The sequence below is a fragment of the Electrona antarctica genome (assembly GCF_951216825.1).
Source record: "Electrona antarctica genome assembly, chromosome: 6".
NCBI classification, from domain to species: Eukaryota; Metazoa; Chordata; class Actinopteri; order Myctophiformes; family Myctophidae; genus Electrona; species Electrona antarctica.
In genome coordinates this window covers 57,459,482-57,529,010 of record NC_136811.1, presented here as the reverse complement: position 1 = coordinate 57,529,010, position 69,529 = coordinate 57,459,482, and the positions used below count along the sequence as shown (strand labels likewise).

Sequence of the window (69,529 nt, the reverse complement as noted above, 5' to 3'; positions counted from 1 at the left end):
CTGACCGGCCCGGATGGAGATTTTGGTCAGGTGTTTCGACCAGGACAGCTTGGGTACTTGCAGTGCCTAGATTGACTACAAATATGATTTACATACAGCAGAAAAAGCAGTAGGCCTAGAATGGAACCTTGAGGGACAACTTTCTCTAGGATGATAGAGTCAATGTATCACCGAACTTAACACACTGTGTGTGGCCGAATAGGTGTAGCTTTTGAACCAACCTAGCATGTCCTTTTATACAGTAGCTTACAGTCTGCAATGCCTTCAGTAGGGGGAGCCAGAGAGACATATCTGCTGTTCACAAGAAGTCAGACCAATTCTTGTAAATACTTACTGTGGGTTAATGGTTCAAGGTTCAAGTTTATTTATGGATGGATTTTATTTTGTCATTGAACACTGTTACACACATGTAGAAAAAAGGGATCGAGACCATCTGGAATTAAAAAAAAGTTATTTTAGACGCCTTGCTGAGGGGTGCCGGCATTTTGCTCATCAAAGAGATGACCAGCCCTTTTAAAATGAGCGTTAAATGCATTAGACATAGGTTTTTTGGTCAGAAATGAATAATTGTCCAACCCGAACATTTGGCCAGCAGCACTGTATAAGTATACAACACTTCCTATGGTGTGAATACCTCCACTGCGGCTCGCTCTCACGACCCTATGAGTTCTGCTGCACATTATATGGCTCCTAACCAGCCAAAGGCTGAACCACAGCAATATCAGCACCCAGGCTCAATGATGCCATTCACCCAGCCTTATGGCATTCCCCAATCAATACTGCCAATCTTCGAGCGCGACCGTGAAAGCGACTTCGCTCTCCTCAAGATGGCCTTGGATAACCTGACAAGCGGTCACGGGTACCGAACAGTATAAATACCAACTGCTCCTTGGTCACTTGAAGCTTCCCAGCGCTCTCCACCTGGCAAAAGCATACATGTACGACCCTGAACCGTACACTGCTGCATTGAAAGCATACATGTATGACCCTGAACCGTACACTGCTGCATTGAAAGCATACATGTATGACCCTGAACCGTACACTGCTGCATTGAAAGCATACATGTATGACCCTGAACCGTACACTGCTGCATTGAAAGCATACATGTATGACCCTGAACCGTACACTGCTGCATTGAAAGCATACATGTATGACCCTGAACCGTACACTGCTGCATTGAAAGCATACATGTACGACCCTGAACCGTACACTGCTGCATTGAAAGCCCTGCAAGACAAATACGGTCAACCTCCGGCAGCTCGTCCAGTCGGAGCTAGGTGCCATCCTCAATACACCCGCCATCAAATTCGGTGACTCTGAAGCCTTCGACTCCTTCGCACTGTCCATCCAGTCACTGGTGGGCATGCTTGGGACCCTGGAAGGACCTAATGGTTACGAGTTGAGATGTGGATCACACGTCGACAGGCTGCTGGCCAAGTTGCCCCCATCTTACAGAGACGGGTTCATTGAATACAGTCTGAGTCAGGGTATTCTCAGGACGGGGTATGACCAGACGTACACTCTGTCTGACCTGGCAGCCTGGCTTCAGTGCAACCACTCCAAGGAACAGCAATGCCCGTGTTAACACGTGTGACTATGTGTGTGACTATGAGTACCAGTAGGGGCAAAAGTGGCGCTGTTGTGCCAGAAACAGAGAGAGAGAGATAGTGCTGCACTGTTGCCTGCTAATGAGACAGAGAGAGAGAGGGGGGGGGGGATTGCACCACTCAGTTCACACGGGTGTGATTTTTTGTTTGTGTGTGTTACGGTATGTTTAAATCTAGAATGTTCTCTTCTTGGGTCCCTATGGCATAAACTGTGTATTTGACCAAATCAATGCAGTCTTTGGCTAATCATAACTGATGGCCATCAGTTAAAAAACCATCACACCCGTGTGAACTGAGTGGTGTAAGGTCTTATATAGACTGATCAGCTGTGGTCTGACGTAATGTAATCACACCTGTGTGAACTGAGTGGTGTAAGGTCTTATATAGACTGATCAGCTGTGGTCTGACGTAATGTAATCACACCTGTGTGAACTGAGTGGTGTAAGGTCTTATATAGACTGATCAGCTGTGGTCTGACGTAATGTAATCACACCTGTGTGAACTGAGTGGTGTAAGGTCTTATATAGACTGATCAGCTGTGGTCTGACGTAATGTAATCACACCGGTGTGAACTGAGTGGTGTAAGGTCTTATATAGACTGATCAGCTGTGGTCTGACGTAATGTAATCACACCTGTGTGAACTGAGTGGTGTAAGGTCTTATAGAGACTGATCAGCTGTGGTCTGACGTAATGTAATCACACCCGTGTGAACTGAGTGGTGTAAGGTCTTATATAGACTGATCAGCTGTGGTCTGACGTAATGTAATCACACCCGTGTGAACTGAGTGGTGTAAGGTCTTATATAGACTGATCAGCTGTGGTCTGACGTAATGTAATCACACCCGTGTGAACTGAGTGGTGTAAGGTCTTATATAGACTGATCAGCTGTGGTCTGACGTAATGTAATCACACCCGTGTGAACTGAGTGGTGTAAGGTCTTATATAGACTGATCAGCTGTGGTCTGACGTAATGTAATCACACCCGTGTGAACTGAGTGGTGTAAGGTCTTATATAGACTGATCAGCTGTGGTCTGACGTAATGTAATCACACCCGTGTGAACTGGGTGACCATAGCAACCATGCTCATTTTGTGGTACGAACAGACAGACAGACAAACTAACAAAGCCAGTTGTAGGAGTGGTTTACACCACTCAAAAGAAGAAAAGCTGATCTACAAGCTCACAACATGTTGAGTGATGCGTTGCGACCATGTAGATCGGCTATATAAAATATCATTAAAGTGGGTAAACTGATTTTGATGCTATATTGATGCTATATTAGTGCACACACCCCCCCCCCCCCCTACACACACACACACACTTGCCACACACACCCAAGCTGTGCCATGCGCACTGACTTGGCATTCAGTGCCAGCTAGTGGTCCAAAGGTAAGATAAGATAAGAGCTCTACCTCCTGAGATACGCAGACAGGAGGAACACTCCCTGCTCAATAAATATGTTACGATGTGTGTCACACACACACACACACACACACACACACACACACACACACACACACACACACACACACACATTTCTCTTTTACATCAAACATTCTCAGAGATTGTATAGATTTCATAATAGCCATATAGTATATTAATTTGCGGCCCATGTTTTGACCAGTATGGGAATGCACAGTAAAGTGCACGGAATTTCAATCTTGGTCAGACTTTGTGTCAGATCCTGTGACCTGTCAGATCCTGTGTCTAGGTAAATGGTAAATGGTGCATTTATATAGCGCCTTTATCCAAGGCGCTTTACATAGATTGTGCATTACATTCACCCATTCACACACACATTCATACACCAATGGCGGCGGAAGCCATGCAAGGTACCAACCAGCACATCGAGAGCAATTTGGGGTTCAGTGTCTTGCCCAAGGACACTTCGACATGTAGACAGGAGGAGCCGGGATTGGAACCGCCGACCCATGGACCATTGGACGACCTGCTCTACCTCCTGAGCCACAGTCGCCCCAGGTGACCTTTGACACCATCTTAAACCACATTCTGGGGGCGGGAACCCCTCTTGGTGTTTTAAGCATTATGTTATACTTTAGCTATTGAAAAATAGCATATCTGATTCTGATTCTTCTGATTCTGATCTACAAGCTCTACAACCTCGTAGCGCGGCACCGAGTGACGCGCTACGAGGTTGTAGATCTTCTATTTTTGAAAAATCGTGAAAATGTGACGCAAATCTTTGAATATAACTGTATATTCTTTCAGAGCGAACGTTTTTTCGAGCACCACTGACACAGAAACATAGGGTTTAACCCTGTGAGAACCACTGACACAGAAACATAGGGTTTAACCCTGTGAGAACCACTGACACAGAAACATAGGGTTTAACCCTGTGAGAACCACTGACACTGAAACATAGGGTTTAACCCTGTGAGAACCACAGACACAGAAACATAGGGTTTAACCCTGTGAGAACCACTGACACAGAAACATAGGGTTTAACCCTGTGAGAACCACTGACACAGAAACATAGGGTTTAACCCTGCAGAGAACCACTGACACAGAAACATAGGGTTTAACCCTGTGAGAACCACTGACACAGAAACATAGGGTTTAACCCTGCAGAGAACCACTGACACAGAAACATAGGGTTTAACCCTGTGAGAACCACTGACACAGAAACATAGGGTTTAACCCTGTGAGAACCACTGACACAGAAACATAGGGTTTAACCATGTGAGAACCACTGACACAGAAACATAGGGTTTAACCCTGTGAGAACCACTGACACAGAAACATGGGGTTTAACCCTGTGAGAACCACTGACACAGAAACATAGGGTTTTAACCCTTTCAGAACCACTGACACAGAAACATGGGGTTTTAACCCTTTCAGAACCACTGATACAGAAACATTTTCCGAAAACTGTCTGATTTAGAAGACATTTGTGACCAGATTTGACTGAGAGACTGCCGTCGCGCAAATTCCAACTTTTCACCAGACGAGAAAAACTTTTTTTCCTTTTTTTCCAAAAATGAGTTAATAGCACAGGCAGACTCTTCACATACTAGAGCATGTCTGAAATAAGTGTCAGAGCTGAAATCGACATGTAAATATGAAATAAATGCTTAAACATGTAGCTAGGTGTAATGTTAGAGATCACAGAAGTGAACCTTTCAAGCCTGTTTTCTCAACTCGCTGTTTCTCTGTAAGACATTACTCTATAAGCCATATCTCCAAAACTGGTGGGTCAAACTGAACAACCAATATGTCAATTTGAAGCTATGATTCTCTGCTTTCATATAACATAAACGAAAATTCAAAAAAATCCAATGGCAGTCCCTCAGTCAAATTTAGTCACATTTGTAGAATCAGTTCTCAGGTCTAAATGGGTTAATGTCTTAGTAGAAGAGAAGGGAGATGGAATACAACCACCCCGATTGTATAAGTTATAATAACAAACTCTACCATAGACTGGACAAACGTTACGTTTATTCAATTTCAAATAAAGTTATCAAGGTTTACTTGACAACACAACACCACATAATACATACTGTACATTGTAAGCTACTGTTATTCAGCAAGGTCAGGCTGGGTAGTTGGACCTTTCTTCTTTAGTTTAAAAATGAAAAGTAGCACTTTTCATACAGTCAACATTTGCACAGCAGTAGACAGTCATGTGGTTTACTTAATGACTCAACGTTAAGTTATTAAAGGGTAGGGTTATATAAGTTTTTTAACTTCTCCCTACTCCTTTCCGAACATATATAAAAGTAAAAATAAAAAAAATAATAATAATTATACTTGCAGCCAGTGAGGCTTGTTTTTTTTTGTTGTTGTTTTTTTTTGGAATATTATTTTATTTGTTCTATATTGAACTTATTTGAATTCTTTGACTTTTGTCTAATTTTTTATAATGTTCGGAATAAAGTTTTTCATTCATTCATTCAACGTAATGTCCACACTAATTCCACCCAGTCCTTTACGCACTGCACAACTTGTTTTATTCTCTTTCACGACATGTCAGACCATGTCTGATTATAGTGGTATGAATCTTTGTTGTTTCTTTGTCGGCAGAGGGCAGCACTGCTGCACGACAAATCATTGTTTATCGTGAGACGGCAGCATATTTAGTCTTAGTTTTAGTCATCATAGCTTAGTTTTCATTTAGTTTCCATGTAGTTTCCGTCAGTGAAAAAAGGTGGTCGACGAACGTTTTTTTGTCTTAAGTTTTAGTCGACGGAATCCACACCGGTGGCGTGTGACGCACTAGGCAAGATCGGGGCAGTGGTTGATAAAATGTGTACGGCACACGACTATATTTTATTTGATGTCTGGCACTATTTTGATAGATTTTTGCATGAATAATAACTAAGGCATTCTAATGTGAACAGCTTCATGATTAGTCTGCCTCCGAGCAGACGTGCGTTTGAGCGAACATCTGTCCACATTCACAGGGAAAAAAAGGTCGAATCAGAATGCAGACATAAAGTACTAGGGATTTGCCGATGAGACATGTTGGCCGATATCGATATCCGATATAATTAATTGCCGTTATGGCCGATAACCGATATTACCGATGTCGATATGATCTCATTCTGTATTGAAAAATTATAATAATTCTGAAAAATACATGTAACTGGGTGTCTGCACTGCAGGCTTAGGGAAGTCAGATTTAATTCTTTCAACGCCATTGCCGTAGATCTAGGTCAATTGAAGCCTATTGTTTGATACTAAGCTTACCGCCATTGCCGTTGATTAATGGCAATTGCGCTTTTATAGTGCATTCGATCGATCAAGCCATAATGCTACTTACGTTAGCATCAGGTAGCTAGCTGTTGTCACAAGACTCCGTCGCCCATCTTAGATCATCGGCACCATAATAATCCATTCTATCCGTTTCTTTCAATCGCCTGTATCTCTTATTCCTTGTCCCAGATGGCATTTTTGTTTTTTTGATGGTACAGAGCCGGCGATGAGGAGCCCTCCAGTGCCCCGGCATAGACCCATATTGTAAACAACAGTTGAACGAGACCTGTTAAACTTACTAGGATAATACTACTTCCGGTAGTCTGGAAATGTGGCTTTTCAAAATAAGAGCTCGACTGGGAAAAATGCTGGTGTGAATTAGATCCTAATTTTTCAATAAATGCTAGCGGGCTAAGTGTTAAAGACCTATATTTTTAATATTGTGAGCTTGTAGATCTGTTCAAGCTGTTACTTTGGGCTTGTTTATCTGGAAAGACAGACCGATTAATTGGACCGATTAATTATTCATAAATTAACATTGATTTTACAATATAAATTGGAGTCCCAGAGATAGAAATGCCATTAAATGGGGGTCCGTAGACTAATATGCATGTCAAACTGGAGGTCCTTGAAATTCAACTGGTTGAGAATCACTGCTAGAGCCGTAAAAATCTTCTCTCATGGGGGTCCCTGGCATGTGTTTTGAAATGAGGGGTCCGCGGGATAATTAGTGTCAATTTGGGGGTCCTTGACATGAAAAAGCTTGGGAACGACTGGCCTACACAGTGTGTGCGGCAGGGGCGGCCTTAGGAACCTGGGGGCCCGTTTGGTACAGGGGCGGCCTTAGGAACCTGGGGGCCCGTTTGGTACAGGGGCGGCCTTAGGAACCTGGGGGCCTGTTTGATACAGGGGCGGACCTTAGGAACCTGGGGGCCCGTTTGGTACAGGGGCGGTCTTAGGAATCTAGGGGCCCGTTTGGTACAGGGGCGGCCTTAGGAATCTGGGGGCCCGTTTGGTACAGGGGCGGTCTTAGGAATCTGGGGCCTGTTTGGTACAGGGGCGGCCTTAGGAATCTGGGGCCTGTTTGGTACAGGGGCGGCCTTAGGAATCTGGAGGCCTGTTTGGTACAGGGGCGGCCTTAGGAACCTGGGGGCCTGTTTGATACAGGGGCGGCCTTAGGAATGGAGGCCCATTTGGTACAGGGGCGGCCTTAGGAATCTGGGGGCCCGTTTGGTACAGGGGCGGCCTTAAAAATGGAGGCCCGTTTGGTACAGGGGCGGCCTTAGGAATCTGGGGGCCCATTTGGTACAGGGGCGGTCTTAGGAATCTGGAGGCCCGTTTGGTACAGGGACGGTCTTAGGAATCTGGGGGCCCGTTTGATACAAATAGTTTGGACTGTTCTATATCGCGCACAGCCATTACTCTCGACAATTACGCAGCACAACAACACCACCACCTCTCCTCATCCTGTCGTCTCTTCACAGAAGCCATACTTCAAATCCCCACAAAAAAAGTTTCTCTTCAATAAATGGACATTCATTATCAATTATTTGTATCCCTGTTGTATACAGCTGTGAGGTGGTTGCTAGGTGGTCAGTTATAGCGGCGAGGTGGTTGCTAGGTGGTCCGTTAGAGCGGTGAGGTGGTTGCTAGGTGGTCCGTTAGAGCGGTGAGGTGGTTGCTAGGTGGTCCGTTAGAGCGGTGAGGTGGTTGCTAGGTGGTCCGTTAGAGCGGTGAGGTGGTTGCTAGGTGGTCCGTTAGAGAGGCGAGGTGGTTGCTAGGTGGTCCGTTAGAGCGGCGAGGTGGTTGCTAGGTGGTCCGTTAGAGCGGTGCGGTGGTTGCTAGGTGGTCCGTTAGAGAGGCGAGGTGGTTGCTAGGTGGTCCGTTAGAGCGGCGAGGTGGTTGCTAGGTGGTCAGTTAGAGCGGTGCGGTGGTTGCTAGGTGGTCCGTTAGAGCGGTGAGGTGGTTGCTAGGTGGTCAGTTAGAGCGGTGCGGTGGTTGCTAGGTGGTCAGTTAGAGCGGTGCGGTGGTTGCTAGGTGGTCAGTTAGAGCGGTGCGGTGGTTGCTAGGTGGTCCGTTAGAGAGGTGAGGTGGTTGCTAGGCGGTCCGTTAGAGAGGCGAGGTGGTTGCTAGGTGGTCAGTTACAGCTGTGAGGTGGTTGCTAGGTGGTCCGTTAGAGCGGTGAGGTGGTTGCTAGGTGGTCAGTTACAGCTGTGAGGTGGTTGCTAGGTGGTCCGTTAGAGCGGTGAGGTGGTTGCTAGGTGGTCAGTTACAGCGGTGAGGTGGTTGCTAGGTGGTCAGTTACAGCTGTGAGGTGGTTGCTAGGTGGTCCGTTAGAGCGGTGAGGTGGTTGCTAGGTGGTCCGTTACAGCTGTGAGGTGGTTGCTAGGGGGTCCGTTAGAGAGGCGAGGTGGTTGCTAGGTGGTCCGTTAGAGCGGTGAGGTGGTTGCTAGGTGGTCCGTTAGAGCTGTGAGGTGGTTGCTAGGTGGTCCGTTAGAGCGGTGAGGTGGATGCTAGGTGGTCCGTTAGAGCTGTGAGGTGGTTGCTAGGTGGTCCGTTAGAGAGGCGAGGTGGTTGCTAGGGGGTCCGTTAGAGGTGAGGTGGTTGCTAGGTGGTCCGTTAGAGCGGTGAGGTGGTTGCTAGGGGGTCCGTTAGAGCGGTGAGGTGGTTGCTAGGGGGTCCGTTAGAGCGGTGAGGTGGTTGCTAGGGGGTCCGTTAGAGAGGCGAGGTGGTTGCTAGGGGGTCCGTTAGAGAGGCGAGGTGGTTGCTAGGGGGTCCGTTAGAGCGGTGAGGTGGTTGCTAGGGGGTCCGTTAGAGCGGTGAGGTGGTTGCTAGGTGGTCCGTTACAGCTGTGAGGTGGATGCTAGGTGGTCCGTTAGAGCGGTGAGGTGGTTGCTAGGTGGTCAGTTACAGCTGTGAGGTGGTTGCTAGGTGGTCCGTTAGAGCGGCGAGGTGGTTGCTAGGGGGTCCGTTAGAGCGGTGAGGTGGTTGCTAGGGGGTCCGTTAGAGCGGTGAGGTGGTTGCTAGGTGGTCCGTTACAGCTGTGAGGTGGATGCTAGGTGGTCCGTTAGAGCGGTGAGGTGGTTGCTAGGTGGTCAGTTACAGCTGTGAGGTGGTTGCTAGGTGGTCCGTTAGAGCTGTGAGGTGGATGCTAGGGGTTCCGTTAGAGGCGAGGTGGTTGCTAGGCGGTCCGTTAGAGAGGCGAGGTGGTTGCTAGGTGGTCCGTTAGAGCTGTGAGGTGGATGCTAGGGGTTCCGTTAGAGGCGAGGTGGTTGCTAGGTGGTCAGTTACAGCTGTGAGGTGGATGCTAGGTGGTCCGTTAGAGAGGTGAGGTGGTTGCTAGGTGGTCCGTTAGAGCGGTGAGGTGGTTGCTAGGTGGTCCTTTAGAGCGGCGAGGTGGTTGCTAGGTGGTCAGTTACAGCTGTGAGGTGGATGCTAGGTGGTCCGTTAGAGCTGTGAGGTGGTTGCTAGGTGGTCAGTTAGAGCGGTGAGGTGGATGCTAGGTGGTCCTTTAGAGCGGTGAGGTGGTTGCTAGGTGATCCGTTAGAGAGGCGAGGTGGTTGCTAGGTGGTCCGTTAGAGCTGTGAGGTGGTTGCTAGGTGGTCAGTTAGAGCGGTGAGGTGGATGCTAGGTGGTCCGTTAGAGAGGTGAGGTGGTTGCTAGGTGGTCCGTTAGAGCGGTGAGGTGGTTGCTAGGTGGTCCGTTAGAGCGGTGAGGTGGTTGCTAGGTGGTCCGTTAGGGAGGCGAGGTGGTTGCTAGGTGGTCCGTTAGAGCTGTGAGGTGGTTGCTAGGTGGTCAGTTAGAGCGGTGAGGTGGTTGCTAGGAGTAGAATGTCCTGTAAGGAGGTACACAGGTGTTGGTAGAAGCGCCCTGCGTCTGTCTGTGGGTGTGACCTCCACGCTGTGACAGCAGCCACCATCCTGAAACCAAAGAAAGAGAACATTGTTGCTGTCGGGAGGAAACCACCTAACTCCATTTTATATTTGTATTTGTTTTAACCCATTTTGACCTGAGATCAGATTCTAAAAATGTCTTCTACATCCTGACAGTTTTCTGAAAAAGCTGTTTCTATGTCAGTCGTTCTTCGACTTTTCAAAAATAGCAGACCTACAAGCTCGTAGCGCGCCACCGAGTGGCGCGCTACGAGCTTGTAGGTCTGCTATTTTTGAAAAGCCAAAGCATAACATAACGCTAACACCAAAAGGGGTTCCCGCCCAAATTAAACCATAAACCAGTGTGCTAGTAAACACCCTTCATGTCTGTGTGTTGTTACGGAAATATTGAACCAATGGAAAGTACTGAACTGTCTGCTAAAGCAACTTAACTCCACCACCTCTCCTACTCTCCTCTCAGTAATTGACAATATAATAAAGTCACAACACCAACTTTCATGAGGCAGTATTGATTTGTTTCCAACATAATTTCCTGAAAAAAAAAAAGAGAAATCCTGAAAAATGAACATAGCAGAGAAATGTAATATATAAAAAGCCAGTTTGTTCTAAAGCAGGGGTGGGGAACTTTGATGATCAAGAGGAGGACCACTATAGTTCCACACTCACTCCAGAGGGCCACTATAGTTCCACACTCACTCCAGAGGGCCACTATAGTTCCACACTCACTCCAGAGGGCCACTATAGTTCCACACTCACTCCAGAGGGCCACTATAGTTCCACACTCACTCCAGAGGGCCACTATAGTTCCACACTCACTCCAGAGGGCCACTATAGTTCCACACTCACTCCAGAGGGCCACTATAGTTCCACACTCACTCCAGAGGACCACTATAGTTCCACACTCACTCCAGAGGACCACTATAGTTCCACACTCACTCCAGAGGGCCACTATAGTTCCACACTCACTCCAGAGGGCCACTATAGTTCCACACTCACTCCAGAGGGCCACTATAGTTCCACACTCACTCCAGAGGACCACTATAGTTCCACACTCACTCCAGAGGACCACTATAGTTCCACACTCACTCCAGAGGACCACTATAGTTCCACACTCCCTCCAGAGGGCCACTATAGTTCCACACTCCCTCCAGAGGGCCACTATAGTTCCACACTCACTCCAGAGGGCCACTATAGTTCCACACTCACTCCAGAGGGCCACTATAGTTCCACACTCACTCCAGAGGGCCACTATAGTTCCACACTCACTCCAGAGGGCCACTATAGTTCCACACTCACTCCAGAGGACCACTATAGTTCCACACTCACTCCAGAGGGCCACTATAGTTCCACACTCACTCCAGAGGGCCACTATAGTTCCACACTCACTCCAGAGGGCCACTATAGTTCCACACTCACTCCAGAGGGCCACTATAGTTCCACACTCACTCCAGAGGACCACTATAGTTCCACACTCACTCCAGAGGACCACTATAGTTCCACACTCACTCCAGAGGACCACTATAGTTCCACACTCCCTCCAGAGGGCCACTATAGTTCCACACTCCCTCCAGAGGGCCACTATAGTTCCACACTCACTCCAGAGGGCCACTATAGTTCCACACTCACTCCAGAGGGCCACTATAGTTCCACACTCACTCCAGAGGGCCACTATAGTTCCACACTCACTCCAGAGGGCCACTATAGTTCCACACTCACTCACTCCAGAGGGCCACTATAGTTCCACACTCACTCACTCCAGAGGGCCACTATAGTTCCACACTCACTCACTCCAGAGGGCCACTATAGTTCCACACTCACTCCAGAGGACCACTATAGTTCCACACTCACTCCAGAGGACCACTATAGTTCCACACTCACTCCAGAGGGCCACTATAGTTCCACACTCACTCCAGAGGACCACTATAGTTCCACACTCACTCCAGAGGACCACTATAGTTCCACACTCACTCCAGAGGGCCACTATAGTTCCACACTCACTCCAGAGGGCCACTATAGTTCCACACTCACTCCAGAGGGCCACTATAGTTCCACACTCACTCCAGAGGGCCACTATAGTTCCACACTCACTCCAGAGGGCCACTATAGTTCCACACTCCCTCCAGAGGGCCACTATAGTTCCACACTCACTCCAGAGGGCCACTATAGTTCCACACTCACTCCAGAGGTCCACTATAGTTCCACACTCACTCCAGAGGGCCACTATAGTTCCACACTCACTCCAGAGGGCCACTATAGTTCCACACTCACTCCAGAGGGCCACTATAGTTCCACACTCACTCACTCCAGAGGGCCACTATAGTTCCACACTCACTCACTCCAGAGGGCCACTATAGTTCCACCACTATAGTTCCACACTCACTCCAGAGGACCACTATAGTTCCACACTCACTCCAGAGGACCACTATAGTTCCACACTCACTCCAGAGGACCACTATAGTTCCACACTCACTCCAGAGGGCCACTATAGTTCCACACTCACTCCAGAGGACCACTATAGTTCCACACTCACTCCAGAGGGCCACTATAGTTCCACACTCCCTCCAGAGGGCCACTATAGTTCCACACTCCCTCCAGAGGACCACTATAGTTCCACACTCACTCCAGAGGACCACTATAGTTCCACACTCACTCCAGAGGACCACTATAGTTCCACACTCACTCCAGAGGACCACTATAGTTCCACACTCACTCCAGAGGGCCACTATAGTTCCACACTCACTCCAGAGGGCCACTATAGTTCCACACTCACTCCAGAGGGCCACTATAGTTCCACACTCACTCCAGAGGACCACTATAGTTCCACACTCACTCCAGAGGGCCACTATAGTTCCACACTCACTCCAGAGGGCCACTATAGTTCCACACTCACTCCAGAGGGCCACTATAGTTCCACACTCACTCCAGAGGGCCACTATAGTTCCACACTCCCTCCAGAGGGCCACTATAGTTCCACACTCACTCCAGAGGGCCACTATAGTTCCACACTCACTCCAGAGGTCCACTATAGTTCCACACTCACTCCAGAGGGCCACTATAGTTCCACACTCACTCACTCCAGAGGGCCACTATAGTTCCACACTCACTCACTCTAGAGGGCCACTATAGTTCCACACTCACTCACTCCAGAGGGCCACTATAGTTCCACACTCACTCACTCCAGAGGGCCACTATAGTTCCACACTCACTCACTCCAGAGGACCACTATAGTTCCACACTCACTCACTCCAGAGGGCCACTATAGTTCCACACACACTCACTCCAGAGGGCCACTATAGTTCCACACTCACTCACTCCAGAGGGCCACTATAGTTCCACACTTACTCACTCCAGAGGGCCACTATAGTTCCACACTCACTCACTCCAGAGGGCCACTATAGTTCCACACTCACTCACTCCAGAGGGCCACTATAGTTCCACACTCACTCACTCCAGAGGGCAACTATAGTTCCACACTCACTCACTCCAGAGGGCCACTATAGTTCCACACTCACTCACTCCAGAGGGCCACTATAGTTCCACACTCACTCCAGAGGTCCACTATAGTTCCACACTCACTCCAGAGGGCCACTATAGTTCCACACTCACTCACTCCAGAGGGCCACTATAGTTCCACACTCACTCACTCCAGAGGGCCACTATAGTTCCACACTCACTCACTCCAGAGGGCAACTATAGTTCCACACTCACTCACTCCAGAGGGCCACTATAGTTCCACACTCACTCACTCCAGAGGGCCACTATAGTTCCACACTCACTCACTCCAGAGGGCCACTATAGTTCCACACTCACTCACTCCAGAGGGCCACTATAGTTCCACACTCACTCACTCCAGAGGGCCACTATAGTTCCACACTCACTCACTCCAGAGGGCCACTATAGTTCCTCACTCACTCACTCCAGAGGGCCACTATAGTTCCACACTCACTCACTCCAGAGGGCCACTATAGTTCCACACTCACTCACTCCAGAGGGCCACTATAGTTCCTCACTCACTCCAGAGGGCCACTATAGTTCCACACTCACTCACTCCAGAGGGCCACTATAGTTCCTCACTCACTCCAGAGGGCCTATTTGGCTCTTCAAAGTTAAGTGTTACACACGATACAACCTCGGCTATACGCTATCAAGGGATTCATTAATGCTGGCGGGAATTTGGTTTAAAAATGTTGAGAATCGATCACCGATCACCCACCTGTCCTCCGTGATGCGATAGAACACGCCGTAGCCGTGGTGCACCATGGGAGCTCCAGCGCCCAGGACCGTAGTGTGACCCACAGGACTGGAGGACAGCACGAAGTTACCTCCTCCACCGCTGTAAAGAAACACATGTCACAAATTATACGACAGGTCGTTTCGAGGAAGCAATCTGATTGGTTGAAACAGCCTTCTAGCCGTGGATCAAACCAGCACCATTCACCACCTAATCAAAACAAATAATTCAGCTGCTCTGTTTTCCCAGAGCGCTAGCAAACTGGGTGGCTAGGCTAGCTAGTTTCTTGGGACATTTGTGGTCGTAGTGACGACATCTGTCATTAAAAATATATATTTTTTCTTAGTTTTAAGGGTAACTGTTGTATAATTGCAATATTACACTCGAGGGTGTGGTTTAACCCTGTAAGACCCGGATATATGTGTCCTTGCAAAAAAAAATTAAACCTTTCAGATGGTCTTGTAGAAGTACTTTGGAGAGGAAAATATGTTTTTTTTTTTAAATCTTTTGGTAAGTTTTTATGCAAATGTTGCCATATAGCAACGTTGGGTCCATCAGATAGCAACATTTCCTATAGGCCATTTTTATGGTCGGAGTTTCCAGAGTTTGTCCTTCTTGTCCTTCTCTGGCACGGTCAAGTTGTCAACCAGATGTAACGAGGTCAACAAAGACTGAAATCGGTTGCGTGGCATCACATCAGCTACAGCCTGCTTCCCAGTACATCCGGCATCCACTTCAGTGATGCTTGCGGAACTCGACTTCGTCTCGTTCCTGACCGCATCACATTAAACCACACCCTCGAGTGTAATATTGCTTAATTCACCCATTCAAACACATTCATACACAGATGGCAGCGGAAACCATGCAAGGCACCAACCAGACTACAGAACCCAGGCTACAGAACCCAGGCTACAGAACCCAGACTACAGAACCCAGGCTACAGAACCCAGGCTACAGAACCCAGGCTACAGAACCCAGACTACAGAACCCAGGCTACAGAACCCAGACTACAGAACCCAGGCTACAGAACCCAGGCTACAGAACCCAGACTACAGAACCCAGGCTACAGAACCCAGACTACAGAACCCAGGCTACAGAACCCAGGCTACAGAACCCAGACTACAGAACCCAGACTACAGAACCCAGGCTACAGAACCCAGGCTACAGAACCCAGACTACAGAACCCAGGCTACAGAACCCAGACTACAGAACCCAGACTACAGAACCCAGGCTACAGAACCCAGGCTACAGAACCCAGGCTACAGAACCCAGGCTACAGAACCCAGGCTACAGAACCCAGACTACAGAACCCAGACTACAGAACCCAGGCTACAGAACCCAGACTACAGAACCCAGGCTACAGAACCCAGGCTACAGAACCCAGACTACAGAACCCAGGCTACAGAACCCAGACTACAGACTACAGAACCCAGACTACAGAACCCAGACTACAGAACCCAGGCTACAGAACCCAGACTACAGACTACAGAACCCAGGCTACAGAACCCAGACTACAGAACCCAGACTACAGAACCCAGACTACAGAACCCAGACTACAGAACCCAGGCTACAGAACCCAGGCTACAGAACCCAGGCTACAGAACCCAGACTACAGAACCCAGGCTACAGAACCCAGGCTACAGAACCCAGTGAAGCAGGCTGAAACCCAAAGCACCACTGCAGAGTTAGCCCCTCCAGGGTTTTTTTGATTGATTGATTGAAGTATTACTTAACAGTTTGGAGAATTACAGTACATTTCTAGTACAACTCAATACAAAGACTGTTAACTGTGGACGACACCATAAAGCATTACACTTCTTTACAATAGGGTCCACCGTGTTCAATTCATCATAGTAACTTTCAACTTTGTGACATAGGTTTCTTTACAGTGCACTGTAAAGAAAGGACAGGTTATTTACAGTGGACTGTACATAAAGGACAGGTTCTTTACAGTGCACTGTACATAAAGGACAGGTTCTTTACAGTGCACTGTACAGAAAGGACAGGTTCTTTACAGTGCACTGTACAGAAAGGACAGGTTCTTTACAGTGCACTGTACAGAAAGGACAGGTTCTTTACAGTGGACTGTACAGAAAGGACAGGTTCTTTACAGTGGACTGTACAGAAAGGACAGGTTCTTTACAGTGGACTGTACAGAAAGGACAGGTTCTTTACAGTGCACTGTACAGAAAGGACAGGTTCTTTACAGTGCACTGTACAGAAAGGACAGGTTCTTTACAGTGCACTGTACAGAAAGGACAGGTTCTTTACAGTGCACTGTACAGAAAGGACAGGTTCGTTACAGTGCACTGTACAGAAAGGACAGGTTCGTTACAGTGCACTGTAAAGAAAGGACAGGTTCGTTACAGGACTGTACAGAAAGGACAGGTTCTTTACAGTGCACTGTACAGAAAGGACAGGTGCGTTACAGTGCACTGTACAGAAAGGACAGGTGCTTTACAGTGCACTGTACAGAAAGGACAGGTTCTTTACAGTGCACTGTACAGAAAGGACAGGTTCTTTACAGTGCACTGTACAGAAAGGACAGGTTCTTTACAGTGCACTGTACAGAAAGGACAGGTTCTTTACAGTGCACTGTAAAGAAAGGACAGGTTCTTTACAGTGCACTGTACAGAAAGGACAGGTTCTTTACAGTGCACTGTACAGAAAGGACAGGTTCTTTACAGTGCACTGTACAGAAAGGACAGGTGCTTTACAGTGCACTGTACAGAAAGGACAGGTGCTTTACAGTGCACTGTACAGAAAGGACAGGTTCTTTACAGTGCACTGTACAGAAAGGACAGGTTCTTTACAGTGCACTGTAAAGAAAGGACAGGTTCTTTACAGTGCACTGTACAGAAAGGACAGGTTCTTTACAGTGCACTGTACAGAAAGGACAGGTTCTTTACAGTGCACTGTACAGAAAGGACAGGTTCTTTACAGTGCACTGTACAGAAAGGACAGGTTCTTTACAGTGCACTGTACAGAAAGGACAGGTTCTTTACAGTGCACTGTACAGAAAGGACAGGTTCTTTACAGTGCACTGTACAGAAAGGACAGGTTCTTTACAGTGCACTGTACAGAAAGGACAGGTTCTTTACAGTGGACTGTACAGAAAGGACAGGTTCTTTACAGTGCACTGTACAGAAAGGACAGGTTCTTTACAGTGCACTGTAAAGAAAGGACAGGTTCGTTACAGTGCACTGTAAATAAAGGACAGGTTCTTTACAGTGCACTGTACAGAAAGGACAGGTTCTTTACAGTGCACTGTACAGAAAGGACAGGTTCTTTACCGTGCACTGTACAGAAAGGACAGGTTCTTTACAGTGCACTGTACAGAAAGGACAGGTTCTTTACAGTGCACTGTACAGAAAGGACAGGTTCTTTACAGTGCACTGTACAGAAAGGACAGGTTCTTTACAGTGCACTGTACAGAAAGGACAGGTTCTTTACAGTGCACTGTACAGAAAGGACAGGTTCTTTACAGTGCACTGTACAGAAAGGACAGGTTCTTTACAGTGCACTGTAAAGAAAGGACAGGTTCTTTACAGTGCACTGTACAGAAAGGACAGGTTCTTTACAGTGCACTGTACAGAAAGGACAGGTTCTTTACAGTGCACTGTACAGAAAGGACAGGTTCTTTACAGTGCACTGTACAGAAAGGACAGGTTCTTTACAGTGCACTGTACAGAAAGGACAGGTTCTTTACAGTGCACTGTACAGAAAGGACAGGTTCTTTACAGTGCACTGTACAGAAAGGACAGGTTCTTTACAGTGCACTGTACAGAAAGGACAGGTTCTTTACAGTGCACTGTACAGAAAGGACAGGTTCTTTACAGTGCACTGTACAGAAAGGACAGGTTCTTTACAGTGCACTGTACAGAAAGGACAGGTTCTTTACAGTGGACTGTACAGAAAGGACAGGTTCTTTACAGTGGACTGTACAGAAAGGACAGGTTCTTTACAGTGCACTGTACAGAAAGGACAGGTTCTTTACAGTGCACTGTAAAGAAAGGACAGGTTCTTTACAGTGCACTGTACAGAAAGGACAGGTTCTTTACAGTGCACTGTACAGAAAGGACAGGTTCTTTACAGTGCACTGTACAGAAAGGACAGGTTCTTTACAGTGGACTGTACAGAAAGGACAGGTTCTTTACAGTGCACTGTACAGAAAGGACAGGTTCTTTACAGTGCACTGTACAGAAAGGACAGGTTCTTTACAGTGCACTGTACAGAAAGGACAGGTTCTTTACAGTGCACTGTACAGAAAGGACAGGTTCTTTACAGTGCACTGTACAGAAAGGACAGGTTCTTTACAGTGCACTGTACAGAAAGGACAGGTTCTTTACAGTGCACTGTACAGAAAGGACAGGTTCTTTACAGTGCACTGTACAGAAAGGACAGGTTCTTTACAGTGCACTGTACAGAAAGGACAGGTTCTTTACAGTGCACTGTACAGAAAGGACATACTCAAGTAAAGCTAAAAGTACCTCAAAATGTTACTTAACCCATTTAGGCCTGACGTCAAAATAAAAAAATAAGTCTTCTAAATCCTGACAGTTTTCTGAAATACCTCATGTTTCTATGTCAAGGACCCCAAAAATGATATGTATTTGGTCGCCGACCCCAATCTGAAATTAATATATGTTGTTCCAGGAACCCCTCAGAAGCTAAGTTAAAAACATTCACTCTGAAAGGATAGATTCAAAGATTTACGCCACATTTTCACGATTTTTCAAAAACAGCAGACTAAGGGTCGATTCATACTCGAATAAAAGTGGGTTGGGCTCTGTAGAGCCTACAATGTGACGTCATTTGAGGTTTGGGGGGGGCGGGTACCGTCCTAAAGTCGGCTCTTCGGTGCTACTGAAAATTTCTGACGAGCCGGAATCATTTCAGCACTACAGCGGTAACATAGGAGTATGAATCGGCCCTTACAAGGTTGTAGCGCGGCACAACCTTGTAATGAGCCTTGTAACTTGTCCTTGTAAACTTGTCTACGAGCTTGTAGATCTGCTATTTTTTCAATAGCTAAAGTATAACGTAATGCTTAAAACACCAAATGGGGTTACCGCCAAAAATGGGTCAAGTTCAGATCTATACATCCACACCTACCTCTGGGCGTACAGAGGGTCCAGGAATAGATCTAAAGAACCACACGTACCTCTGGGCGTACAGTGGGTCCAGGAATAGATCTATAGAACCACGTACCTCTGGGCGTATAGTGGGTCCAGGAATAGATCTATAGAACCACACGTACCTCTGGGCGTACAGAGGGTCCAGGAATAGATCTATAGAACCACACGTACCTCTGGGCGTACAGAGGGTCCAGGAATAGATCTATAGAACCACGTACCTCTGGGCGTATAGTGGGTCCAGGAATAGATCTATACATCCACACCTACCTCTGGGCGTACAGAGGGTCCAGGAATAGATCTAAAGAACCACACGTACCTCTGGGCGTACAGTGGGTCCAGGAATAGATCTATAGAACCACGTACCTCTGGGCGTATAGTGGGTCCAGGAATAGATCTATAGAACCACACGTACCTCTGGGCGTACAGAGGGTCCAGGAATAGATCTATAGAACCACACGTACCTCTGGGCGTACAGAGGGTCCAGGAATAGATCTATAGAACCACGTACCTCTGGGCATACAGAGGGTCCAGGAATAGATCTATAGAACCACACATACCTCTGGGCGTACAGAGGGTCCAGGAATAGATCTATAGAACCACACGTACCTCTGGGCGTACAGAGGGTCCAGGAATAGATCTATAGAACCACGTACCTCTGGGCGTACAGAGGGTCCAGGAATAGATCTAAAGAACCACACGTACCTCTGGGCGTACAGAGGGTCCAGGAATAGATCTATAGAACCACACGTACCTCTGGGCGTACAGAGGGTCCAGGAATAGATCTATAGAACCACACGTACCTCTGGGCATACAGAGGGTCCAGGAATAGATCTATAGAACCACACGTACCTCTGGGCGTACAGAGGGTCCAGGAATAGATCTATAGAACCACGTACCTCTGGGCGTACAGTGGGTCCAGGAATAGATCTATAGAACCACGTACCTCTGGGCGTACAGAGGGTCCAGGAATAGATCTATAGAACCACACGTACCTCTGGGCGTACAGAGGGTCCAGGAATAGATCTATAGAACCACGTACCTCTGGGCATACAGAGGGTCCAGGAATAGATCTATAGAACCACGTACCTCTGGGCGTACAGAGGGTCCAGGAATAGATCTATAGAACCACACGTACCTCTGGGCGTACAGAGGGTCCAGGAATAGATCTATAGAACCACGTACCTCTGGGCGTACAGAGGGTCCAGGAATAGATCTAAAGAACCACACGTACCTCTGGGCGTACAGAGGGTCCAGGAATAGATCTATAGAACCACACGTACCTCTGGGCGTACAGAGGGTCCAGGAATAGATCTATAGAACCACACGTACCTCTGGGCATACAGAGGGTCCAGGAATAGATCTATAGAACCACACGTACCTCTGGGCGTACAGAGGGTCCAGGAATAGATCTATAGAACCACGTACCTCTGGGCGTACAGAGGGTCCAGGAATAGATCTATAGAACCACACGTACCTCTGGGTGTACAGAGGGTCCAGGAATAGATCTATAGAACCACGTACCTCTGGGCGTACAGTGGGTCCAGGAATAGATCTATAGAACCACGTACCTCTGGGCGTACAGAGGGTCCAGGAATAGATCTATAGAACCACACGTACCTCTGGGCGTACAGAGGGTCCAGGAATAGATCTATAGAACCACACGTACCTCTGGGCGTACAGAGGGTCCAGGAATAGATCTATAGAACCACGTACCTCTGGGCGTACAGTGGGTCCAGGAATAGATCTATAGAACCATGTACCTCTGGGCGTACAGAGGGTCCAGGAATAGATCTATAGAACCACGTACCTCTGGGCGTACAGAGGGTCCAGGAATAGATCTATAGAACCATGTACCTCTGGGCGTACAGAGGGTCCAGGAATAGATCTATAGAACCACGTACCTCTGGGCGTACAGAGGGTCCAGGAATAGATCTATAGAACCACACGTACCTCTGGGCGTACAGAGGGTCCAGGAATAGATCTATAGAACCACGTACCACTGGGCGTACAGAGGGTCCAGGAATAGATCTATAGAACCACGTACCTCTGGGCGTACAGTGGGTCCAGGAATAGATCTATAGAACCACACGTACCTCTGGGCGTACAGAGGGTCCAGGAATAGATCTGGTACAGGAAGCCCCTCCTCCCGGGCGATCAGGGATAGGCCGAGCAGGTGTCTGTCAAACCCTGCAGGACACATTAACCAATAGCGCGCAAGATTATAATATGTGACCAGATTTGACTGAGGGGCTGCCATCGTGCAAACTCCAGCTTTTCACCAGAGAAAAACTTTTTTTTTTTTCAAAAATGAGTTGATAGCACAGTCACTCTTCACAGAGCATGTCTGAAATAAGTGTCAGAGCTGTACATATGAAATAAATGCTTAAACATGTAGCTAGGTGTAATGTTTGAGTCCACAGAAGACATGTAAATATGAAATAAATGCTTAAACATGTAGCTAGGTGTAATGTTAGAGGCCACAGAAGACATGTAAATATGAAATAAATGCTTAAACATGTAGCTATAGGTGTAATGTTAGAGACCACAGAAGACATGTAAATATGAAATAAATGCTTAAACATGTAGCTAGGTGTAATGTTAGAGTCCACAGAAGACATGTAAATATGAAATAAATGCTTAAACATGTAGCTAGGTGTAATGTTAGAGACCACAGAAGTGAACCTTTTCTCAACTCGCTGTTTCTCTGCAAGACATCACTCTATAAGTCATATCTCCAAAAACTGGTGGGTCAAACTGAACAACCAATATGTCAATATCTATTTGAAGCTATGATTCCCTGCTTATATATGACATGAAAAAAACGAATATTCAAAAAAATCCAATGGCAGTCCCTCAGTCAAATTTAGTCACATAATGAGTAGCCTGGAACTCACCTATGCTTTCTATGGCATAGGCAGCTCCCGGCAGGATCCGCCGGGAGAAACTGTGCGCAGCTGCTGGACATGAGACTAATTAATTAGAGCGACAGAGAGAGAGAGAGAGGAGTGTGTGTGTGCGTGTGTGCGTCAATTTAACAAAGTTGCAGACGATCAGAAATCAGCAGAGAGTGATCAACGTTTGCTCTACTTTATGCCGAATTGAAGTGGACTCAGTCCCAGACTTTTTTCTCCCTGGAAATAAAAACGTCTGGGTTTCCGAGGCTACATATGAGCGACGCTTTCATATTTCATATTTACATGTCTTCTGTGGCCTCTAACATTACACCTAGCTACATGATTAAGCATTTATTTCATATTTACATGTCTTCTGTGGTCTCTAACATTACACCTAGCTACATGTTTAAGCATTTATTTCATATTTACATGTCTTCTGTGGACTCTAACATTACACCTAGCTACATGTTTAAGCATTTATTTCATATTTACATGTCTTCTGTGGTCTCTAACATTACACCTGGCTACATGTTTAAGCATTTATATCATATTTACATGTCTTCTGTGGCCTCTAACATTACACCTAGCTACATGTTTAAGCATTTATTTCATATTTACATGTCTTCTGTGGTCTCTAACATTACACCTAGCTACATGTTTAAGCATTTATTTCATATTTACATGTCTTCTGTGGACTCTAACATTACACCTAGCTACATGTTTAAGCATTTATTTCATATTTACATGTCTTCTGTGGTCTCTAACATTACACCTAGCTACATGTTTAAGCATTTATTTCATATTTACATGTCTTCTGTGGACTCTAACATTACACCTAGCTACATGTTTAAGCATTTATTTCATATTTACATGTCTTCTGTGGACTCTAACATTACACCTAGCTACATGTTTAAGCATTTATTTCATATGTACATGTCTTCTGTGGTCTCTAACATTACACCTAGCTACATGTTTAAGCATTTATTTCATATTTACATGTCTTCTGTGGACTCTAACATTACACCTAGCTACATGATTAAGCATTTATTTCATATTTACATGTCTTCTGTGGACTCTAACATTACACCTAGCTACATGTTTAAGCATTTATTTCATATGTACATGTCTTCTGTGGTCTCTAACATTACACCTAGCTACATGTTTAAGCATTTATTTCATATTTACATGTCTTCTGTGGACTCTAACATTACACCTAGCTACATGATTAAGCATTTATTTCATATTTACATGTCTTCTGTGGACTCTAACATGACACCTAGTTACATGTTTAAGCATTTATTTCATATTTACATGTCTTCTGTGGTCTCTAACATTACACCTAGCTACATGTTTAAGCATTTATTTCATATTTACATGTCTTCTGTGGTCTCTAACATTACACCTAGCTACATGTTTAAGCATTTATTTCATATTTACATGTCTTCTGTGGTCTCTAACATTACACCTAGCTACATGTTTAAGCATTTATTTCATATTTACATGTCTTCTGTGGACTCTAACATTACACCTAGCTACATGTTTAAGCATTTATTTCATATTTACATGTCTTCTGTGGTCTCTAACATTACACCTAGCTACATGTTTAAGCATTTATTTCATATTTACATGTCTTATTTCATCATTGGCCACAGATATCGTTGCTATCGTCGGGTGGAAAACGTGTATGTCCAAAACGGTTCCTTTTTTGATTATTAGTGTTTAGTGTCAACACCACTGCTCCACACACACACACACACACACACACACACACACACACACACACACACACACACACACACACACACACACACACACACACACACACACACACACACACACACACACACACACAGTAACTGACCCAGTCCATTATAACCAAAGTCACTGACCCAGTCCATTCTGGGCTTCAGCCATCAGTCGGTTGTGTTTGTCGACGGCGAGCAGCAGAGCTCTCCTCCTGACGTCCATCTGGAAACAACAAAACATCAACACAATAAATGGATCTGTTTGGTACACAGTAGATCTGTTTGGTACACAGTAGGGTGTAACTAACATGTTTGGTACACAGTAGGGTGTAACTAACATGTTTGCTACACAGTAGGGTGTAACTAACATGTTTGGTACACAGTAGGGTGTAACTAACATGTTTGCTACACAGTAGGGTGTAACTAACATGTTTGCTACACAGTAGGGTGTAACTAACATGTTTGGTACACAGTAGGGTGTAACTAACATGTTTGGTACACAGTAGGGTGTAACTAACATGTTTGGTACACAGTAGGGTGTAACTAACATGTTTGCTAGACAGTAGGGTGTAACTAAAATGTTTGCTAGACAGTAGGGTGTAACTAAAATGTTTGCTAGACAGTAGGGTGTAACTAAAATGTTTGCTAGACAGTAGGGTGTAACTAACATGTTTGGTACACAGTAGGGTGTAACTCACATGTTTGGTACACAGTAGGGTGTAACTAACATGTTTGGTACACAGTAGGGTGTAACGAACATGTTTGCTACACAGTAGGGTGTAACTAACATGTTTGGTACACAGTAGGGTGTAACTAACATGTTTGGTACACAGTAGGGTGTAACTAACATGTTTGCTACACAGTAGGGTGTAACTAACATGTTTGGTACACAGTAGGGTGTAACTAACATGTTTGGTACACAGTAGGGTGTAACTAACATGTTTGGTACACAGTAGGGTGTAACTAACATGTTTGGTACACAGTAGGGTGTAACTAACATGTTTGCTAGACAGTAGGGTGTAACTAAAATGTTTGCTAGACAGTAGGGTGTAACTAAAATGTTTGCTACACAGTAGGGTGTAACTAACATGTTTGGTACACAGTAGGGTGTAACTCACATGTTTGGTACACAGTAGGGTGTAACGAACATGTTTGCTACACAGTAGGGTGTAACTAACATGTTTGGTACACAGTAGAGTGTAACTAACATGTTTGGTACACAGTAGGGTGTAACTAACATGTTTGCTACACAGTAGGGTGTAACTAACATGTTTGGTACACAGTAGAGTGTAACTAACATGTTTGGTACACAGTAGAGTGTAACTAACATGTTTGGTACACAGTAGAGTGTAACTAACATGTTTGGTACACAGTAGGGTGTAACTAACATGTTTGCTACACAGTAGGGTGTAACTAACATGTTTGGTACACAGTAGGGTGTAACTAACATGTTTGGTACACAGTAGAGTGTAACTAACATGTTTGGTACACAGTAGGGTGTAACTAACATGTTTGCTACACAGTAGGGTGTAACTAACATGTTTGCTACACAGTAGGGTGTAACTAACATGTTTGGTACACAGTAGAGTGTAACTAACATGTTTGGTACACAGTAGGGTGTAACTAACATGTTTGCTACACAGTAGGGTGTAACGCACATGTTTGGTACACAGTAAGGTTGTAACGCACATGTTTGCTACACAGTAGGGTGTAACTAACATGTTTGGTACACATTAGGGTGTAACTAACATGTTTGGTACACAGTAGCGTGTAACTAACATGTTTGCTAGACATTAGGGTGTAACTAACATGTTTGCTACACAGTAGGGTGTAACTAACATGTTTGGTACACAGTAGGGTGTAACTAACATGTTTGGTACACAGTAGGGTGTAACTAACATGTTTGGTACACAGTAGGGTGTAACGAACATGTTTGCTAGACAGTAGGGTGTAACGAACATGTTTGCTAGACAGTAGGGTGTAACTAACATGTTTGCTAGACAGTAGGGTGTAACTAACATGTGTGCTACACAGTAGGGTGTAACTAACATGTTTGGTACACAGTAGGGTGTAACTAACATGTTTGGTACACAGTAGGGTGTAACTAACATGTTTGGTACACAGTAGGGTGTAACTAACATGTTTGGTACACAGTAGGGTGTAACTAACATGTTTGCTACACAGTAGGGTGTAACTAACATGTTTGCTACACAGTAGGGTGTAACTAACATGTTTGCTACACAGTAGGGTGTAACTAACATGTTTGGTACGCAGTAGGGTGTAACTAACATGTTTGGTACACAGTAGGGTGTAACTAACATGTTTGGTACGCAGTAGGGTGTAACTAACATGTTTGGTACGCAGTAGGGTGTAACTAACATGTTTGCTACACAGTAGGGTGTAACTAACATGTTTGCTACACAGTAGGGTGTAACTAACATGTTTGCTACACAGTAGGGTGTAACTAACATGTTTGGTACACAGTAGGGTGTAACTAACATGTTTGCTACACAGTAGGGTGTAACTAACATGTTTGGTACACAGTAGGGTGTAACTAACATGTTTGGTACACAGTAGGGTGTAACTAACATGTTTGGTACACAGTAGGGTGTAACTAACATGTTTGCTACACAGTAGGGTGTAACTAACATGTTTGGTACACAGTAGGGTGTAACTAACATGTTTGGTACACAGTAGGGTGTAACTAACATGTTTGGTACACAGTAGGGTGTAACTAACATGTGTGCTACACAGTAGGGTGTAACTAACATGTTTGGTACACAGTAGGGTGTAACTAACATGTTTGGTACACAGTAGGGTGTAACTAACATGTTTGCTACACAGTAGGGTGTAACTAACATGTGTGCTACACAGTAGGGTGTAACTAACATGTTTGCTACACAGTAAGGGTGTAACGAACGTGAAATATCGATTTTAACCCATTTAGACAGTTTTCTGAAATACCTATGTTTCTATATCAGCGGTGCTCAATATTTCATGTCAATAATCTGTAATTAAGCCGCAGACCCCCATCTGAAATTATGTAGTTCCAGGGGACCCCCCAGAATCAAAGATATGAGTTTAAAACGTTCGTTGTGAAAGAATATATATTCAAAGATTTGGCCACATTTGCACGATTTTTCAAAAATAGCAGACCTACAAGCTTGTGGCGCGGCACTCGGTGCCGCCCTATGAGCTTGTAGATCTGCTATTTTTCAATAGCTAAATATATAGCATAATGCTTGAAACACCAAAAGGGGTTCCCGCCCAACATGGGTTAATAAAATACATTTTGAAGTATATCGATATGTAAACAGCAAATATTGTATCGTATCGTTTTGCAATGGAAATAATCAATTTAATCAATACTAAATTGTATTTAGCATTTTAACCCATTTTGGGAGGGAACCCCTTTTGGTGTTTTAAACATTGTTATAATTTAGCTATTGAAAAATAGCAGATCTACAAGCTCATAGCGCGCCACCGAGTGGCGCGCTATGAGCTTGTAGGTCTGCTATTTTTGAAAAATCATTAAAATGTGGCGCAAATCATTGAATATATATTTCAGAGCGAACATTTTTAACTAAAATATTTGCTTCTGGGGGGTCCCTGGAACTACATATTTTGAGATGGGGGTCCGTGGCCCTGTGTTCATGTCAAGGTGAGGGTTTGTCCATAATGTGTGTATTCTCTGTGTTCATGTCAAGGTGTGGGTTTGTTCATAATGTGTGTATTCTCTGTGTTCATGTCAAGGTGAGGGTTTGTTCATAATGTGTGTATTCTCTGTGTTCATGTCAAGGTGAGGGTTTGTCCATAATGTGTGTATTCTCTGTGTTCATGTCAAGGTGTGGGTTTGTTCATAATGTGTGTATTCTCTGTGTTCATGTCAAGGTGAGGGTTTGTTCATAATGTGTGTATTCTCTGTGTTCATGTCAAGGTGTGGGTTTGTTCATAATGTGTGTATTCTCTGTGTTCATGTCAAGGTGTGGGTTTGTTCATGTGTGTTCAAATACAATATCCATCTATTCGTCAGAAAATCACTGTGTTTACTCATTTATTAATGTATTCATTAATAATTGAAGCGTATCGTACCGCCATAATGAACCAATATGGTCCATGTATCGTATCGTCAACCATGTATCGTGATACGTATCGTTATCACTGTTAAAATGTATCGTCACACCCCCTAGTGGCGAGTGCACAGTACAATCGACAGTGTTCATACATAGGGTGTGCAAAAAGCCTCCTCAGTGTGGGCACCAGGCCACAGCCTCCTCAGTGTGGGCACCAGGCCACAGCCTCCTCAGTGTGGGCACCAGGCCACAGCCTCCTCAGTGTGGGCACCAGGCCACAGCCTCCTCAGTGTGGGCACCAGGCCACAGCCTCCTCAGTGTGGGCACCAGGCCACAGCCTCCTCAGTGTGGGCACCAGGCCACAGCCTCCTCAGTGTGGGCACCAGGCCACAGCCTCCTCAGTGTGGGCACCAGGCCACAGCCTCCTCAGTGTGGGCACCAGGCCACAGCCTCCTCAGTGTGGGCACCAGGCCACAGCCTCCTCAGTGTGGGCACCAGGCCACAGCCTCCTCAGTGTGGGCACCAGGCCACAGCCTCCTCAGTGTGGGCACCAGGCCACAGCCTCCTCAGTGTGGGCACCAGGCCACAGCCTCCTCAGTGTGGGCACCAGGCCACAGCCTCCTCAGTGTGGGCACCAGGCCACAGCCTCCTCAGTGTGGGCACCAGGCCACAGCCTCCTCAGTGTGTGAGGGGTGTAGGAGGTACTCACAGTGTGTGAGGGGTGTAGGAGGTACTCACAGTGTGTGAGGGGTGTAGGAGGTACTCACAGTGTGTGAGGGGTGTAGGTAGGAGGTACTCACAGTGTGTGAGGGGTGTAGGAGGTACTCACAGGGTGTGAGGGGTGTAGGAGGTAGTCACAGGGTGTGAGGTGTATAGGAGGTACTCACAGGGTGTGAGGGGTGTAGGAGGTACTCACAGGGTGTGAGGGGTGTAGGAGGTAGTCACAGGGTGTGAGGGGTGTAGGAGGTACTCACAGGGTGTGAGGGGTGTAGGAGGTACTCACAGGGTGTGAGGGGTGTAGGAGGTAGTCACAGGGTGTGAGGGGTGTAGGAGGTACTCACAGGGTGTGAGGGGTGTAGGAGGTACTCACAGGGTGTGAGGGGTGTAGGAGGTACTCACAGGGTGTGAGGGGTGTAGGGGGTATACTCACAGGGTGAGAGGGCTCCAGCATGGCCTGGCACCAGGCCACAGCCTCCACGGTGCAAGGCCTCATGGTCTCGGTCCTGCCGTGGTAAAACCTGCGGGTCATGGCCGTCTCATAGCAGCTGCCGGGGCTGAGGGACGGAGCGGGAACACAGGGGTGCTTTATTCCAGGCTCTCCGTGTGTGTGTGTGTGTGTGTGTGTGCGTGTGCGGGCGTGTTGTTTTTTTAGGTCCTTTTGTAATGTTTTTGTTTCGTTTGGTTTTTCACTCTCTCAACTCTCTGTACCTGAGTCATGAGTGGAGCCGGTATACTGCACTGTACTGTACTGTACTGTACTGTACTGTACTGTACTGTACTGTACTGTACTGTACTGTACTGTACTGTACTGTACCTTCCGTGCATTGTGTAGTAGGCCAGCTGCATGGCCAGCTGGATGAAGGTGTCTGGGTGGAGCCTCCTCTGGGTGATGGCAGCTCTTCCGAAGGACGTGAAGGCATAGCACACCACCTGGAGGTCCTGGCTCTGTTCACACACACAGAGGAGACACAGGGGGAGGGGGGTCACTGGCTCTGTTCACACACACAGAGGAGACACAGGGGGAGGGGGGGTCACTGGCTCTGTTCAGACACACAGAGGAGACACAGGGGAGGGGGGTCACTGGCTCTGTTCACACACACAGAGGAGACACAGGGGGAGGGGGGGTCACTGGCTCTGTTCAGACACACAGAGGAGACACAGGGGAGGGGGGGTCACTGGCTCTGTTCACACACACAGAGGAGACACAGGGGGAGGGGGGTCACTGGCTCTGTTCACACACACAGAGGAGACACAGGGGGAGGGGGGGTCACTGGCTCTGTTCACACACACAGAGGAGACACAGGGGGAGGGGGGTCACTGGCTCTGTTCACACACACAGAGGAGACACAGGGGGAGGGGGGTCACTGGCTCTGTTCACACACACAGAGGAGACACAGGGGGAGGGGGGGTCACTGGCTCTGTTCAGACACACAGAGGAGACACAGGGGAGGGGGGTCACTGGCTCTGTTCACACACACAGAGGAGACACAGGGGGAGGGGGGGTCACTGGCTCTGTTCACACACACAGAGGAGACACAGGGGGAGGGGGGGTCACTGGCTCTGTTCACACACACAGAGGAGACACAGGGGGAGGGGGGTCACTGGCTCTGTTCACACACACAGAGGAGACACAGGGGGAGGGGGGGTCACTGGCTCTGTTCAGACACACAGAGGAGACACAGGGGAGGGGGGTCACTGGCTCTGTTCACACACACAGAGGAGACACAGGGGGAGGGGGGGTCACTGGCTCTGTTCACACACACAGAGGAGACACAGGGGAGGGGGGGTCACTGGCTCTGTTCACACACACAGAGGAGACACAGGGGAGGGGGGGTCACTGGCTCTGTTCACACACACAGAGGAGACACAGGGGGAGGGGGGGTCACTGGCTCTGTTCAGACACACAGAGGAGACACAGGGGGAGGGGGGGTCACTGGCTCTGTTCAGACACACAGAGAGACACAGGGGAGGGGGGGTCACTGGCTCTGTTCAGACACACAGAGGAGACACAGGGGGAGGGGGGGTCACTGGCTCTGTTCACACACACAGAGGAGACACAGGGGAGGGGGGGTCACTGGCTCTGTTCAGACACACAGAGGAGACACAGGGGAGGGGGGGTCACTGGCTCTGTTCAGACACACAGAGAGGAGACACAGGGGAGGGGGGGTCACTGGCTCTGTTCAGACACACAGAGAGGAGACACAGGGGAGGGGGGGTCACTGGCTCTGTTCAGACACACAGAGAGGAGACACAGGGGAGGGGGGGTCACTGGCTCTGTTCACACACACAGAGGAGACACAGGGGGAGGGGGGGTCACTGGCTCTGTTCACACACACAGAGGAGACACAGGGGGAGGGGGGGTCACTGGCTCTGTTCAGACACACAGAGGAGACACAGGGGGAGGGGGGGTCACTGGCTCTGTTCAGACACACAGAGGAGACACAGGGGGAGGGGGGGTCACTGGCTCTGTTCAGACACACAGAGGAGACACAGGGGAGGGGGGGTCACTGGCTCTGTTCAGACACACAGAGGAGACACAGGGGAGGGGGGGTCACTGGCTCTGTTCACACACACAGAGGAGACACAGGGGGAGGGGGGGTCACTGGCTCTGTTCAGACACACAGAGAGGAGACACAGGGGAGGGGGGTCACTGGCTCTGTTCAGACACACAGAGAGGAGACACAGGGGAGGGGGGTCACTGGCTCTGTTCAGACACACAGAGAGACACAGGGGAGGGGGGGTCACTGGCTCTGTTCAGACACACAGAGAGACACAGGGGAGGGGGGGTCACTGGCTCTGTTCAGACACACAAAGAGGAGACACAGGGGAGGGGGGGTCACTGGCTCTGTTCAGACACACAGAGAGATACAGGGGAGGGGGGGTCACTGGCTCTGTTCAGACACACAGAGAGGAGACACAGGGGAGGGGGGGTCACTGGCTCTGTTCACACACACACACACACACACACACACACACACAGAGAGGAGACCCACTGTCAAGTTCAAGTTACGGCCCATTTTAACCATTTAGATCTGAGGACGATTCTAAAAAAAGCATAAACAACAAAAAAAGAGAGAACAGGGCATGATTTCAAATCAACGAGTTACAGAGACTAGAATATATCATATGGAAAGTGGAGGACACACAGATGCTGCATGCAGACTACATGCTAAGTGGGATCAGTGAGACATTTGAGCAATGTGTTCTAAGAATTGCTGCCAAATCGCATGGAACTTGCTTGAATTATCCATCATAACATAACACATTTTCTCCATGTGTAATATACAAGTCAGTTCAGATAACCAAGCCTGGTTGGAGTGAGGTCTGTTATTTCTGAAATACTAGGACTGGATGTGAGGTCTGTTATTTCTGAAATACTAGGACTGGATGTGAGGTCTGTTATTTCTGAAATACTAGGACTGGATGTGAGGTCTGTTAGTTCTGAAATACTAGGACTGGATGTGAGGTCTGTTATTTCTGAAATACTAGGACTGGATGTGAGGTCTGTTATTTCTGAAATACTAGGACTGGATGTGAGGTCTGTTATTTCTGAAATACTAGGACTGGATGTGAGGTCTGTTATTTCTGAAATACTGGGACTGGATGTGAGGTCTGTTATTTCTGAAATACTGGGACTGGATGTGAGGTCTGTTATTTCTGAAATACTAGGACTGGATGTGAGGTCTGTTATTTCTGAAATACTAGGACTGGATGTGAGGTCTGTTATTTCTGAAATACTGGGACTGGATGCAGTGGCGTGCACAGACATTTAGAGGGGCAGGGGTTTGGGGTCAGGGGTCAGTGGCGTGCACAGACATTTAGAGGGGCAGGGGTTTGGGGTCAGGGGTCAGTGGCATGCACAGACATTTTGTCACAGCATATCGTTAGGCTCATTAAAGGTGTAATTCACTGTCATGCACTTTAATGTCTAGACTTTGAGCTTCCTCCTTTTTGGCTGTGGGTGAAAGCAGGTGGCACGCACGCACGCACGCACGCACGCACGCACGCACGCACGCACAACGTTAACCTCTGTTGTACTTTCACAATTAGATCTGATATCATCATGATGTGTGACTGAGTGGCATAATTTACTCCCCTGTTTTATTACTGTTAGTTGCGTAAAGAGATAAGAAATGTGGGTGGATGATTTCCATGAAACCATGTGGTTTCATGGAAATCACATGGTGATACACATGTGCGATACAAAGCTCAGCATATTTCCTGTCAGTAGGCTGGGGTGCAAAACCCAACTCAAATTCTTCCACCCACACATGGCTCCAGCGAACTGCAGCAGCCAATGAGGCATCTATTATTTTAATATCTATGGGCTGTCCTGTGTCCTGGCATGCTGTCACTCAAAGCACTAAGAGTGAAGGGAGAATGATAGTAAGAACTTACAGCTATTAGGGGTGACAAAAAAAACGATTTGAATTAAATTTTATTTAATTAAGATTTATTTTTCTGGTTAAAGTTACAGGAGTTTTCACTACATGGTGTCTGTGATATGAAATGTAAGCTCACCCTAATCAAAGTAAACATCATGTCTTCAGTCATTTTCAAGTTACTACTCCAGTTCAAGACTGGAGTAGATTGTGATGAAATCTTATGTATTGAATCGAGAATCATTTTGAATAGAATTTTTTTTGGAATGAGAATCGAGTTGAATCGAATCGTGACTCCAAGAATCGGAATCGAATTGTGGGACACCCAAAGATTCACAGCCCTAACAGCTATATAGTATTATTTTCTCATAAGTTTGATTTGAATACATCCTTCACGAGGATATAGTTATAGAACCAACCGTGGCAACAACGGTGGCAAATGTGCAGAAAAATGTAACTGTAAATGAAGAACTTACAGATATAGTTTTATTTTCTAATGAGTTTTATTTGATTAAATCCTCCACAAGGATATAGATACTGTGCTAAAGGATATAGATACCGTGCTAAAGGATATAGATACCGTGCTAAAGGATATAGATACTGTGCTAAAGGATATAGATACTGTGCTAAAGGATATAGATACCGTGCTAAAGGATATAGATACCGTGCTAAAGGATATAGATACTGTGCTAAAGGATATAGATACCGTGCTAAAGGATATAGATACCGTGCTAAAGGATATAGATACTGTGCTAAAGGATATAGATACTGTGCTAAAGGATATAGATACCGTGCTAAAGGATATAGATACCGTGCTAAAGGATATAGATACTGTGCTAAAGGATATAGATACCGTGCTAAAGGATATAGATACCGTGCTAAAGGATATAGATACTGTGCTAAAGGATATAGATACTGTGCTAAAGGATATAGATACCGTGCTAAAGGATATAGATACCGTGCTAAAGGATATAGATACTGTGCTAAAGGATATAGATACCGTGCTAAAGGATATAGATACCGTGCTAAAGGATATAGATACCGTGCTAAAGGATATAGATACCGTGCTAAAGGATATAGATACCGTGCTAAAGGATATAGATACTGTGCTAAAGGATATAGATACCGTGCTAAAGGATATAGATACCGTGCTAAAGCCGTGCCAGATGTTGTAGAATTCGAGATAAACCCGAAAAAAATGGCACGCACGCCGCTGCCACGGCTAATGATCTCGCCTGAGGCGGCATATCTGCCGTAACCGTCCCTGGGGGACATTGACCAACAGTTTACTGTGTCCAGGTAGTGTAGTTTAACATTGGGGACATTGACCAACAGTTTACTGTGTCCAGGTAGTGTAGTTTAACATTGGGGACATTGACCAACAGTTTACTGTGTCCAGGTAGTGTAGTTTAACATTGGGGACATTGACCAACAGTTTACTGTGTCCAGGTAGTGTAGTTTAACATTGGGGACATTGACCAACAGTTTACTGTGTCCAGGTAGTGTAGTTTAGTGTTGGGGACATTGACCAACAGTTTACTGTGTCCAGGTAGTGTAGTTTAGTGTTGGGGACATTGACCAACAGTTTACAGTGTCCAGGTAGTGTAGTTTAGTGTTGGGGACATTGACCAACAGTTTACAGTGTCCAGGTAGTGTAGTTTAGTGTTGGGGACATTGACCAACAGTTTACAGTGTCCAGGTAGTGTAGTTTAGTGTTGGGGACATTGACCAACAGTTTACAGTGTCCAGGTAGTGTAGTTTAGTGTTGGGGACATTGACCAACAGTTTACAGTGTCCAGGTAGTGTAGTTTAGTGTTGGGGACATTGACCAACAGTTTACTGTGTCCAGGTAGTGTAGTTTAGTGTTGGGGACATTGACCAACAGTTTACAGTGTCCAGGTAGTGTAGTTTAGTGTTGGGGACATTGACCAACAGTTTACAGTGTCCAGGTAGTGTAGTTTAGTGTTGGGGACATTGACCAACAGTTTACAGTGTCCAGGTAGTGTAGTTTAGTGTTGGGGACATTGACCAACAGTTTACAGTGTCCAGGTAGTGTAGTTTAGTGTTGGGGACATTGACCAACAGTTTACAGTGTCCAGGTAGTGTAGTGTAGTGTTGGGGACATTGACCAACAGTTTACAGTGTCCAGGTAGTGTAGTGTAGTGTTGGGGACATTGACCAACAGTTTACAGTGTCCAGGTAGTGTAGTTTAACATTGGGGACATTGACCAACAGTTTACTGTGTCCAGGTAGTGTAGTTTAACGTTGGGGACATTGACCAACAGTTTACAGTGTCCAGGTAGTGTAGTTTAGTGTTGGGGACATTGACCAACAGTTTACAGTGTCCAGGTAGTGTAGTGTAGTGTTGGGGACATTGACCAACAGTTTACAGTGTCCAGGTAGTGTAGTTTAACGTTGGGGACATTGACCAACAGTTTACAGTGTCCAGGTAGTGTAGTTTAACGTTGGGGACATTGACCAACAGTTTACAGTGGCCAGGTAGTGTAGTGTAGTGTTGGGGACATTGACCAACAGTTTACCGTGTCCAGGTAGTGTAGTTTAACGTTGGGGACATTGACCAACAGTTTACCGTGTCCAGGTAGTGTAGTTTAACGTTGGGGACATTGACCAACAGTTTACAGTGTCCAGGTAGTGTAGTTTAACGTTGGGGACATTGACCAACAGTTTACAGTGTCCAGGTAGTGTAGTTTAACATTGGGGACATTGACCAACAGTTTACAGTGTCCAGGTAGTGTAGTTTAACATTGGGGACATTGACCAACAGTTTACCGTGTCCAGGTAGTGTAGTTTAACATTGGGGACATTGACCAACAGTTTACAGTGTCCAGGTAGTGTAGTTTAGTGTTGGGGACATTGACCAACAGTTTACTGTGTCCAGGTAGTGTAGTTTAACATTGGGGACATTGACCAACAGTTTACTGTGTCCAGGTAGTGTAGTTTAGTGTTGGGGACATTGACCAACAGTTTACAGTGTCCAGGTAGTGTAGTTTAACATTGGGGACATTGACCAACAGTTTACTGTGTCCAGGTAGTGTAGTTTAACATTGGGGACATTGACCAACAGTTTACAGTGTCCAGGTAGTGTAGTTTAGTGTTGGGGACATTGACCAACAGTTTACAGTGTCCAGGTAGTGTAGTTTAACATTGGGGACATTGACCAACAGTTTACTGTGTCCAGGTAGTGTAGTTTAACATTGGGGACATTGACCAACAGTTTACTGTGTCCAGGTAGTGTAGTTTAGTGTTGGGGACATTGACCAACAGTTTACTGTGTCCAGGTAGTGTAGTTTAGTGTTGGGGACATTGACCAACAGTTTACAGTGTCCAGGTAGTGTAGTTTAGTGTTGGGGACATTGACCAACAGTTTACAGTGTCTAGGTAGTGTAGTTTAACATTGGGGACATTGACCAACAGTTTACTGGGTCCAGGTAGTGTAGTTTAACATTGGGGACATTGACCAACAGTTTACTGTGTCCAGGTAGTGTAGTTTAGTGTTGGGGACATTGACCAACAGTTTACTGTGTCCAGGTAGTGTAGTTTAGTGTTGGGGACATTGACCAACAGTTTACAGTGTCCAGGTAGTGTAGTTTAGTGTTGGGGACATTGACCAACAGTTTACAGTGTCCAGGTAGTGTAGTTTAACGTTGGGGACATTGACCAACAGTTTACAGTGTCCAGGTAGTGTAGTTTAGTGTTGGGGACATAGATCAACAGTTTACAGTGTCCAGGTAGTGTAGTTTAGTGTTGGGGACATTGACCAACAGTTTACAGTGTACAGGTAGTGTAGTTTAGTGTTGGGGACATTGACCAACAGTTTACAGTGTACAGGTAGTGTAGTTTAGTGTTGGGGACATTGACCAACAGTTTACCGTGTCCAGGTAGCGTTGTCTGGCCTGGCTGATGTCTCTTCTAACTGCATCGTCTACAGTGAACACCAACTCCTCGGGGAGCGACATGGGCCTCACCGTGTCTGTGCCCTGTGAACACACACACATGTGCGCACACATGTGCGCACGCGCGCGCACACACACATGGTGTCTGTTTACACAGTGAAGAACATTAATAAGGACGACAACATAGAGCCCATGGTGTCTGTTTACACAGTGAAGAACATTAATAAGGACGACAACATAGAGCCCATGGTGTCTGTTTACACAGTGAAGAACATTAATAAGGACGACAACATAGAGCCCATGGTGTCTGTTTACACAGTGAAGAACATTAATAAGGACGACAACATAGAGCCCATGGTGTCTGTTTACACAGTGAATAACATTAATACGGATAATTGTGGCACGAATATAAACCCAAGCTGTGAGTTCTAGAGCTTACCGTCCAGACTCCATGCGAGGCCTTCAGCTGCTTGTCAATATAATCATACAGAGACACCATCACCATGCCGTCATACGGAGCATGCTGCAACACAATGTTCATATCATATGATATAATGTCATGTAATAACAACAACACAATGTTAATATCATATGATATAATGTCATGTAATAACAACAACACAATGTTAATATCATATGATATAATGTCATGTAATAACAACAACACAATGTTAATATCATATGATATAATGTCATGTAATAACAACAACACAATGTTAATATCATATGATATAATGTCATGTAATAACAACAACACAATGTTAATATCATATGATATAATGTCATGTAATAACAACAACACAATGTTAATATCATATGATATAATGTCATGTAATAACAACAACACAATGTTAATATCATATGATATAATGTCATGTAATAACAACAACACAATGTTAATATCATATGATATAATGTCATGTAATAACAACAACACAATGTTAATATCATATGATATAATGTCATGTAATAACAACAACACAATGTTAATATCATATGATATAATGTCATGTAATAACAACAACACAATGTTAATATCATATGATATAATGTCATGTAATAACAACAACACAATGTTAATATCATATGATATAATGTCATGTAATAACAACAACACAATGTTAATATCATATGATATAATGTCATGTAATAACAACAACACAATGTTAATATCATATGATATAATGTCATGTAATAACAACAACACAATGTCATATAATAATCCAAATGCTTGACAGAAAGTAGCTCATAACATGTTATAACATAATAACATTATAACATGTCTACGGTGGATTTTTATGAAACAAAAAACTTTGCAGATAGAAAGAGGATAATTCAAGCTTTCTGTACATTTATGACGATGTCATAAATGTACAGAACAGAACAATGTTGCACAACGTTTAACGTTGCTTAATACAATCAGATAGGACTTTTCTGATTGGATGTATGAGCTGTCAATCAGATAGGACTTTTCTGATTGGATGTATGGGCTGTCAATCAGATAGGACTTTTCTGATTGGATGTATGGGCTGTCAATCAGATAGGACTTTTCTGATTGGATGTATGAGCTGTCAATCAGATGAGACTTTTCTGTGTTGATGTATGGGCTGTCAATCAGATAGGACTTTTCTGTGTGGATGTATGGGCTGTCAATCAGATAGGACTTTTCTGATTGGATGTATGGGCTGTCAATCAGATAGGACTTTTCTGTGTGGATGTATGGGCTGTCAATCAGATAGGACTTTTCTGTGTGGATGTATGGGCTGTCAATCAGATAGGACTTTTCTGATTGGATGTATGGGGCTGTCAATCAGATAGGACTTTTCTGTGTGGATGTATGGGCTGTCAATCAGATAGGACTTTTCTGTGTGGATGTATGGGCTGTCAATCAGATAGGACTTTTCTGTGTGGATGTATGGGGCTGTCAATCAGATAGGACTTTTCTGTGTGGATGTATGGACCATAGACATATATAAAGGCTAGATGGCTCAAGGCGGAGTCTCTGACGTAGTTCACCCGGCGGCCATCTTGCTTCGGGACTACAGTACAGTAGGCTATGCTCAATGGCAGCTCAAACAAAAACAGTCATAACTACCTCAAATCTTGACAGATTTACAAACGGGTTGGTTTATTACAAACGTTGTAAACGTGGCTATAGGTATACAAGTATGCGGACATCTCTGACGTTTATAACAAACCAAACCAGTTGAAAATTGAGCAAGTTATGGTTATTTAAAAGTACATGCTGCCCAAGGGGGCAGGCAGACTTTCCAACGTTGAAGCTCTGGGTCCTAGTGGTAGGAGGAGGGACTACAGGCGGACCCGTGGATTCATGACCGGGAAACCCCGTGCAGCTGGGCTTTAACGTTGAGCGCTCGGTTGCCCTACGTCACTCAGGACCTCAAAGTTGAGGTCCTGGGAGGGACTTCCGGCAGTCTTCCGGGTGCTTCAAAACGCCACTGAGCAACTTCCATTGACATGAATAGCTGGGGGGGCGGAGCTTCGCACCAGTTCAGTCTCTATTATATATATACTCTATGATGCTGCCCCAGAGACACAATGTCATGCTGCCCCGAGGTAAGATGGCCGCCACGTAGCAACGTCGCTCTCCATTGGCCAGAGCGCGGGTGAGACATCTAGCTTTCTTATCTATGGTATGGACTGTCAAGGCCAGAAAGTAGTTATTATTTGCCACTCAGTAGGTGCATAACTTCCGGGTACGATGATGAAGTCAGCCTCTATTGAGCCGAGTGCACACAGTGGCAGTCCCTTGTCTGATCTAACGTTTAAAGTTTTTTGAGTTTTTTGAGTTTTTGAGTGGTGCAACCACTCCTATAGACAGCTATGTGTGTCCCTGGCTGTGTCACTGTGTCCCTGGGTCTGAGCACGGAAATAGCATATTATCACCACCAAGTCTCACTGTTGTGCAACCGCGCGCACACACACACACACACACACACACACACACACACACACACACACACACACACACACACACACACACACACACACACACACACACACACACACACACACACACACACACACACACACACACACACACACACACACACACACACACACACACACACACACAGAACACGTCATGGACTCACGTCACAGTTGCATCCGAATGTACCGTTGGAGAAGCAGAGGCTGTTGTAGGATTTATCTCCCCAGCGGATGGTAGGGTCACCGGTCAGCGCCTGCTGGATTATCTGGGGATTAGAAAATGTCTTGACTCAGTATTTATATTGTGGTATTCGTCACGTCCCTGATATTGGCTGAGTTTCTTAACACGAGGCCCGCCACAAACGAGGAACACGAGGGTCTAAATTAGTACCCTAGCACGCCAAACCCGAGACTCTCGTGAACCAGGGTTTACATTCTTTAATCAATCTTTAATCACATGTTTTAATGCGATCGAATCGGATGCTAATGTTGCTATCGCGTAAACATAGAGTGGGACACTGGCCGCGGCCATTTTGAAGATGCGCGCGCAGCCACTTGCATTGTAAGCCCTGTCTTCAAAGGCCTGTATCTCAGAAGGGACATTGAGGGGACAGTTTCTGGTGAATACAAGGGTTTTCAACGGGCTGTAGCAGGCGGGCTGACACTCGCGGTCGAGTTCTTCCGCCACCGACCGAGACAACAAACATCCGGGCTTGACACACCACACAGCAGTTTTGTCATTGTAACATCCGGTTTCGGATATTTGGCTCTTCAAAGTAAATGTTACGCGCGATAAAACCTTGGCAATACGCTATCGAGGGATTAATTAATGCTGGCGTGAATTGGGTTAAATGGACCCTGCGTAGCAAGTGTGTGTGTGGTTTCCCCTTTCACTGTGAACATAGATATGCAACATAGATGTGCCACGCAACTGTCCTTATAAGGCGCTGAAATGAAGTGAAGTTTCGCTGAAATGAAATGAAGCCTAGTAGTAGTAGTAGGCCTCGTCCGAGTAGGCCTCGGACGAGGCCTACTCAATTAAAGAATGCTGAATGAACTAGCTTGCATTGGTAACTTTGACTGCACAATAGCCTCCCATTTAACCCATTTTGGGCGGGAACCCCTTTTGGTGTTTTAAACATTATGTTGTAATTTAGCTATTGGAAAATAGCAGATCTACAAGTTCATAGCGCGGCACCGAGTGCCGCGCTATGAACTTGTAGGTCTGCTATTTTTGGAAAATCGTTAAAATGTGCCTCAAATCTTTCAGAAAATTGGCATGATTTAGAAAACTTTTTTTTTTTAATTTCGACGTCAGGCCTGAATGGGTTAACCTCCTTGTATAGGCCTATATTTATCAACCCACAATCGCATGTTATTCTATTTAACACATTTTGACCTGAGATCAGATGTCAAAAATGTCTTCTACATCCTGACAGTTTTCTGAAAAAGCTATGTTTCTGTCAGTCGGTGGCGCGCTATGAGCTTGTAGATCTGCTATTTTTCAATAGCTAAAGCATAACATAATGCTAACACCAAAAGGGGTTCCCGTCCAAAATGGGTTAATTCACTTGCATAATGAGACAGTGTTTTCATATAGGCCTACATTTACCTTATTGCGGACATCACTTAGCCTCTGAAATATAATTGAATAATATTAGGACTGCTGGACACATCTTTTAATATATATTTTTTCAGAGGGAACGTTTTTAACTCATATCTTTGCTTCTGGTGGCGGGGGGGGGGGGGGGGGGGGGGTCCCTGGAACAACATATTTTCAGACGGGGGTCGGCATGAGGTTTTTCAGAAAACTGTCAGGATTTAGAAGACGTGCGTGCGTGCGTGTGTGTACGTGCGTACGTACGTGTGCATGTGTGTACGTGCGTGCGTGTACGTGCGTACCTGTGTGTAGTCCAGTGGGGTGGCGGAGGGCTGTGATTGGTCCAGAGAGATGACGAACAGGCTGCTCTGAATGGTTTCCAGAAGATTCTCATTGGTGGGATCGATGCTGATCAGATACTGTCTGGCCTGTGGAGACGGTGTTGATTATGACAGCACACTTTGATTTTAGTTTGAGTCATTAGTCTTTTGAATAGTTTTCGTTTAGTTTTTAGTCACATTTTAGTCTAGTTTTAGTCGGCTAAATATCCCGTGGGTCGCGACCCCTCGGGGGGTCGCCAAATTATTTTGGGGGGTCCCCAAATAAATTTCAAAAAAGAAAAAAGAAAAAAAAAATTGCAACTGAATGGCTGGAAAATGGAAATGAAGAGTTTACATATAGTACACATAGTACATGCATACACCTTCCCTAATGATTATATCTGGTTTCAGTATTTATTTATGGTGTATTGTCTCTATTATTAAGGTTATTGTAGCAGTCAATTTATATTGGGGGTCGGGAGTGGGCGGGGGTCCCGAGACGTTGCCAAAGCATTTTCGGGGGTCCCCGGCCAAGAACGTTGAGAACCCTAAATTTTAGTCGACTAAAATGTATTTCGGCGGGCCTTGATGTCGTCGTAACGACTGATTTTAACACTTGCTGAAAATAGCAGATGTACAAGCTCACAACGGGTCGCAGCGTTGTAGATCTGCTATTTTCAGCATGCAACCAAATGTAAAATGACTTGATCTCTTGTCCACTAGTCCCTTCCTAACATGTTAGTCTAGTTTTTATTTGTTCCCTGGCATATGTTTTCAAATAGGGGTCCGTGGGCTGATTAGTGTCAATGTGGGGGTCCTTGACATGAAGGTTAGGAACCAGTGAGAGGTGTTCACCTATATGGTGTCCCCAGTGAGAGGTGTTCACCTATATGGTGTCCCCAGTGAGAGGTGTTCACCTATATGGTGTCCCCAGTGAGAGGTGTTCACCTATATGGTGTCCCCAGTGAGAGGTGTTCACCTATATGGTGTCCCCAGTGAGAGGTGTTCACCTATAGAGACACACGGGGACTACAAATTCCACGCCCCCAAATGAGACAGCGTCCCCACTTCTGGTCCGTTTCAACTGTGTACTGCAGCTGCCAATGCAATCCCTATGAGAGGCATCATAAAATACCCTTATTTCACTGGTTCATTACTGAGGCTGTAGCGATTTATTTTGTGTTCGAATAATGTGTCCCATATGTTTTATTTGTCCTTTTTAATGTCATATACCTGCCATCTCAATATACAACCCACAATGTACTATAATATACTCCATAAGATTGTAAAGACTGCTAGCATCGGATATATTGAAGTTTCCCTGACGTATGATTTGTACGTCACGCATTAATCCTTATAAATACCGCTAGATGCGGCATTCCCCAGCGACGGATCGAGCGACCACGACGAGCGTGACAGAGTCCAGCGTTGTAAACGGTTAAACGGCCGGTCTTCATCATGCCTAAAGTGTGCTGCGTTCCTCTTTGTAAAAACAACAAAGAAAAAAACCCAGACTTGATGTTTCATCAACTTCCAGCTGATCATGAAAAGAGACAGAAATGGCTGCACCCATCCACTAGTAAAAAATATGTGAAACCATCCAGAAGAAGTTTGTGAACTCCACAAGTGGTGGAAATTAAGTATTCAAGTGAAGCTTATGAAGGTATATGTCACAGTGAAAATAGCCTTGAAACTTATGATAGTCAGTCATGACGCAACTTCACCCTGTCTTTAGTGCCTTGCTACATTTACAACGTTTAAGTGTAGGCTACATAAGCGTTCAGATTTCAAATATAAAGTGCTCATCCCCGGAGCTACGGATGTTATACATTTGCACGTTTATTAGCACCCGTGTAGTCCTTATATTGTTCAATAAAAAGCATTTTTATCGCTCAAAACAAGGCAAGTCACGCCACGACGCACGTGAAGGACGAGCGTCATGTGAACCATTAATCTTATCCTACTGAATATGATATAGATTGACAATATCAAGAAGTCAGGCAAAATCATCTGAGGAGCATATGCTGCTATATAGGATTACACAGACTGAAATTGACTGCCTGAAAAGTAATTTATTATATTATTCTTCATGCATGAAGCTCCCAATTCCCGTGAAATTGCAATATATGGGCTATATAAATAAATACCCCATATATTGTAATATGTATTAAAACTGTAATACATAAGATAGATTCTAATTGATATTTTATTATCTATAAACCTGGAGAATCCACTAGATAGTTGACAATGGATATGTCACTCCTGGCCATTTAGTTGGGTCATTTTCCAAACTACTTTTAGGCAAATCATATGGACAAATTGATAATCCAACAAGTTTTATTTTTTCTTTGTATAAAGAATTCATATACGCCTGCATGTTCACACCATGCACCACAAATACGGATAATGTATCTTCAAACTCGGCGGCGCTTGGAACGTCACTTATAAGCGACAGGTAATCAGTCAACTCAGCTCTGCTCCGTTAACATTATGGGTAACTCATTCAAGTGGTAAATTAAATGTGAAACAAGTCATCTATTGAGAAAACAAAAAAATATGTTGACAAAGACACTTCATACATTTGGAAACATATTTTTATTCAAATCAATATAGTCTTCAGTTCATGTTGTATTATTTTAAAAGTAGGCTAACTACAGTGGAATTTCAATTGACTTCTATGGGCTGGCATGCAGTACACTGGTCTAACGGACCAGAAGTGGGGACGCTGTCTCATTTGGGGGCGTGGAATTTGTAGTCCCCGTGTGTCTCTATATGGTGTCCCCAGTGAGAGGTGTTCACCTATATGGTGTCCCCAGTGAGAGGTGTTCACCTATATGGTGTCCCCAGTGAGAGGTGTTCACCTATATGGTGTCCCCAGTGAGAGGTGTTCACCTATATGGGCTGCGTTCAAATTGCTAGGGTTGTTCCCTACTCCCCATACGGGGACCCAGACTCAGTGGACTCAAATAGTGATTCATTCGGACAATACTCCCTGTATGGGGAGCACCGACTTTGACGTCAATATCGGTAGAGGGCACTATAGGTCCGCGGGTTCATGTACTTTTTATTTGCATTGTAATCCCCATAGGGTTTTTTCAGATCGCCTCATAAAGAACTGTATGAAAAATAAACAAATCATCCCGGCCGTTTCACTCATTTGGATATGAAGAATCAACTGACTGCAAAAAAACAGTCAAAAGGCTGCTGCTGAAATGATGATAAAAAGGTTATTCTTTTAAAATAACATAGGCCTATGATTATTATCAATAAATTAATATTATATCCATTATCCAGCAATATGAAAACAGTGCACCACCTTGACAATATGAAAATATCAGCAGCATGATTATGAACCCCCGCTAATCCTGGGGGGGATACGGCAAAAATAGCCGATCTATAAGCAACGCGACGTCCGTGTTGTGAGCTTGTAGATCGGGTACTTTTGGTAAAGAATTACCAAAAGTAGCCGATCTACAAGCTCTGCTCACAATACGGACGTTAACAGAAACAGCAGTCCAATAAATTACTGCCTACATAATGAAGTTTTAATGTGTAATTCAATGAAATAATGTTAGATAACATATCTTTTTTAATGGCAGGAATTAATTAATATTAATAAAACATATGTTCGGAGACACAATTAATGTGTCTCACATGCATGTACAAAATATATATTGGACTTTAGCACATAGCTTTACAACCTCACCAACCTTAATCCAAAAACTATTAAAATATAAGGCCTTCTACAGCAAGCAACTCATTCCTCTCCTAACGTCATGTGCTGGGCCTGGGTGATACAATTCCCGGTGCATTGTGGGATACTTCAGTCCACTACATTAGGGTGCAAAAAGGGAATTAATTAATTCCCTATGCCCCATATAGTGCACTACTTTGGGGTTCCGCCATTTTGTTATAGTGTCCGAATATGTAGTGAGCATTTTTGCACCCTAATGTAGTGGACTGAAGTATCCCACAATGCACCGGGAATTGTAGGGACACTGGTCACTACAAAAACACAGCGAAGCAAATCTGCCCCATAATGCATTGCGCAAGCTCGCTCTTGAGCGCACATTCACGCGTTTGCGCGCACGTGCGCTGCTTCTGCATGCATGCGCTTATTGCGCTCCAACTCAGAAGAGGCAGAAGTTGAACCCCTGGCGGATCTCGAAGCTACAGATCTCGAGACAAATTATCTGTGCATTTATTTATTATTTATTTATTTATAATAAAACAATTCATTTGCAATAGTATTACTAATCTGATTCATTGTATCACCCAGGCCCAGCACATGACGTTAGGAGAGGAGTGAGGTTGTAAAGCTATGTGCTAAAGTCCAATATATATTTTGTACATGAATGTGAGACACATTAATTGTGTCTCCGAACATGTTTTATTAATATTAATTAATTCCTGCCATGAAAAAATATATATGTTATCTAACATTATTTCATTGAATTGCGATAAATACATTAAAACCTCATTATGTAGGCAGTAATTTATTGGACCGCTGTTTCAGTTTCTGTATTGAGTTTGTGCTTGAAATGTACTGTAATTCTGCAAACTGTTAAATATTTCAATCAATTCTGTTAACGTCCATATTGTGAGCAGAGCTTGTAGATCGGCTACTTTTGGTACTTCTTTATCAAAAGTACCCGATCTACAAGCTCACAACACGGACGCCGCGTTGCTTATAGATCGGCTATTATTGCCGTACCCCCCCCCCCCCCTCCCCAGGATTAGCGGGGGTTCATAATCATGCTGCTGATATTTTCATATTGTCAAGGTGGTGCACTGTTTTCATATTGCTGGATAATGGATATAATATTAATGTATTGATAATAATCATAGGCCTATGTTATTTTAAAATAATAACCTTTTTATCATAGACATATAGGCCTAAATGCCTGCAAATTTTCATTAACCTATTTTTTCTTTATTCATCCATGAATTTAAAAATAATTTAACAAACTGTCCTTGCAGGGAGGTGACAGCCTGCAGTCACTTTTGATACAGTCTGTTCCTAGCGAAAATTCAGCAGCAGCGTTTTGACTGGTTTCTTGTAGTCAGTTGATTCTTCATATCCAAATGAGTGAAACGGCCGGGTTGATTTGTTTATTTTTCATACAGTTCTTTATGAGGCGATCTGAAAAAATCCTATGGGGATTACAATGAAAATAAAAAGTACATGAACCCGCAGACCTATAGCGCCCTCTACCGATATTGACGTCAGAGTCGGTGCTCCCCATACAGGGAGTATTGTCCGAATTCATCACCATTTGAGTCCACTGAGTCTGGATCCCCGTATGGGGAGTAGGGAGTAGGGAACAACCCTATGGATTCATCACTATTAGAGTCCACTGAGTCTGGATCCCCGTATGGGGAGTAGGGAGTAGGGAACAACCCTATGAATTCATCACCATTTGAGTCCACTGAGTCTGGGTCCCCGTATGGGGAGTAGGGAGTAGGGAACAACCCTAGCAATTCGAACGCAGCCCTGGTGTTCCCAGTGAGAGGTGTTCACCTATATGGTGTCCCCAGTGAGAGGTGTTCACCTATATGGTGTCCCCAGTGAGAGGTGTTCACCTATATGGTGTCCCCAGTGAGAGGTGTTTACCTTGGCCCACAGCGCCCTGTCCTCTGAGGTGAGGACCGCCAGCCCGTCTCCCTCTGGAAGCCTGGAACAGGTCTCCTTCACATAGCTGAGCTGTCTACGCACGCACGCACACACACACACACACACACACACACACACACACACATCGGACACGCACAAGCACACGCCGCACCCATGCACGCTCGCACGCACACACACACCGGACACCCACGTACGCACACATGCACCCACCCATGCACCTCACGCACAGAGAGAGAGAGAGAGAATATGACTGTTATGGGGTGTATTTTTACTCTCTTAACCCTAGAACACTACACATCCTTTTTATCAAACTGAACTCATACTAAGCATTAAAGTATGAGGTATAAAGTACAGCAGCCTTATGTTCCTAAAACAGAAAGATTGGGTATTGGGTAAGACTGACGTTATGTATCTTTCAGGACTTTGCACTGCTTTGTCTCAACCATTACTCTATGGCTCTGGTCTCAGCCACCGCGGTGGATATTTTGACATACCGTTTTTTGGGGGGGGGGGGGTTTTGCCACTGCTGTTGGAGCAGCCATAAACTACACAGGTTCATCTGTTGGAGCAGCCATAAACTACACAGGTTCATCTCTACTGTTGGAGCAGCCATAAACTACACAGGTTCATCTCTACTGTTGGAGCAGCCATAAACTACACAGGTTCATCTCTACTGTTGGAGCAGCCATAAACTACACAGGTTCATCTCTACTGTTGGAGCAGCCATAAACTACACAGGTTCATCTCTACTGTTGGAGCAGCCATAAACTACACAGGTTCATCTCTACTGTTGGAGCAGCCATAAACTACACAGGTTCATCTCTACTGTTGGAGCAGCCATAAACTACACAGGTTCATCTCTACTGTTGGAGCAGCCATAAACTACACAGGTTCATCTCTACTGTTGGAGCAGCCATAAACTACACAGGTTCATCTCTACTGTTGGAGCAGCCATAAACTACACAGGTTCATCTCTACTGTTGGAGCAGCCATAAACTACACAGGTGCATCTCTACTGTTGGAGCAGCCATAAACTACACAGGTTCATCTCTACTGTTGGAGCAGCCATAAACTACACAGGTTCATCTCTACTGTTGGAGCAGCCATAAACTACACAGGTTCATCTCTACTGTTGGAGCAGCCATAAACTACACAGGTTCATCTCTACTGTTGGAGCAGCCATAAACTACACAGGTTCATCTCTACTGTTGGAGCAGCCATAAACTACACAGGTTCATCTCTACTGTTGGAGCAGCCATAAACTACACAGGTTCATCTCTACTGTTGGAGCAGCCATAAACTACACAGGTGCATCTCTACTGTTGGAGCAGCCATAAACTACACAGGTTCATCTCTACTGTTGGAGCAGCCATAAACTACACAGGTTCATCTCTACTGTTGGAGCAGCCATAAACTACACAGGTTCATCTCTACTGTTGGAGCAGCCATAAACTACACAGGTTCATCTCTACTGTTGGAGCAGCCATAAACTACACAGGTTCATCTCTACTGTTGGAGCAGCCATAAACTACACAGGTTCATCTCTACTGTTGGAGCAGCCATAAACTACACAGGTTCATACCAATGTTCTGGGGGATCTTTGTAATGTTGGTGTTAGTAAAAAGCAGGTAAAAGAGTAACATTTGAGGCAGACTAACATCAGTCACTCTACAGTTCACTGTAGCAGAAGGAGGTGCAGGGAAACCGCAGATATGTCGTCTCCGCCTACAGGAAATACGTTGCCTGACCATGAGACCCGTTTCTGAATCGGTCTATACAGGCACGAAGGAGTTGTGGTGCTGCAAACACCTCTCAGTGAGAGACACAATGTTGGTCTGCTGCCTAGTTAGGCCTATATATAGTCCTAGTTAGGCCTATATATAGTCCTAGTAAGGCCTATATATAGTCCTAGTTAGGCCTATATATAGTCCTAGTTAGGCCTATATATAGTCATAGTTAGGCCTATATATAGTCCTAGTTAGGCCTATATATAGTCCCCTAGTTAGGCCTATATATAGTCCTAGTTAGGCCTATATATAGTCCTAGTTAGGCCTATATATAGTCCTAGTTAGGCCTATATATAGTCCTAGTTAGGCCTATATATAGTCCCCTAGTTAGGCCTATATATAGTCCCCTAGTTAGGCCTATATATAGTCCTAGTTAGGCCTATATATAGTCCTAGTTAGGCCTATATATAGTCCTAGTTAGACCTATATATAGTCCTAGTTAGGACTATATATAGTCCCCTAGTTAGGCCTATATATAGTCCTAGTTAGGCCTATATATAGTCCTAGTTAGGCCTATATATAGTCCTAGTTAGGCCTATATATAGTCCTAGTTAGGCCTATATATAGTCCTAGTAAGGCCTATATATAGTCCTAGTTAGGCCTATATATAGTCCTAGTTAGGCCTATATATAGTCCCCAGGTGTGCCGATTGTTGGCCCCGCCCACACCACCAACAAGGCAACCTGCCACTACTCCACCCCTAACGCCTCACCAGGCTTTCCACCACCTCGGAGGAAAGCCTGGTCTCTGTTTCAAAAGTCCGTATGATCCTGTCGGGAGCCGATGATATCGTTACGTCATGTTGTAGTATTGTTTTGTAGTCGATCAGGCAGGAACAACAGGCGGTAACTTTATATATATATATATATCTATGGCAACTTCCTTTTCATTTTCTCAATAAAAGCTCTCGTAAGCCTGTAGCTTTTATTGAGAAAAATCGGTTTGAGGGAAAAGGAAGTTGCCGCCTGTTGTTCCTGCCTGTCGACCATCATCCGCTCCCGACAGGATCATATACCCAAATGAAATGGTGCCCAGGCTACTGCACCCCACTCTCAGCTAGAGTGGTGGGGTTTTCTACATGGGGGTTGGCGGCCAATTACAGATATTTCTGGGGGTCCTTGACGTGAACATGTTTGAGAACGACTGACATAGAAACATAGGGTTTCAGAAAGCTGTCAGGATTTAGAAGACATTTTGTAAATGATCACTTCATACCGTTGTATTTCTGGTGGAGTGAGGATGTGACCTCCACAGAGAGCGTTGAAGGTGAAGATACGACCTCCACACATGACCACCACATGAGAGGGACACGCCCCTTCACTGTCTGGAACACACACATGACCACCACATGAGAGGGACACGCCCCTTCACTGTCTGGAACGCGCACACACACACACACACACACACACACACACACACACACACACACACACACACACACACACACACACACACACACACACACACACACACACACACACACACACACACACACACACACACACACACACACACACACACACACACACACACACACACACACACACACACACACACACACGTTTAAATAAGCAAATAACCTTTTCAAATCTGCACAACTCTACTGTGTGCTGTGACGTAGACTCCGTGGGGGCGGCGGGGCTTGAGCCCCCATGAGGAATTAGACCTGAATATATCATTACTCTATGGAATATATATATATTCGCCTCAGTCCGTCCCGTTTGTACCACGCCAGGTCGCGCCGCGACCGTTCGCGCAATTCTCGTCTTTGCATTTTTTCGTCTTTGTATCGCGCCACTCTAACCATCCAAGTCTGAACGCACCTTAACACCTCTTTTGTACTGGGCCGGGTGCAGGGGGGGTGGTGGGGGGTGGACCGCGTTGCCTGTCCACTTGTACACATGCAGATCAGGCATTCAAATGCTAATCTGGTGGCTTGTTTTCACCTGCCAGGTAGGGTATGCAACAATGCATAGTACTGTACTCTGCAATAGGCTACTTGTTCACTATGAGAAGGAGTAGCCTGATGACTCATTTAAACATGCTCTTCTGTTTATAATCTAAACACTGACAAGTGTTACAAATAAGTGTTTAGAACCAAAACCGCTTTGGTTTAGTGTGAAACGAAAAAAAAAAAAAAAACTTGTTTTCCTCGCTGCGGCAGGGGCGCGGGGGGGGGGAGGGGTATATGACGCCCCCATGACGATTATAAAAACATTTCGTCTCTGACTGTGTGTGAGTGTGAGTGTGAGTGTGAGTGTGAGCGTGCGCGTGTGTGTGTGTGTGTGTGTGTGTGTGTGTGTGCGTGCGTGCGTGCGTGCGTGCGTGCGTGCGTACCAGTCTTAAAGTAGTTCCGTACGGTGTCCTTGGTGACTCCAGGTATGTGTGTGTGTGTGTGTGTGTGTGTGTGTGTGTGTGTGTGTGTGTGTGTGTGTGTGTGTGTGTGTGTGTGTGTGTGTGTGTGTGTGTGTGTGTGTGTGTGTGTGTGCGTGCGTACCAGTCTTAAAGTAGTTCCGTACGGTGTCCTTGGTGACTCCAGGTATTTTGCAGGTACAGAAGAGCATCCTGAACTGATCCATGTCAAATGACACATTATTACCAGCCTTCTGAGGTGGCAGTCTCTCCCTACGCACGCACGCACGCACGCACGCACACACGCACGCACGCACGCACGCACGCACGCACGCACGCACGCAGGCGCACACACACACACGCACAAACAAAACTATAAAACAGCGGTTCCCTCAGATGGGCGGGCTGTGTGCATTTTCAGAGAATGTTTATTTTAATGACGATCAATTATTTTCTTGCTGGGATCAGTGGAACTAACTTTTGGTGTTTTAAGAATTATGTTATACTTTAGCTGTTGAAAGATATCAGATCTACAAGCTCATAGCGCAGCTACAAGCTTGTAGAACTGCTATAAAACTCAAAATCTTTGCTTCTGGGGTGGGGGGGGGGGGGGGTCCCTGGAACAACATATTTTCAGATGGGGGTCCGTGGCTAAATACAGATAATGCTGGGGGTCCTTGACATGAAAAAGGTTGAGCACCACTGACATAGAAACATAGATTTTTCAGAAAACTTGCTTTACAAAATTTAAATACGTTTTTTTGTAATAATAATGTTATACCATCATTACAATCGTCTCTCAATTATTTGGGGGCCACACTTCTAGCCTCGGCCCACAGGTTGAGAATCACTGCTATAAAAGGACTGCCACAATGTATCAAAAACAAACATTTCACATTTGCGTGCGTGCGTGCGTGCGTGCGTGCGTGCGTGCGTGCGTGCGTGCGTGCGTGCGTGCGTGCGTGCGTGCGTGCGTGCGTGCGTGCACATCAGTGTTGTCCCTTGAATAGTTTTCATTTGGTTTTAGTCACATTTTAGTCACCTGGAATGTTTTAGTGTTAGTCAGAGTGTAGAGTAGCGACACGCTTTGATCTCGCCGCAAAGCGGCTTAAGCGGGTGCCTTATGGGCTATAGTTCCAAACATTGCTCCTATTGGCTGGAACTATCCCATTGAGATAGAATGAGCACTTCCGCATTCCATTGTTACAATGGGTGTCAATGCTAGTGTCGCCACTCTCTTACTAGATTACTCTGGTGTTAGTCTATAGTTGTGTTAGACTAAATATCATAAGATTTTAGTCGTACTGCAGTGTGTGCGTGCGTGCGTGCGTGTCCAGGAGTCAGCCCAGCTCCTAATCCAGACAACAGTCTTGTCAAAACTTGACTATTGTAACTCCCTCCTTACTGGCCTACCGGCATGTGCACTTAAGCCCCTCCAACTGATCCAAAATGCCGCAGCCCGCTTGGTCTTCAACCAGCCAAAATTCTCACACGTCACCCCCCTTCTCCGCTCCCTCCATTGGCTCCCGGTCGCTGCCCGCACAGAATACAAAACTCTGATGCTGGCATTCAAAGCAACCAAAGGCATGCCCCCCCCATATCTCACAAGTATGATCGTACCCTACAAACCCTCCCGCGCACTCAGATCAGCCAACGCAGGGAAGCTGGAGGTACCTTCACTAAAAACGCCGGGACAACGCTCCACACGTCCCAAACTCTTCTCCCTTCTGGCTCCAAAACTATGGAATGCACTTCCCATCGCAGTCAGAACTGCAGCCTCACTCCCAATCTTCCACCGTAGTCTGAAAACCCACCTCTTCAGACTCCACCATGGCCCGTAGCACTTGCCCTAGCCTATCCCCTTAGATAGCACATTATGTAGACTTAGATAGTATTTTAAACAGACTTATAGCTTGTTACGTAGACAGCTCTAGAATTGCACTTTATGTAGTCATAGCACTTTATAGTACACATGTATAATATATTATATAGTATAGTATGTATAGTTTACATAGATACTCCACTGTTACGTTCTTAGTCTACGCATGATTCATGATAACTACTTTTTATATATGTGATGTATGCCATGCTTTTGTTATTGCCTAATGTAAATCGCTCTGGATTAACACATTTTGTGCCCAAAACGTCTGTGGACGTCCTGGGTATTACCGCAAGTGCATAGCCCAAAACGTATGTGGACGTCTTTCAAAACGTGGTGCCAAAGTTTGTGTTTTCGCCATTGAGAATGCATTTGGCGTTTAAATTAAATAACTCAGAAACTATAAAACATTTCAAAGTAAAAAGTTCCAGCATGTGTCTCCACAGTCAGCTGAATTATAAAAAATGTGAATGGATTTTCTAGGTGAAAGTGATTTTGGGCAGTATTGCGTGGGCTCTCAATGAGCGTCTGCTAAATGCCTAAATTGTAAATTGTAAATTGTCTTACATGTGGACCATCTCCCAGTACTGCAGCATGTGTGTGTGTGTGTGTGTGTGTGTGTACCATCTCCCAGTACTGCAGTGTGTGTGTGCGTGCGTGCGTGCGTGTCTTACGTGCGTATCATCTCCCAGTACTGCAGTGTGTGTGTGTGTGTGTGTGTGTGTGTGTGTGTGTGTGTGCGTGTCTTACGTGCGTATCATCTCCCAGTACTGCAGTGTGTGTGTGTGTGTGTGTGTGTGTGTGTGTGCGTGCGTGTCTTACGTGCGTATCATCTCCCAGTACTGCAGGGTGAGCCAGGTGTTGACGCTGGCCCTGGGGAGCTGGGAGCCCTCCGCGGGGGGCCAGCAGTGTTCCAGGAAGGGCGCGGGACCCCCGAAGTTCACGCTGAGCTGGGAGGCCGAACGCACCGCCAGATAGGCGGCGTCCAGCCACCACTCCTCCAGCTGTGAAGAAAAACAAAAAGAAAGCAACCGCATCAAATCATTTGTGACCAGATTTGACTGAGAGACTGCCATCGCGCAAATTACAGCTTTTCACCAGAGGAGAAAAGAAGAAGAAACTTTTACGAAAATTCAAAAAGATCCAATGGCAGTCCCTCAGTCAAATTTAGTCACATTTGTTCAATTCACTGATTTTATCTCAACAAAAGGTCAACATCGCTCACACATTATAGGGTTGTAATCCACACAGCCGTCGAAATACGACAACTCCGTTCACTTCACGGGGCTTCAGTCCAATGGAGGCTCTCCTACATAGACTTCTATTGGTTTCAGTCCAATGGAGGCTCTCCTACATAGACTTCTATTGGCTTCAGTCCAATGGAGGCTCTCCTACATAGACTTCTATTGGCTTCAGTCCAATGGAGGCTCTCCTACATAGACTTCTATTGGCTTCAGTCCAATGGAGGCTCTCCTACATAGACTTCTATTGGCTTCAGTCCAATGGAGGCTCTCCTACATAGACTTCTATTGGCTTCAGTCCAATGGAGGCTCTCCTACATAGACTTCTGTTGGCTTCAGTCCAATGGAGGCTCTCCTACATAGACTTCTATTGGCTTCAGTCCAATGGAGGCTCTCCTACATAGACTTCTATTGGCTTCAGTCCAATGGAGGCTCTCCTACATAGACTTCTGTTGGCTTCAGTCCAATGGAGGCTCTCCTACATAGACTTCTATTGGCTTCAGTCCAATGGAGGCTCTCCTACATAGACTTCTATTGGCTTCAGTCCAATGGAGGCTCTCCTACATAGACTTCTATTGGCTTCAGTCCAATGGAGGCTCTCCTACATAGACTTCTATTGGCTTCAGTCCAACGGAGGCTCTCCTACATAGACTTCTATTGATCATAGTGTCTCATATCATATCATAGTGTCTGCCACTATCATCATCATCGTATCACTATCATATACTACGTATCACTATCATCATATCGTATCATAGTGTCTGCCAAATAGACATAGTTATGTCATCATGATGATGTACGATGATAAGACCGCCCCCCACTTCACACGGGTGTGATTTCTGAGGGGCCCTAGCCCCTCCTATATTCAGCAATAAAGTGTAGATCCTACACAAAGATCAAATTCCCATTGACAATCAATGTAAATTGTATTCATTATGTGGACGAGCCAATCGACGTTACGTCATGATGATGTACTATGATAAGAGCGCCCCTCACTTCAAATGCTAGGATCCCAGTTATTTCAAACGGTCGTCCGTTTGGACTCTCTGGTCCAAAATGTTGAGGTGATGGTCTGAACTCCTACCCAGTTCCTCTTCCCCCGGGCTCTGTGCAGCAGCTTCCGGTGCAGGTGTTCCCCCACGCCCTCCTTGAAGCGCCTCACGGTGGCCACAGCAGAGCGGTACGCCTCCTCTGATGCAAAGGGTCGAACTGGAGGTGAAACACATTTAACCCATTTAGGCTTGACCTCGAAATATAACAAAACTAAATCTAAATCCTCCAGTTTTCTGAAATAAATATTTTCACGATTTTTCAAAAAATAGCAGACCTACAAGCTCATAGCACGCCACTCGGTGGTGCACTATGAGCTTGTAGATCTGCTATTTTTCAATAGATGAATTATAACATAATATTTAAAACACCAAAAGGGGTTCCCGCCCAAAATGGGTTAACCCATTTAGACCTTGAGGACGCATCTGTGTCACCTTATTATACCGTGAAAAAGGTTTGAGCACCACTGATACGTATTTCAGCAAACTGTCAGGATTTGAATGGGTAAAGAAGTGGTTCAAGGACCAGAGAGTGTCTTTCCTACCTGTGTCCAGGTAGCTGGACAGAGTTCCGTCCAAGAAGGGGACAGTTTCCTACCTGTGTCCAGGAGGGGACAGTTAGTTTCCTACCTGTGTCCAGGAGGGGACAGTTAGTTTCCTACCTGTGTCCAGAGGAGGGGACAGTTAGTTTCCTACCTGTGTCCAGAGGAGGGGACAGTTAGTTTCCTACCTGCGTCCAGAGGAGGGGACAGTTAGTTTCCTACCTGCGTCCAGAGGAGGGGACAGTTAGTTTCCTACCTGCGTCCAGGAGGGGACAGTTAGTTTCCTACCTGTGTCCAGAGGAGGGGACAGTTAGTTTCCTACCTGTGTCCAGGAGGGGACAGTTAGTTTCCTACCTGCATCCAGGAGGGGACAGTTAGTTTCCTACCTGTGTCCAGAGGAGGGGACAGTTAGTTTCCTACCTGTGTCCAGAGGAGGGGACAGTTAGTTTCCTACCTGCGTCCAGAGGAGGGGACAGTTAGTTTCCTACCTGTGTCCAGAGGAGGGGACAGTTAGTTTCCTACCTGCGTCCAGAGGAGGGGACAGTTAGTTTCCTACCTGTGTCCAGAGGAGGGGACAGTTAGTTTCCTACCTGCGTCCAGAGGAGGGGACAGTTAGTTTCCTACCTGTGTCCAGGAGGGGACAGTTTCCTACCTGCGTCCAGAGGAGGGGACAGTTAGTTTCCTACCTGCGTCCAGAGGAGGGGACAGTTAGTTTCCTACCTGCGTCCAGAGGAGGGGACAGTTAGTTTCCTACCTGCGTCCAGAGGAGGGGACAGTTAGTTTCCTACCTGCGTCCAGGAGGGGACAGTTAGTTTCCTACCTGTGTCCAGAGGAGGGGACAGTTAGTTTCCTACCTGTGTCCAGAGGAGGGGACAGTTAGTTTCCTACCTGCGTCCAGAGGAGGGGACAGTTAGTTTCCTACCTGTGTCCAGGAGGGGACAGTTAGTTTCCTACCTGTGTCCAGGAGGGGACAGTTAGTTTCCTACCTGCGTCCAGAGGAGGGGACAGTTAGTTTCCTACCTGTGTCCAGAGGAGGGGACAGTTAGTTTCCTACCTGCGTCCAGAGGAGGGGACAGTTAGTTTCCTACCTGTGTCCAGGAGGGGACAGTTAGTTTCCTACCTGCGTCCAGGTACTTGGACAGGGTTCCGTCCAAGGAGGGGACAGGGAGCGCTGGCAGGCTGTCCTGGTACTGGAACGTCCTGTCCGTGTCCTGGTTCCTCATGTCGGGTCGTGTCCTTGCCTAAATGACATGCCCAAAATGAGTGTTGTCGTAGTATTACCCAAGTCTTTGATTGGTCTCGTCTCGAGCAGTGTTGTTTTCGTCGACTAAAACTAAGACGAAAATTATTCGTCGACTACCTTTTTCCACTGACAAAAACTAAATGGAAACTAAATGAAAACTAAGCTGTGATGACTAAAACTAAGACTAAATATACTGACAATTTCGTCAACAAATAAAAACTAGACTAAAATGTTAGGAAGGGACTAGTGGACAAGAGATCCAGTATAAGTCGTTTACACTTGGTTGCATGATGAAAATAGCCGATCTACAAGCTCACAACGCGTCGCGCTGCGACGCGTTGTGAGCTTGTAGATCGGCTATTTTCAGCAAATGGAAAATCAGCCATTATGACGGCATCAAGGCCTGCCAAAACACATTTTAGTCGACTAAATCAACTGTAGATTTAGTCGACTAAAATCTCATGACATTTAGTCGACTAAAACTAAACTAACACCAACACATTCCAGGTGACTAAAATGTGACTAAAACTAAGTGAAAACTATCCAAGAGACTATGACTAAAACTAAAATAGAAATTTGATGCCAAAAACAACACTGGTCTCGAGTCCACGTTTTCGTCTACTCTGTCTCGTCTCGGACTCGCCCCTTAATTTGACTTGGACTTGACTCGGTCTCGGGGCTCTTCTCCCACCGAGTCCACTCGAGTCACTGCAATGCAATGTAGGCCTACCTATAAAATGAGAAAAATGAAATGTAATAAAACCTGGTCTCGGTCTCGACCTCCTCCTAGTGCTGCCAACGGATATTCCACATTCGAATGAATATTCAAATGTGAAAAATAAAAGAATAATCAAATATTTTAAATTAAGATTCAAATTTAAAAAAATAACAATAAAATTGCATTCTGGTGAGACTCTGTGCCACGTAAAACTAAAACATTATAGAAAACTTAGGCTATTAAGATAATTATGAATCATTAATTTGATCTCGCAAGACTCAAGAGAGCGCATTTCTCAGCACCAACCGCGGCCCATACAGGACCGGACCATACAGGACCGGCCCATACAGGACCATACAGGACCATACAGGACCGGCACATACAGGACCGGACCTACAGGACCATACAGGACCGGCCCATACAGGACCGGCCCATACAGGACCGGACCATACAGGACCGGACCATACAGGACCATACAGGACCGGCCCATACAGGACCGGCCCATACAGGACCGGCCCATACAGGACCATACAGGACTGGACCATACAGGACCGGACCATACAGGACCATACAGGACCGGACCATACAGGACCGGACCATACAGGACCGGCCCATACAGGACCGGACCATATAGATAAAGAAAGAGAAAGTTTTACAGCATATTAGGCTGCAATATTCATATCATATTCATATTAAAATCATATACATTCAACATTCGAAATTCGTTCAAATACATGTGTTTTAAATATTCGAATATCAGTTTTGGCCAATTCTGGCAGCACTACCTCCTCCTGAATCGGACCCCCCCCCCCCCCTCGGACTCGGTCTTGACTACAACATTACCCAAAATACATTATTACAATATTGATTATTAATCCATTGTTTAAATAAATTACTGATTATTTCTCATGATCTAATTGATTGAATGAAGGTGGTTCGATGAACCACTGTTGTTGCACCTATAGCAGTTCCATAGCCTACGTTTTTATTAATGAACTAAAATGCACTTTGATTTAATTAAACAAAAAAGCAAACACAATGCTGCATGCCTTCAGAAATGTAGCATTATTTACTGCATGTTTCCCCATTCATGCTTATTATGTTGATAAAACATTAAGACGTTTTTGACAGTTATTTTCTAGACGTCAGTACATACACTAATATTAATATAACAACAAGAGTCAAGACACATTTCTTCACAAACAATTATAGTTTTGTTTCACTTTTTATGTCACAGCCAGAGTTGAGGCTGTTATTATTATTTTTTTAAACATATCATTCACCATGAAGGTATAGCCTACAGTCCCACTGCTAGAGAGTACTATTTACATGGAATCTCAGAAACTCAGTTATCTGCAGGACTGAGTTTGGCAATTCGTATTTCGTACAGAAAAGCGACTAGGCAACATTTATCAACAGCATTACGGATGAAACTCACCTTATAGTTGGACGGTGAGACTGTGTTATTATATTTAATATTTAATCTCTGTGTTGTTGTCAAGTGTTTGACCCAGCTGTTGCTGCTGCTGCTGCGGAAGTTAAACACAAGACAGCCTAACCCATAGCCCGGAGGGACAACGGTCACGCTACCGATTGGCTGCCTGAATGTCTCTATGGAAACCATTATGCAGCAATCAGAGGAGCCGTTCTGTTGAATGCTGGACTGAACTGAACTGAACTGCTGGCTTATAGTTGGTACAATGTCACCATCTACTGACCAGGAGAGGTATGACAACCACGAGAGTTTGCCTGACTGCTGCTAGTGCTACAGCATAGGATAGAACTGTCACAGGAACTAGCAACGTTTTCTGGGAATGGAAGAAAAATAACCCCTTTTGGTGTTTCAAGCATTCTGTTATACTTTAGCTATTGAAAAATAGCAGATCTACAAGCTCATAGCGTGCCACCGAGTGGCGCGCTATGAACTTGTAGGTCTGCATTTTTTGAAAAATAGTAAAAATGCGGCACAAATCTTTGAATAGGTATATATTCGCTTTCAGAGCGAACGTTTTTTTTATTTCGACATCAGGCCTAAATGGGATAAATAGAACAACACGTTTTTAGAACAACACAACGGTGCCTCATCAAAGTTGGTACTTGATTTATTAAATAAAACAAATTGACATACCGGTACCCAACAGCAACGTTGTTGTCTATAGACCAAAAACGTGTAAATAACTGATCTACAAGCTCACAATGTGTCACAGTGTGATGCGTTGTGAGCTTGTAGATCTATCACGACATGGCCAAAATATATAGGGATAGAGTATACTAGCTGTACGTAGTAGCAAGTTGACAGTGGTTAATATGTGCCGTCCCTCCCAAATAAATGTATAAAAGCAGGTTTCCTGAATTAAGCTTGTCGTGAGTGTCTGTCCTAACAACAGCATAATGTAACGATTGTAATTTGTTTGTGATAATGTAGTGATTGTAAACTAAAAGTAATAGACCAGGGAATCATTTGTAGAAGGTGTGAATTCTTATTTTTTGGTTGAAATTTAACTATGTATTGGTTTTAATTAGGGATGCACCGAAAAGGAAATTCTTGTCCGAAACCGAATACCGAATATAGGAAACAGTTGGCCGAAAACCGAATACCGAATATCCGAATATGATTAATATTATATATATTGTTTCCTACCATTGCTGTCATGGCCGTACCTTAAAGCTACCTGATTTATGGCAGAAGAAATGGTTATGGCAAAACGTAAATAATATCACTATTATGGGTCCATAAAACATTTATTCAGTTATTTTGAATGCATTCATTGCATACACTATTCGGTGATATATTTTCTGCCTATTCTGGCCGAAACCGAATAGGCCGAAAATGCATTTTTAGCCATTTTCTGCCGAATATTTTCTGCCGAAGACACACTGAATCCCCCCACCCCCCCCCCCCCCCTTTTTCCCCTCACTGTATATGTTTCTTTTCCCTTTTTACCTCCATTATGATGAATTCCTGTACTGTTCTTTGTCTATATAGAAGTGTCTATTTGTACGTCTCTAAATGTTTTGATGAATTGAACATGGTGGAACCTGTTGTAAACAAGTGTAATGCTTAATTGGGTCGTCCACTCACAGTTAACAGCCTTTGTATTGAGTTTGTGCTTGAAATGTACTGTAAGTCTGTAATTCTGCAAACTGTTATACAATTTTCAATCAATCAAAGCAGAACCAGATCAGAGACCAGTAGGCTAACCAGTCATGCTGTTGAACGCCCTGTGTGTTATATCAGTGAGATCAATAACTTTAAAGACTGGCGTGAAAATAGCCACCTTTGTTAAACACCACAAAAACTAAAGAGATCTTCGATCCAAAAGGTGTCTGCATCCATGACCCAGTGGTCATGCAAATTGAGCAGGTTGTATCATACAAGTACCTGGGGATCCAAATGGACAACCAGCTCAAATGGAATGTCCATAATAATAACTTTATTTGTATAGCACTTTTCAAACACAAGTTTACAAAATGCTTCACATACAATACATAAACAGGCAATTCAAATCAACAATGGAAATGAACAAAATACAAAATAATGAAAGACAAGATAAAAAAAAAGAGAAAGCAGAAACTGGATGTTCATTCAAACTCATAAGCCTTCCTATAATAGTGAGTTTTTAAAAGTGGACACTGAAGTGGTCTGTCAGCGAAGGCCCTGCCACCTTGAAGTGGTCTGTCAGCGAAGGCCCTGCCGCCTTGAAGTGGTCTGTCAGCGAAGGCCCTGCCACCTTGCGTCACCAGCTTTGTTTTGGGAGGGTCAAGTAAAATTTTGTCTGCTGATCTAAGATTACGGGAAGGTATGTGAGGGGACAAGAGGTCAGAGATATACCCAGGTGCCAGTCCCTTTAGTGATTTAAAAACAAACAAGTTAACTTTAAAATCAATTCTGAACACAACTGGTAACCAGTGCAATGAGGCCAGAACAGGAGTAATATGGTCATATCTCCTGGTTTTTGTAAGAACTCAGCTGCTGTGTTTTGAACTAGTTGAACGCGATTGATAAGACTTTTTTTGGGAGTCCAGAAAAAAAGAGAATTGCAGTAGTCCAGATGGTTTGTGACAAAGGCATGAATAAGAGTTTGTGCATCGCTGAATGAAAGAAATCTGATTTTTGCAATGTTCCTGATTTGGCAAATAATAACTTTATTTATATAGCACTTTTCTAAACAAAGTCACACAGTGCTGTACAACAAATTCACTAAAAAGCAGGAAAATCAAACACAATTAAAAATAGATAACATAGCAATAGGTAACATAGCAAAACAACAACAGATGGCCAATAGTAAAAAGCATATTTAAAAATGTAATATACAAAATGTAATAGACTAAAATACAGACAGTTCAGTGAACAGACATTCAACGGGTCAGGGAGGGGAATGCTTTTCTGGTGATGGTCTGCATCCAGGCCACAGACCATGACTGGTGATGGTCTGTGTGTGTGTGTGTGCCCAAACACTTACATGCCACGGCCCTCATAGAAATAAACGCCTTGTAAATCAACACAGCATGTTGGCCAAATCAGTTTCCAATCACTGTAATTGGGCACCCGCCATTTCAACTTGACCTCGACGCAGCGGTAGCCTGGGACGCCAGATTAGATTAGATTCTACCTGCCTCCCTGGGCAGGTAGAAGGGCCTGCACTTAATCAGCAGGTATTCTATACTAACAGAGCAATAACTCCCAGCCATGGTAGCGTCCGTGCACCATGTTATATTTGCTCTTACCGGAGTCAGCTGTTCTGTCAGCTCTGAAAACGCAGCGTCCTTCTAGCTCTATCACACTGCTAGGGATACTGTCACTGAGCCATGTTTCCGTGAAAATCTAAATATTGCAGTCCATCATCTTATTCCGTGAAGTGATTCGGAGCCGCAGCTCGTCCATTTTGTTCGCCAGGGATCGAACATTGGCGAGGAAGATTGAAGGTAGCCGATGGGGGTATAGCTTCAGCCTAGCCTGTATCCCACCCCGCTTCCCCCGTCGTTGTTTGCGGTCTCTACGACGCCTCCGGCTGCTGCCGGTCGGGAGAACTGAAGGACTACCCCGTGGTGCCTTCACGATCTCCAGCGGTAGTTGGCTGAGATCCAATACAACGTCTGTGCAAAGTAGTCCTATATCCAGGAGTTCGTGTCGGTTGTATGATGTCAACGCACGACAATATTGTGTACACAGAGTCAAAAGTAGTAGTGAGATGATCACCGTATTCCAAAGTCTGGTTAGACACTGAGCCTCGCGTTCTAGACGCGCCGCCATCCCGCCATGGCCCTGGGATTCCCCACATTTCCCCCGACCAGGGCCCAGCGGTAGCCTGGGACGCCACATTTCCCCCGACCAGGGCCCAGCGGTAGCCTGGGACGCCACATTTCCCCCGACCAGGGCCCAGCGGTAGCCTGGGACGCCACATTTCCCCCGACCAGGGCCCAGAGGTAGCCTGGGACGCCACATTTCCCCCGACCAGGGCCCAGCGGTAGCCTGGGACGCCACATTTCCCCCGACCAGGGCCCAGAGGTAGCCTGGGACTCCACATTTCCCCCGACCAGGGCCCAGCAGTAGCCTGGGACGCCACATTTCCCCCGACCAGGGCCCAGAGGTAGCCTGGGACGCCACATTTCCCCCGACCAGGGCCCAGCGGTAGCCTGGGACGCCACATTTCCCCCGACCAGGGCCCACCTCTTGCAGTTTACCTGAAGAAACAGTAAACGCTGCATTAAATACACACCATAGCAGACTCAGAACAGGCCAAATTAAGCAATTATTATATCATTCCCTATCAAAAACACTCAGTGGCGCACTATCAGCCATTTTAACTTCTAGTAAATGTCTTCTTCAAACTAGTAAACAATGTTGTAGCCAACATAATGATAACTTACCGTTGGCATGTTATTGAACAAGGTTTAGTCCCTCTGATGATGCTGCTCTGTCTGGACTCTGGAGTCAGGTCTGGTTGTGAGTCCAACACTCTGGCTTCATATGCTGGGGCTTGCTCGTTTACACACCTGAAACAAGTTGATTGTTGATTGCACGGAAATTTCCATTCAATTTGAATGCACGTTCAACGCGACATAGACACTGTATTTGTGGCGTTTGTAATGTTAGGATATTAAACCCATTGTTTTATCCAACGGATGGTCTCTAGAGCTAAAACTCGACATATTCTGATCACATTGAAATGTGTTTATGTGACAGCATTTTGGTGTTATTAGCACCTACATAACTTTTAAAAATAAGCCCCCCAAAAAAGTGCCAAAATTGTTTGCTTACATAGGGTAGTGGCCCCGGCATGTGTATGGCCGGAGTGGCCGCCACGACCAAAACCGGCCAATCTGCACAGCCACCAACAAAATGTACACATCTTTCTTCTTGGCCGTCCTTAAAAGTTCAAAAGAACGTCGAGGAGACAGAAGAGTTGGGCCGAGTGGGACACTGTTACGCTTTCTGATGGACGGCCTACAATCCCCGACCAACATAAATGTAAGGACATGCCTGGAAAATTAATGAATATACAATTTAATTTTAAATTGGATTTCATGTTTCCAGAATGTTTTGAAAAGCTGGCAGCAGCCGTCAACAGGCATGCAGCGATGTAGAACTGTGTGGTGGAGCGTAAATCAAGCAGTTCATTGTAAAAATTAAACATTTACATGAATACAAAATGTACATACTTGCTGGTCATGACTCCAACCAGTATTGACTTCAGTCATGGTGAAATTCACGAATGGCACGCAGTTTTGGACAATGTCACCTCGTGGAACTTTGGGAATCGCCTCTCCCGCGTCGTCTCCCATGGGCTTATCGACAGAAATGGAAACCTACAGAGGCGTTGGCCAAACGGCTTGGCTGGGACGGTGGGAACGCTGACAACAACCTGCCACGTAATCGTGTACAGCACAACACTTTGATTCTGGGGGGGGGGGAGAGAGAGAGAGGTACCGTTATCGAAAGTAATTTGGGAGAATCTCATAGTGCTATAATCCTACCTCATCCCGCATTGCGACCATGAAGGATTTTAACCTGCATGTGCCGTTGACACGGGTCAAGTTATCATCATTGGAGTCCTTTTTCCAGGGACACTGATATCCGCCATGATGTAATCCAGTTTGCTTTCCACTTCTCGGTCTGGAATCGCTACGGATTCAAAATTGTGATTGCCGAGTAGACATGCGTTAGGCTCACTCTGTGGCAGAGAGGGAGAGATTCACTGACAGTAAACAAGCCACCAGGGATTCAGTATGCAGGTGTGTGTGTGTGTGTGTGTGTGTGCGCGCGCCCAAACACTTACATGCCACGGCCCTCATAGACATCGACGCCATGGAAGTCAACACAGAATGTTGCCCAACGCCCTTTCCAATAATTGCTAGGGGGCAAGCTCTGTTTCGACTTGACATTGACGCCAGCTATCAGTCCTGCTGGGTAGATGAGTAGGTCGTTGTCAGGTAATTCATTGAAAGTAGGTGGTTCGACAGATGGATCATGGATCACCTCCACCGTGAAGTCGTCCATCTCTAGACATGGTGACGGCCCACATGCCTCCGATTGGCATTTACTAACAATTGCATAAATGTGATTGCTTTAAGTCTGAATAATAATAATAATAATAATGTGCGAAATTTTTAACTCTAAAGGTCCCTGCACACAGGGATTTCTAGCTGCTTTCCGAAAACACGTCCAGTGTGCAACCACCTTAATAGTCTATATGGACATAGTGCTGGCACACATGGCATCAACGCATGGTGTTGTGTGCTGGCACACTATACACTCTGTCTTTCTTTTTATCATTCATTTTTTAAGAGCCTGCCCAGGGACGACAGATGAAATTTAGCTTTGGCTAACTCTGGCCCATTTACATTGAGGTGAAAACTGACATGTTGATTAATGAGCTTTCTCTCACACACACACACACACACACACACACACACACACACACATGACTGCACACCAAACATGTTTCTGCTAGAGATGTACGTGGTCCAGCTGACTCACATTATAGCAATCGGGGAGTTCTGTCCAATAATGCTAATTGGAGCCACCTGGAGGGCCTTTTCAACATGTTCTGCACAAACTTTTTCATGTCAAGGACCCCCAAATACTGGATATGCGTGTGACATCATCATCAAACCAGGAGGTTATGCAGGAACGCCTACTGAGTGGCAAAAAACTACTTTCTGGCCTTGACAGCCCATGCATCCGTACAGAAAAGTCCTATCTGATTGCATTAAACAACGTTAAACAATGTTAAATTCACTTTGCCGGTTGCTTTGCCACTTGATTTGCCATTCACTTTATGCATGCGCATACCCTCTATTGACACAAATAGCGTGCTGACTCCCATTTGAAAAGATATGCCAGGGACCCCATAAGAGAATATTTGTACAGCTCTAGCAGTGATTCTCAACCCGTTTAATTTCAAGGACCGCCAGTTTGACATGCATTAGTCTACTGGCATTTCTATCTCTGGGAGATTAAGATATGTTTCAATGTCAGGTTATAACTGGCTGTTGATGGTGATGTACTAAAGATATGTTTCAGATCACATACATGTATACATACAGACATTACCTTTTATCCACCCGACACTGAAACATATCCTAATTACGTCACCATCGACAGCCATTGAAACATATATTTCAAAGTCATATGTTTCAGTATCAGGTTATAACGGGCTATTGATGGTGACATAATTAAGATTACATACATGTATACATACAGACATCACCTTTTATCCAGCCGACATTGAAACATATCGTAATTACGTTACCCTTCATTAGTGTGGTTGCAACCAGACTATTGTAACACTTTTTAGTGTGGTTGCCCTAAAGGGCAACCAGACTATTGTAATCGTAACACTTTATTATTTTACTGGAGTAACCTTTTTTTTGAAACGCTACTCCTCCCACAGTTTTAACTGTACGCACTTGACCCATATGTCAAATTGACCGGAAAAATCGGGAATGGTGTGCTTGCTCATTGCTAAGAGAAATATTGTATAGTTTAATTGATATTAATTTATTCGTGCATTACATTTCCCCATTGACATGAATGGGAAAATGCGAAAACTCACGTTCAAGTATTTTTTCCTCAGAGACCGTAAGCGGTATAGTTACAAAACTGGGAGGGTAAATTCATAATAATTACTAAAATTAATTAACTTATAATTGTATCGGTCGGCCTCATGGTGGCGCTATAACAGCCCACTTTACGTTTTGGCTTATAACTCTTGAACCGTAGGTCGTAAAATCAAAATCATTTCTTCCCTGAATTCCTTAGGTCATGACGCATCTCCCCATATAGGCCACGCCCATTTGCGTCAGGATAGATTTTCCGCCATTTTGAATTTTCTTCAAAACACACTTAAATTTTCGGATTCTACAGATTCTGTCCGAATCTCACAGAAATCGGTACACATGATCTCTGGACCTATCGGACCACGTTTACATTTTTTTCAGATTTTTTGAATTGTTTTTGTCCGTATCGTTCGGCCTTAATCGTCGTCCGAAGTTAGTGGGAGGGGCCTATTTTACAAAAAATGCCAGATATCACGAATGGAATGTCCAATCCATCCCAAATTTGAATCACATGTCCGGGGTGGTTTAATCAACCAAAAGCCAAAAGCGATTCTATTTTCATCCATAGGGGGCGCCGCAAATGCGAAGAATGTAACAGTTTCTTGCAGAAAAATGATTTTTGGGGGGATAAATCCCCTCCGAATTACTTACACATGACCGCAGGGGTGAGCCATTGTAATTGGCTGGCAATATCAGTGGGAGGGGCATATGTAAGCCACTGCGGCAACCACACTTTGCAATTTTTTTAAATTGCGACCTTTCTAGTTGTCAATGGTGTTTATAAAACAAACATTGAACTAAAAACAAACATTAAACCAAACGTAGCACATCTCAAATTCCAAGTTGAAGGATGACAAGATATCCATATTGTATTTGTTTATTTTTGCTTACGTCACCATATCATTGATACAAAGCATACATTACTGTATATGAAAATCACTATTCCACTTAATTACTTCTGAAAAGACAATTGATTACAACAAACGATGGTGAAATACAGAACAAAGAAGAATCCATGCCAGTTTCCAAACGATGGTGAAATACAGAACAAAGAAGAATCCATGCCAGTTTCCTGGTGAAATACAGAACAAAGAAGAATCCATGCCAGTTTCCAAACGATGGTGAAATACAGAACAAAGAAGAATCCATGCCAGTTTCCTGGTGAAATACAGAACAAAGAAGGATCCATGCCAGTTTCCGCTTGGTGTGTATTGGAGCCAAAAGGACAGAATAATACAAATAATAACATTACAGTGTAGAAGACATTTTCTTTTTTTAATCACCTCTGTAAAAAGGTACATTTGATTGATTGAATACTAACAGTTTCATTAAAAAAAGAAAGAAAAAAAAGACTGCAAAATAACCACAATATAAAATTACTTTGGAATACGGTAAAAATGAAAGGATGTAATCCTCAAAATGTATCAGAAAAGGTACTAAAAATGAGACCAAAAGAAAGTATGGACGTATACTGAAAGGGCTCTCTCTCTCTCGCTCTCTATCTCTCTCTCTCGCTCTCTATATCTCTCTCGCTCTCTATATCTCTCTCGCTCTCTATCTCTCTCTCTCTCTCTATATCTCTCTCTCTCGCTCTCTATCTCTCTCTCGCTCTCTATCTCTCTCTCTCTCTCTCTATCTCTCTCTCTCTCTCTATATCTCTCTCTCTCGCTCTCTATCTCTCTCTCGCTCTCTATCTCTCTCTCTCTATCTCTCTCTCTCGCTCTCTATATCTCTCTCTCTCTCTATCTCTCTCTCTCGCTCTCTATATCTCTCTCGCTCTCTATCTCTCTCTCTCGCTCTCTATATCTCTCTCGCTCTCTCTATCTCTCTCTCTCGC

General features: G+C 45.1%; 2 protein-coding genes across 2 annotated transcripts in view; both read right to left on the bottom strand.

Moving 5' to 3' along the window:
• The window catches only part of LOC306925194 (guanylate-binding protein 6-like), a gene marked incomplete at both ends in the record, with an annotated part of 51,985 nt that extends 51,757 nt beyond the window's left edge, over positions 1–228 (bottom strand). The window contains one exon of the mRNA XM_079503886.1: positions 222–228. Coding sequence (XP_079360012.1) covers positions 222–228 — 7 coding nt within the window. The remainder of the gene's footprint in view (positions 1–221) is intronic.
• A 9,861-nt stretch (positions 229–10,089) lies between these two features.
• On the bottom strand, positions 10,090–60,120 carry LOC306924546 (peroxisomal carnitine O-octanoyltransferase-like). Its single transcript, XM_079503105.1, has 17 exons — positions 60,068–60,120; positions 57,789–57,909; positions 56,162–56,286; positions 54,659–54,840; positions 52,103–52,230; positions 50,821–50,929; positions 47,798–47,891; positions 42,166–42,291; positions 40,428–40,529; positions 37,751–37,834; positions 37,288–37,395; positions 29,830–29,960; positions 29,446–29,569; positions 24,367–24,445; positions 21,677–21,770; positions 14,428–14,547; positions 10,090–10,241 (listed from the first exon to the last, which is right to left on the bottom strand). Exons 2-17 carry the CDS (start codon positions 57,889–57,891, stop codon positions 10,121–10,123), a joined length of 1,830 nt encoding a protein of 609 aa, XP_079359231.1. The 5' UTR covers positions 57,892–57,909; positions 60,068–60,120; the 3' UTR covers positions 10,090–10,120.
• Between the last annotated feature and the right edge of the window lie 9,409 nt (positions 60,121–69,529).

Coding starts and splice junctions, on each gene's coding strand:
- LOC306924546 (XM_079503105.1), bottom strand. CDS start 57,891: ATGAGGAACCAGGACACGGACAGGACGTTCCAGTACCAGGACAGCCTG. Junction 40,530..42,165: donor CCCCACTGGACTACACACAG/GTACGCACGTAC, acceptor TCTAATCCCCAG/ATAATCCAGCAGGCGCTGAC. Junction 37,835..40,427: donor CATTCGGATGCAACTGTGAC/GTGAGTCCATGA, acceptor ATTGTGTTGCAG/CATGCTCCGTATGACGGCAT.